The sequence below is a fragment of the Zalophus californianus genome, chromosome 10, assembly GCF_009762305.2.
Source record: "Zalophus californianus isolate mZalCal1 chromosome 10, mZalCal1.pri.v2, whole genome shotgun sequence".
NCBI classification, from domain to species: domain Eukaryota; kingdom Metazoa; phylum Chordata; class Mammalia; order Carnivora; family Otariidae; genus Zalophus; species Zalophus californianus.
Genome location: NC_045604.1, coordinates 7,559,850 through 7,631,938, shown reverse-complemented (window position 1 = coordinate 7,631,938; position 72,089 = coordinate 7,559,850). Strand labels below are relative to the sequence as shown.

Below are 72,089 nucleotides of genomic sequence, written 5' to 3'. Positions count from 1 at the left end.
GGAAATGAAAAAAAAATTCCCCCTATAGTCTAATGCGGAGGGCAGATATTTATTAATAATTTCAATAATGTTGAGTGTTTCAATAGGAAAAGTATGGTATATGTGGGGATGCCACAGGGGGCTTAATCTCAGTTAGGTTTTTATCTTCTTTTTTGTCTTGTGCAACTGGATAGCTGGTGGTACCATTTGCTAAAAAGGGGAGAAGAAAATGATGAATTATATTTTGGATGTGTTGGAATGGGGTCCCTATAGTACATCTAAGTGGGGGTGCTCAGAAGAAAGGCACATGCATGGGTCTGGGCTCAGAAGGAAGGTCTGTGTTGGACATGTAGCTATCATGGAAGAGCAGACAACAAAGCTGAGGGAAAGAGTAGACCACAGATGGAGGACCTCAGACACAGCCCTGAGGAGGGCCAGCCGCAGGCGCTCAGGGGCATGACGGTTTTCCATGTTCGATATTAAGCATGCTGGACATCCTTGAAACATGTCTCTTGGCAGTTGCTGAAAGGCCTGGCACAGCTCAGGACGATTTTCATTTTGCAAAATTTATTATATATCTAGCATGATAAAGGTCCTTTGGGAAGCACGGTGAAACACATGAAATATACCTCTTGATGAGAATTGCATACAGGAGGCCAGGGACCTGACGAGGATGCCGTGGGGGCCAAGGATGTGGAGTGATTCCCCCCACCCCCGTATTGGTAATAACAACAATAATGAGTCATGGAATGTCTATACCCCAGACACGGTGCTGGATGTTGGAGATCAAACAGTGAATGAGCCCAAGAGCTCACGGATGGGGGTGGAGTTTCTCATATAGGAAAGTAACAGCAAACCACTGTGACACACAAAGAGACAGGGAAAGGATATTGTGGGACATAGAAGAGGGAGGGGGTAGTAGTGGTCTGGAACACCGAGGAGAGGAGGTGATGCACTTGACCCGTGGTTGCGGCCAAATGCCTAATGCTAGCACGGAGACAGGTCATACCAAGTAATGGTAATAACCCTTATTGGGACTCGCAAAGATAAAGCCCTTAAAACTCTTGATGGTTCATAAGTGCTTGTGGGCTGGTGGGTATTTTTAACCTATTTTCAAACATTACAAAAATAAAAGCCTTCTATGGAAAAATAATTGAATTAAAAATCACTCTTACCTGGTCCACATCGGGAGACTGATTGGGAATTAAAGTAGGAAAGCCAGAGGCTGCTATCAGGAACTGTTGGCAATTTACTTCTTGTGTGTGGGCTACACATGGGATATCACTCTTCTCTGACCCTAAGTTCCTTCATTGGTAATCTGGGGGGGAGGGGTGTGTGATACACTCTCCACATGATGAGGATGGATGTCATGATGTCCCCAAATCAGACCACACACTCAGGAGATGGCCCAGGATGTCCTAAGTCTTCTAGCTAGACCTGGTAACACTGATAGATACATCTGGAAGTATCTATGCATCTTGGGATATCCCTTGATCCATTCAATTAGCAACATTATCTGTGCCACCCGTGAGTAAACTCACTGAATAGAAAGTATATTTACTGTAGACGACAGAATGACCAAAACCACAGTACTGGGGGAGCAAGTCAGAATCTCCACCTGACTGATGTGGGTTAAGAAAAACAATATACAGAACAGGACCCGAATTGCCTGAAATTGGGATTAATTAGCAGAGATGATCCAGAATCAGGTGATAAGTTTGAAACTGCTCCAGAGTAAGAGCTGTTTCTAATGCTAACAATGTAATAGTATTTACAGTCCATAACAATTTTGGCTAAAACCATCGTTTTATTGCTCAATATGTCCTCCACATTAATTTTTCAGTCTAGACTTTCCAAATAAATCAGAGCATTTGTTGACTAACTTCACATTAATTTTTAGTTATTTTTGCTGTGTTGAAGTCCTGCTCAAGTCAATGGTTTTAGTCACAAAGACTAGGTATAGGGAAGGAGGTAATGCCAGTTTTGTTTTTGTTTTTGTTTTTGTTTTGAGCACACTGATAGGGTGACAAGGACCAGCCAGTGGGTCGAGGTGCCTGGCAGTGAGCCAAGGGGAAGAATTTGAGACCAAAAGTTGTGGCGTTAGGTGACAAGTCCAGCAGGCATTTGGAACCCGAGGGCTGGACCCTGCTCTCAAAGCCCGATCCAAGTGTCCACCACAGCAACGGCCCTGGTCCAGACGGGAATCTTTTTGATTTTTAGGCAGAAGGTGCTCGGATCCAATGGTTCTGTCCTGGGGAGTGAATGTGGGGTGCAAAGGTGTCTAGATAGTCTTCCTCACTGTCCAGCCCCTTGGGAAGATCTTCAGGGAGCAGTAGAAATCATGCAGGAAGATTTCATTTCCCCTGAGCACTGGGCTGATTTTCTCCTCCGGCTGCCTTCTCAGGAGCCAGGAATTCAGATAAACGGTGGTGTACTTCTTATTGTAACAGGTCAAAATGTAAACCTCCAACAGCCGCACAGAACATTGTATCCAGTGTAAAAATGAATCTGAGCGTTTCACAACACTCTGTTCTCCTTTAAGAAAGGTATTTATCTTTCAGAAATATGTAATGTTGCTACATTGTAATAGTGGACATCCATGTACCATCCTCTAACTGAAGAAAGAAAGCCTTAGCAATCCAGGCGCCTGGGTGGCTCAGTTAGTTAAGCGACTGCCTTTGGCTCAGGTCATGATCCTGGAGTCCTGGGATCGAGTCCCGCATCGGGCTCCCTGCAGCTCAGTGGAGAGTCTGCCTCTCCCTCTGACCCAACCCCCTCTCATGTGCGCTCTCTCTCTCTCATTCTCGCTCTCTCAAATATCCTTATTAGCAATCCAACCGAAGCCTTTACTCTAGCCTATTCCCGAGGAAAAGGCGCCTCACTATTCTCCAGTAACCACTAACGTGAAAGTGATTAGTGGTTGAAATTTAAAATGGAAAGAGGGGCACCTGCCCTTGGAAGTGGTGTGAGAACTTCCAAGGCAGCTGTAGCTCTGGGACATGGTTTTCCAGGAGCCCAGGCCCCCTGAAGGCTGATGGCATTCCCTCCCACCACCGCTCCCTGTTGCCAAGGAATGCCAAGGAACTTAAAACTCTGCAGCAAGCAGGTAGGGTTTAGTACGTTTTTAAAAAATTCAAATTCATTACCATAAAAATGAGCCTCTTCTCTGTCACAGCTTGCAATTCTCTCTGACGTTCAATTGACTGATCAGCAGACCTCCTTATAGTAGGAGACTTTCTGCATTCTTCTTTGATCTGATTTCCCCCTATTTAATAGACAATTATAGGCTCTAAATCCCAAAGGTTCAGAGACAGCAAATAATTACTAGTAGCAATTTTAGAATAAAGCCAATCTAAATGAGTTCAGTTAAATTATGCAATACTAAGTAGTGGCGTTTTTTATTTTAAATAAGGACAGCAAATCCAAACCCCAAACAATCGTTATACTGCCTCAAATTCCTCTTGACAGCTGCCTGTTAAACTTCTGACCTGTTTGTAAAAATCTGCACACCATCTACCAAAGGGATATACACATGATTGCAAACTTCTGTTCTGAGGACATTAAATAAATTATTTCTTTAAGATCATATGGCAGATCTATAATTAATTAAACCCACCATGATATTACGGCAAAATAATTTAGCTTTTCTAAAAAGGTAAATGTAATTTGCCGATCCGGTATTTGGAAGAATGCTTTGCCCAAAATCAATTCCTTTAGTTTCTAGAGAATAGAAACTAGAGGCAATCTCATTTTAATTATATCTCTTTATTGCTAACAAAGGAATGATTTATGCAATTAAATTAACTGGCTAGAAAATTATTCTCAGCTGGGCTGTCCTAATTCTTTGCTTTCTGAATTGCAGGCTCTCACACTTTCCTACGTAGATTAATTTTCCTGATATGCAAACAATGCTTCTGTGTTCGTCTTGTCCTTTTTTTTTTTTAAATTCAAAAGTACCCTTTTCTTCTTGCCAACGACATGAGTAATATTTGTTGAACTCCTGGGCTTTGACTAGTATTTTTTTTAATGTTAAAAAGATGAAAAAGATCTTTTCTTTCCAATCTCATTATTACAGAACAGAGCAAGGTTTGAGGGTTTCTTATCTGTGGTCCTGGAACCGCAGCAAAGACACGGAAAAATTGCAGAAATGTCAAAGGCTGCAAAATCTGAAAGTGGTTTCAGCAGCCCCAGAAGCTGTAAATTAGCAAATGCTTTCAGGACCATCATTCTTCATTGCTTCCCTCTGTCCCTTGGCCCCCACCCCCCATCCTCGGCCCCCTCTCTCTGCCCCAATTATTTCCTACAAAGTGCAACCAGGTAAATAACGTGCTATACTATCAGCAGCCCTAAGTCCACATTTATGGAGTGACCTTCATGAGCAGCACTGACTGCGGTGCAGGGGGAGGTGGGGAGAGGAAGGCAGGGGAAGGAGGTGACAAAGGAATTCAAAGACACTTTCTCTGTTCCTAAGTAGTTGGTGACCCTGGAGGCAATTTTTGGTAGGAATTTTTATGAAATAATACCCATTTCTGTATTGATGGGTTAAAGATAGAATGATGGCATCATTGTGGGCCTACATTAATTTAGATTATTTTTTTTAAGATTTTATTTATTTATTTGAGAGAGAGAGAGAGAGCACAAGCAGAGGGAGGGCCAGAGGGAAAGGGAGAAGCACACTCCCTGCTGAGCTGGGAGCTTCCTGTGGCGGCTCCATCCCAGGACCCTGAGATCATGACCTGAGCCGAAGGCAGATGCTTAACCCACTGAGCCACCCAGGTGCCCCTAGATTATTTTAAAATATTCTGTATATTTTGTTACTGAACTTTTAAAATAGGATGAGGTGAGGAGTTGTGACATACACAGGCTGGTGATGTTAGGAAAATGACAGAAGAGATTAGGTGCACTTTTTCTTTTGAAGCCGTAAGTATGTCATCATTACATGCTTCCCACTACATCACCTTTATCTGCTGGACCAAGGATTACAAACTTCCTCTGTAAAGGGCCACATAATGGAGTTCAAGCTTGTCTTGTTCGCTGCATAATAGGCCAATAAGTTAAGAGGCAAGGTCAAGTTGGGGTAAGGACAGCGACCTTACTGGGAAAGCCAGCAAACTGGGAAGATGGTAGACCATTGTCCCAAAGATCATCTCCTCTGGGCATGAAATTTGAGCTTCTTTTATGTCAGGAAAAGGGGGATGCGGGAGGGGGTTGGTGTCAAAAGGTGACTGATCTCTGTAGATACCCGAGGAAGGTTGTGACTTCTTTGTCCTTGGTCAGTTGATCTTTGCATATGGGAATCTGGTCATGTCGTTCCCATAAATTTTAGACATACTTAGTCATTTCTGCACCCACTTCCTTAACTCCTCAAGCAAGGTAGTTGTGGGTAAAAAGTCATTTTTGCAAATCTCAGCTGTAACATGCCCGATGTGCAGCCTAAACTTCCACTTAGGAAGTTTCTAAGCTCTAGGTCACAGCAGCAAGGGAAATAGAAGCAATATGGAGTCAGACATGCTAAGTTTCTCCCTGGTACACCCAGACATTAAGTATTTTTGGGCCTGTGGGCCATGTGGTCTCTGTCCCCACTACTGAATTCTGCCACTGTAACAAGAGAGCAGCCATAGACAATCTATAAGTGATAAGTGTGACTGTGTTCTAATATAACTTTATTTCCAAAAGCAGGGAGTGGTCTGGTCTGGCCCATGGGCTGTGGTTTACCCACTGCTGGACTACTCCCTATTTGCTGCTTTTCACTTTGCCTGAGGGCAGAGCCCTATCCATTTCAAAACCCCAAATCAAAGGATTTACTAGGCCCCAGTACATACAAAGCACAATGAATGATAATTGGCCTTCAAGAACTCCACAATCTGGTGGATGAAGTATTTTTAATGGATTTAATGGGTGTAATGGATTTAAAAATTACAATTCAGTGGAATAAGTACTACAATGCAAGTTTTTCAAATGCTGTGGGGAAAAGAAAATGAAGACAAGCCACAAATGGAATAAGACATTTGTAAACTGGCAAAGGCTGGTACCCAGAATTAAAAATACATATATTCTTGAAAGCAGCAAGGGAAAAAAATAGGTATCCAAACAGAAATGTGGTCAAAAAATATGAACAGGTAATTAACCAAAGAAGAAAGATGAATGGCCAATAAACATATGAAATGTTTATCCTCAATAGTAAACAGGAAGATAAAAAATGAAAAACACAGTGAAATGTCATTTCACATTCACCCCAATGACCAACATTAAGACTTCTGATTATACCTAGTGTGAAAAAGGTAGGAAATCTTTAGAATGCACAAATGTCACTGGCACTAAGATAAAATGGCAAACCACTTTGGAGAGTCCATCATTCTACTCCTTGATATATATCCTAGAAATGTCACTATGTGCATAGAAAGGTAAACAAATTTTCATAGCACACACATCTATAATAGCAATAGCAAAAAAAAAAAAAAAAAAGGAAATGCTCTAAATGTCCTTTGATGGGAGTATGTGATATAACCATGCAGTGAAATACTACACAGAAGTAAAAATGAAACAAAAGATATCCATATAAATATAGACATAGCTCACAAATATAATGCTGATTTGGTCCAGGAATACTTGAATACCCACTATGTGTCGGGCACATAGTTCTAGGTGCTATGGATATACCAGTGAATGAAACAAAGCCAACACTTGTAATTTGTTCCCAGTAAGTGAAAAAAGCAAGTTGCAGAAGAACATATAAAGCATGCCATTCAACATTATGCCCATGTATTGTTAGGGATGCTTCATATAAGCAGTAAAAGTATAAAGAAATTCATGGAAATAATAAACTACAATTTCAGGATAATGGTTACTTGAAAGCAGTGAGGGGGGTTGGTCATCGTGGGGCTATGGAAAGGGCTTTAATTGCATTCGTGCTTTCTCTTTCGAGTCAGGGGATGGTACAGGGATGTTTATTATAGTAGTAACCTTGTATATTTCTGAAATATAATACCTTTCTTTTAGGAAAACAGAAATATCTTCACATTCAATCATTACGTAAAGATTTTGATTGTTAAGTATTACAACCAAATATTTTAAACACTAAAGAGTCTGCTTCATATTCTGAATATCCAGAATAGGTTCAACTAGCTCTTGAGAAATTAACATTATAGAGTTTTCATTACATTGAAACTAGTGCTGTGATTTGGTAGCATTATCAATTAAAACATAGCCTGTTGTTTCAGGGTTTCTGGGCTAGGATCCCATGTCAGATGTTTATAATTCCTTAGTAGAAATTCTCTTGTAACCAGTAAAAAAAAAAAAAATGGCAGCCTTCAGGGAAGTAGAAAATGAGGAGTAATTTTATCTCTAAGAGTCAGGGAAAACTTCTCAGTGGGTACTCCACGTCTGACCTGGATTCCTAGCCCTGTTCCATTTATAGCAGTACTGCCTACCCATGCATGCCAATGATCTATTTCAAAGACTTCGAGGGGACATTTCTCCTGGGGTTGATGGAGGCAGAACTGACTTAGTGGGCCTGTTTTACTTTGAAATCACCTTTGGAAAGTAAGTCAACTATTTGGGACATGCTTGGTAACCGTCAAATCACTGGGACTAGGGTAGGATGGGCTGGTCTTAAGTTTCAAAGAAAAATTGAAGTGAACCAAGATGCATATGGGGCATGGGGTTGGTGGCAATCCCAGAGGGCCACAACAGAAACAGAAGTTGGAAAAGAGCTGTATTTGTATTTCTTATAAGGGAACCCCAACTAGGGATCCAAACCGTGCTTCCCAGAATCTACAGATCTAAATCTCTGGAATCACATCTGGCTGTAGAGTTCATCCTGCAGGCTCCAAAATTCTGGAAATGTGGCTAATAGATATCTGATTGTTTTTGTTAAAAGTTAAAAAAGTCAGATCCTATATGGGAGAAAATATTTTTTTCAAATAACTAACTAACTCTTTAATATTTTTATATTTTTAATTGCAGATATAGAGAAATTGTAGTTGCACAGAGTCCTAGAACACCACCAACTTTCTTGGTACATCACTGCATGGTTAAAAGTCACAGCAGGAGGGAGAAGCTCTAGCCAAAACTCCAACGTTGGCATTTTTTCCCCTTTCCATTTGCTTAACAAAAGAGGGGAGCTGGGATGTGTTGCCAGGGCTGGGGGGATTCTGTGTAGAAGAGAGGAGCTTTTTTCCTTGAACGCCTAGATCCCACAGATGGACAGGTGTGAGGGAGCACAGTGTACCCCTAGGCATATGCTTTGTAGGGTGGGAGGGCACGTGGGGTTCTGACCTTGCTTCCCCACCCACCTTTCTGGGCAGTTGGAAAAAGAATCTTCACTCATAGGAACTTTGGCAGTTTCCCTTCCCCTGAACATAAAACAAGCAAAAAAAAAAGTCACCCTTCTCTGCGTTGGCAGAGGATGGGCTCACTCTCTCCAGGAGAATCTGGGGCCTGCCGACCTAATGGGTTACACAGCCATGGATTACTAATACAAGGACTGGAGCAAAAGGAAGACTAGCAGCATTTGAATGGAGAGAAAGTCTTTAAGAGTTGACAATGTCAGGGCACCTGGGTGGCTCAGTCAGTTAATTGTCTGACTCTTGATTTTGGTTCAGGTTATGATCTCAGGGTCATGAGAGCAAGCCCCACTTCAGGCTCCATGCTCAGTGCAGAGTCTGCTTGAGATTCTCTCTCTCCTTCTGCCCTTCCTCCGACCCCTGCTCTCTTCCTCTCTCTAAAATAAATAAATAAAATCTTAAAAAAAAAAGAGTTGACAATGTCCATGAATACTTCTGGAGAGCAGAAATTATGCTTTCCCTTCTTTCCATGCAGTCCGATTGGACATGGAATAAGGTGGACTCTTGGTAGATGTCCCTTGAATTATTGAGTGAAGGTGGGTGGCTAAACTTTGTGAAAGTAAAGAGAGCCCAACCACAGAGAGGAGCATGGGGTGAATAGGGCTTCGGGGATAAGACATGTCTAGGGAGACTAACCATCCTGGCTTGCCCAGGACACAGGGGTTTCCTGAAGGTGGGACATGAGTACTAAAATTACAACAGTGACAGCCCCATCAGAGGAGCCTTCCAGGGAAAGCAGAGAATTCATGGAAGAACCTGACGAGGGGCAGTCTATTATCCCCTTGGAGACAGTGAAGTTTCTTCACCAAATATTATTTCACTTCCTTTATGTGCTAAGTTCTAACGATGAAAACATGAATTCTGGCCTCTGAAGAACTGATATAAACTTGCCTTGGTGACACTGGACAGCTTTGCCCTCCTGGAAAAATGCAGCTGACTTCTGAGAACTTTTAGGAAGATATTAACATTCCCATGACATCTTTTTTCCTTCAAATCTCCTCGAAAGGATGACTTTAAGCATCTCAGTACTTTCTGAATCCTTTCTCCTTTGCCTGGTGACAGACCCCATAGCCATAAATGAACGTTGGTGTGGGTAGTGGATAGTCAGAGTCCCGAGTACAGCAGGGCTTATTTTTCTGCTTCGATTTTATTTCTTTCGAACTATAAAAGCTCACCTCGCACGGCCACAGCTAATTTTATCACCTCAACTTCTTGAGCTTTACCAGTAACAATAGCCACTTACAAAGAGTGCTAAGTAGTTCACATTTATTATCTGATTTAATCCTCACAGCAACCGAAAGACACTATAATCCCTGATTCACACTTGAGAAACCGAAGGCTCGGGGCCATTCCGGAATGCGCCCCAGTTCGCTCGGCTGGTCAGTTGTAAACATGGATTTCGAAGGTCTTTCCTAAACCTGCGTCCTGAACCACTGTGCTAAATGCCTCGTCTTCATGATGGCCAACACACATAAAGTGCCTGACGATGGCCCAGCCGCTGCACCACGTACATCACCTCAGCCTTGAAGGGCAAAGAACCCGGCGTTATGAAGACGGAACCAATGATGAGAGGCTGTTAATTTCATATTCCAAGTGTGGTCTGTGGTCCAGCAGCACCAGTATCACCTATGAGCTTTTTAGAAATGCAGGTTATCGGGTCTCACCCAGACCGACTGAGTGAGTATCTTCATTTCAACAAGAGATCTCAGTGACTTGAACACATAGGAGATCTGTAAAAACCCTAACCCGGCTATGGGTGGATTCCCCTAAAGCAGTGGTTCTCTAACTGGGATCCTGAACCAGCAACATCAGCTTCCCCTGGGAACTTGACTGAAAGGCACATTCCAGAGGCCCACCCCAGCCCTTCTGAATCAGAAACTCCGGAGCCGGAGCCGGAGCCGTAAGCTGGTGGAGCATCCAGGTGATTTCAGTGAGGTCTGAGACCTGCTAATGCCTTCCTTACCTCTGCTCAACCTGGAAAGAAGAGCCAGCAGCGACACCCTGTGGAGCCAAGGGAAGTTTGCACCTTTTCTATGAATGTACCTGCTGCTTTTCCCTGGTAAGGTGAAAGTGTCGTGATCTTTGTTCTTTGCACTAAAAGTACAAAGCTAATGTTTTTCCCTATGAACTGTTTATTTTGAGGTCTTGTGCCCATTGTGATCAAGCAGACTAGATCCTTTAATTCAGCGAACATTTACTCATTCATCACCAAGTAAGTGTAAAAGATTGCAGTCGAGGTAGTGCGGAAGGTAGAAAGCGCATCAGATTGGTCCCCGGAGCAGTGTACTAACAGTTATATCTATAATGGCACCTGCTATCCCTGGAATATTTGCTATGTGGCAGGCTCTGTGCTAATTGTCTTCCCAAACTCCCTCAGTCCTTACAAGCTAGAGATGTAGTTACTATTGCCATTTTATAATAAAGTAAGTAATGTGAGGGCTGATTCTGATGCCAATGCTCTTAATCACATAGCAGCACTTCTTAAAGTGATCCCTGAGGATCAGTGCTGTAAGAGTCACTTAGTGTGCTTGTTTCAAGTGTAGGTTCCCCGAGACCCACCACATCAAGGCATGTGTGACAAGTACCCCAGGCAAATGTTACACTCCCACAGTCTGAGGACTGCTGCGCTACACTGAACTCCCTCCATTGCAACATTGTTCTTCAAAGAGGACAACGGACTGTTCCCGAAATGGTGAGGTGAGCAGCAAAGATTCGTAGAGCAGTGGGGAACAGATGACTAAAGGGGACCTCCAAAGGGAGATCTATGGGGTGGCAGTATGAATGGATTAGAGGACGATGCGGTGGTAGAGACTGACTTTATCATCTTATCAGAAAAAAAGGTTGTCCCCCAGAGTCCTCAATGCCAGTCTTTGAGCTTCTTTTCCTAAGTGACTTGCTAATCTTTGTATGGGGTATCTCAAATTCTTGTCTCGGGAAAATTCAGTTTTAAGAGTTGCATGAAATCTGAGCTGGAAATCCAGCAACCAAGCACTAGGAGGATTATTTAGATAAAATAATCTTAAAAAGATAATAAAATAGGGTCAGAAATCAGAGCTTTGTGTTGAGTCATCCTTGTAAGCAGACTTTTAAATAATTTTAAGTTACTGTTTAGAACCTATTTTGACTCTAAATAGATTGTCTCCGGGTTCCTTCTGATGCTTTTTTCGAGTTGTAACTATCACTTTAAATTTTTCAGCTTTCAGATCTTAAAATCGGGTTATTCCGGCATTGGTCATGCAAGCTATGTTATGCCCCCTGGTGGCAATACCGGTAGGAAGATGAGAGGCCAGTCTCAATCAAAGGGAGAGAGCCAACTTAATTGAAGTCGGTGGCGGGCCCTGAATTTGAAATGGAATTTCATATAAAACTTTTCTGGTCTTACTAAAAATAGGAAACATCCCGTTAAGCTAAAATCAGATGTATTAACTTCAGCCTGCAAGGTACATATTTCAATTTCCCTTGCTTTGTCATAAAATGGATTAGCTCCTTGAAATATGCCAGTTCAATTTGAAATTATATTTGCTCTACATATAGCGACATATAGCTGGACTCATAAAAGATGCCTAGAGTCTAAATATGGGCAGAATTTCCTTCGAGATCAGGCCTCAGCCTATGTCACATACACACACTGCTCTTTCCTTCCTTCAGAGCAGTCGTTGTTCTGTTAATACACTTTAAAATGCTACACAGCCCAAGGAAGTCAAATATATTCAAGGAGGCTTTGGGAAAAAAAAAATCTCAAATTATGTAATGTAGTCTTCAATTGAAACAGCCAAACATAGATTTTAATGTGGATTATACTGAGGGCTTCTTGAAGGTGGATTTTTTATGTCTGGGAAGGGAGAGTGAAGCTAGCAAACTAGTGGTTTGGTGTGAAAAAAAATGCATGGAAGATACAAGTTTCTTGCTGGATTTAGATAAACCTGACCTCAATGGACAAATTATTTGGTGACGGGAGAGAAAAATGGCAGTTCCTTAAGGAAACAGAATAAGTGACTACCAGGTGCCCAGCTCTACGCTATCCTAGAAGTATGGGAGAGGGAGAGAGAGAGGAAAAAAACAACAATAGAGAGAGACACAGCCTCAAGAAAGTCTAGCAAGTGAAGATGTGTAAAAAATTAGTGATATAAATTAATGAAAATCATAACAGACATAAAGGAAAACCTGACAAAGTTTAAAAGGGCATTTCAGCTGTAGTTTGGATTGAGACTTGAAAAATGAGTGTTTTCCAGTTGAACATACAAAGGAAAAACAGAAGCTAAGGGAGGAAACAGGTACAAACGCATGCAGGTGTGATGTGCCCGGGATCACTCCAGGATAAAGCTCTGACGAGAAGCGGCAAGAGACAAGGCAGGAGTCTGGATTAAGATGGGTCTTAAAACTCAGGCACAGTTACTTTGTCCTTAAGTGAGAGGTCCCATGAGGTTCTCAGTTCATGAAGCCCTTTCTGTTTCGGAAATTCTTTCACTGTGCCCCTTGGCCAAAAAAACAACAAACACTTAACGGGTCCATTATTAAGTAGTTAGATTAAAACAACTTCTTGGGCATTTCTGTTCTAACAATGTGTGTTTAGGAAGAATAACACAAAAACTTTAAGTATTTTTATTCTACCCTTAAATAACCAATTATTAATTGGATGTGTGTACCTACTGGACAGTGCCCAAGTTCTCAAACAAACTTTGCAGTCAGATTGGACATCACCACCCTCATTTCTTATTCCATGAGAATGTGACACTTATTATCACAGCAAAGGCCAGAAACCCACTTCATCAAGATGTTATCATTGAAAGGAATGCAGTGGGATCTAACTTTGAAACTGAGCTACATTGGGCTAGCAGTTTGCAGTGGTGTCGAATAGAAAGTCACCATCTCTATGCTTCCCTTGCAAATTTCAACTATTCCATGGTTCCCCTGTGAGGTCACCATGGCACCCCAGCAGCAGTTTGAATATCCAAAAGAACTGTGCAAATCATTGACATAATCTAACTTGCAAGTTTAGAACGCCCAGATGCCTGTGGGGGTAGGGGTGCGTAGAGACCAGGAGCCTGGTGAGGTGGTCATCACAAGCTTCTCAGGTAGGAAAGGACAATGCAAACTGCAGCACAAGGGAAGATGTGAGAAGCTGAGTTGTGTACATTGATCCACAGTTCTTGCTAACTAAATGTTATAAAAAAGGAGTGAGGGGTGCCTGGGTGGCTCAGTCGGTTAAGCGACTGCCTTCAGCTCAGGTCATGATCCCAGGGTCCTGGATCGAGCCCCGCATCGGGCTCCCTGCTCAGCGGGGAGCCTGCTTCTCCTTTTCCCTCTGTCTGCCCCTCTGCCTACCTGTGCTCTCTATCTGTCAAATAAATAAATAAAAAATATTTAGAAAAAAAAAGAGTGAGGTACACAAGAAGGAAAATGGAGGGGTTCCAACTATGTGTAGTTAGCGATACTATTTAGCAGAACATGTGTTAAACATTTTGATAATCTTATTTGAATCTCATCGGTTCCCCTTGCAATCCTGTGTTTTACTTCATGCACGAAAAACATTATTTTGAGAGGGTCCATTAGGCTCGGCCAGAATGCCAAAAGGTTAAAAACGTCTACTGACTATTGGACATGCAAGTGTGAAATTCAGGAGAAATAAGCAAAATGTAATTAAATGTACATAATGTAGTAAAAGTTGCATGGATGTCTCCATTGTGATTGGAGCTGTGGGTGTAGATACAAGTTTTCAAACAGGAGTAAGAAGCTGAGGATCAAGGGCCGAAGCCCACACTCAAACTTTCTTTCAAATGATCACATTAGAAAGTGTGGTATAGGGGGAACATTCCAGACTCCAGCACCCTACAGAGCACCGCCCAAATTCTGGCTCAGCTGTTTGATCTCAGTACCCTCATGGTTACTTCACCCATAAAGCAGTAATAAAAATATGCACCCAGGGGCGCCTGGGTGGCTCAGTTGTTAAGCGTCTGCCTTCGGCTCAGGTCGTGATCCCAGGGTCCTGGGATCGAGTCCCGCATCGGGCTCCCTGCTCAGCAGGGAATCTGCTTTTCCTTCTGCCTCTTCCTATCCCTCTGCTTGTGTTCCCTCTCTTGCTGTGTCTCTGTCAAATAAATAAATAAAATCTTAAAAAAAAAAAATTGCACCCAGAGTTGCCCAAGTGAGGATCAAATGAGATCCCAACCACAATGATCAGAAATACTACACCCCCTGATGTCCACAAACAAAGCACCTACAGCCAGGAAAACAAAAGAAAAAGTACATCTTTCAAATGCACCTATTTTGGTTTTATTCCAACTACTTACAAGGGGCAGAGACATGAATCACTACACAAGTTATTTGAATTATAAGTTAAGAAAAGTTTACATTAAATGCATTATCTTACAAAGTAACAACCTATGAGAGGAATAGAATATTATGTGTTGCTTCTGATACTTCCGTTGACTTCAATTTAACTGTTCCCTTTCCAAAGGTAAAATGAAGGCGGTGAGCTGTTTATAGGAAGCCAAGTGACTGTGTCCATCAGGCCGATGTCCTGAACATCCTCTTCTTCAGTTCACCTGTCTTCTGCTCTAACTGAGCACCACAGTCCTCTGTGGCCTTTTCAATGCCTTCATGGTATTTCTCCAAAGCAGCCTTCAAACTCAGAAATATTTCCTAAGCGGAAAATGAAATGGAGTAAGAATTATCCCGTGCATCAACCTAAACTGATAAGAGTTACAAGAATTCCAACCATCTCATTAATATTAATAATATTTTAAAGCCTAAATGATCTCATGCGCACACCCGTGCACACACACACATGTACCTACTCGTTTTAAACATTCCTTCATTAGGCGGAACAGACACATCAAAGAGGTCTGCTGCTTAGAAAGAACAGAGCAGAGAGACATGTAACAAAGACTTGGATTCAAAGATGTGAAGAATGTATTTGTAATTGTCAAGGACAAGCTTTTACTTTGGAGCTTTTCATCTCCAGGCAAGTCCCTGGGTTACTCCAGACAACTAGACCCTCTGTGTCTGGCCCTGATCACCAATGAAAGATAGGTCAACCGATTTCCTAAGTCATCTGTACGACTGAAAAATACACACGTTAGAGACACTTTAATAAACTTATTGGGTAATTCTACCATAAGCAATAATGAGTTTTCATATAAACATATGTGGATGTGCTAAGAATTAAGAAAAAATGAGAGAACAATGTTTAGAGATGGAATAAAATAATAAAAGAAGCCAGTTGGCCTGCAAACACTCATACTCATCCAGTGCAATTTTGATCCTTGTATTATTCATTTTTCTTGAATAAAACAATTCTCAAATCCAGACACAAGAAGAAGTGGTATTCTAAGTTGATGGTTTTTCATCACTGAAATAAAACAGCAGTTCTCTTCCAATGGGAGGAAGAAGTAGTAAATGGGTATAATGTTCTCATTTTAATCATCCCTGCCATTAAATTTTTCTTAAACCTATAGTTTGGTACTACTTACCTTAATTTAAATTTTAGTGTAGATACTATCTGATTTTGAACAAACTATACAGATGATAATTTAATACATTACAATTCATAGTGTTTCAAAAAAGAATGAAACTACTTCCAGACTCTGTCACCTATGCAAGTTTGAGAACTATTGCTCAAGATTCAGTGAATATAAACAGATGCTTAAGGCTAAACACTTTCCAAAACCAAACACAGATATTTATTAAATCCTAATACAAAAATAGAAGAGTCTATTTAGATTTCTAAGATCTAATTGGGCATCAAATTACTACAACTATGATGGAATACGAATCATTAAGAAAATAAATCAAACATTTTTGAAAGGTTTATTTCTTCAATCTTAAAGGAAAAACAAGGTGAAATTAGTTGCTAGCTTGTGTAAACACCATTTAAAAAAAAAACTCAGCACATTCAGCAGCTATAGATCAGTTTAACTTCCTAGTTCCATAGAAGTGTATATTTATTCTTACTAAAAAGGAAGCTGAATAAATTTGGTAGAAAGAAAGTACTCATAAGAAACTATTAAGACTAAGTGTGGTTGGGGCGCCTGGGTGGCTCAGTCATTAAGCGTCTGCCTTCGGCTCAGGTCATGATCCCAGGGTCCTGGGATGGAGCCCTGCATTGGGCTCCCTGCTCCGCGGGAAGCCTGCTTCACCCTCTCCCACTCCCCCTGCTTGTGTTCCTTCTCTCGCTGTCTCTCTCTGTCAAATAAATAAAATCTTAAAAAAAAAAAAAAAAAAGACTAAGTGTGGTTAAATAAAGATACACAATCTAAATATCTGAACCAACCACTTCAACACACTTAAAGAAACCATTTCCTTCCAAGAACAAAGACTCTCATGGAGGAACCAAACCCTGCAGGGAGAGCCACCATAAATGGCACGTTAAAGCCCATTCCAGGGGCGCCTGGGTGGCTCGGGGTGGGGGTTGAGCATCCGACTCTTGATCTCAGCTCAGGTCTTGATCTCAGGGTCATGAGTTCGAGCCCCAAGTTGGGCTCCATGCTGGATATGGAGCCTACTTAAAAAAAAAAAAAAAAAAAAGTCCTCTCCGGGGCACATCGACGGAAGGCAGCAAGCACACATCTGAAGTAACAAGGCAACCCTCAGAGGATGTTAATGGCAACAAGCACAGCCCTCACAAATGCTATTTCAGTTTCCAATTAGATTCTGCATCCAAGTGGAACTTTAGAATCTAATTAATCCACATCTAATCCACAAAATAAGTACATCTTACGGTGATGACTTCACTAAAGTGAAACATTTTTAAATTCAAAGTCTGGTTCTGTGGTGTCTGTGAGGTAACCACCAGGTGCCTGTGGCTAGAAAACTGACATTTAAATACCTCCGGGCTCCTGGGCTGTACTAACCACACGTCAGCTGCTGCACAGACACAGGGACCCAGTGGCTACCGTACAGAACAGGACAGAAGAGCATCCCCATCACTGCAGAAAGTCCTACTGGCCGGCACTGGTCCAGGGAACTGTCTCACTTTTACATCAGATAAACTGAAGAGAGCAGTTGACCCTTGACCAACATGGGTTTGAACTGCACGGGTCCACTTATACACAGATTTTTATACAGTATGGGATTGTAAATGTATTTTCTCTTCCTCATGATTTTCTTCCTAACATTTTCTTTTCTCTGGCCTACATAATGTAAGAATACAGTACACAATATATATAGCATACAGAACACGTGTTAATTGGCTCTTTATTTTACCAGTAGGCTATAAGTCAACAGCAGGCTATTAGTAGTTAAGGTTTTAGCAAGTAAGAAGTTACATGTGGAATTTCAACTGCATGCGGTTGGCACCCTGAGTCCCTGGGTTGTTCAAGGTTCAATTGTATATAATGGGGTTTTACAGCCAATCATTACCCAACAAGTACATATTTAATTCATCAACAAAATACATTACTGAGTACCTTCTAGAAGTAGCACAGTGCATAAGTACACTAGAAAATGCAGATGTGCTTTCTACCCTGAAGGAACATATAATCCAGACCAGACTGGATACCAGGCACTTAAAGGATGGCTAAATTTTGTACTATATTTTAAATATTTTAAATTTTAAATATTATTTCATTATAATTAATTTAAATAGAAATATAAATAGGCATGTGTTGCCAGTAGCTACCCACTGGACAGCACAAATCCAGATTCTCTGGAATCAACTAAAAGCACTATAGTAGTATTTGAGAGAGGAGAGAGATCGAAGATATGTCACAGGAATCAGAGACTATACTTTTAGTAAATTGTAAGTAACTGAAATGATTAGCTTAGATCTAAAGCTTTAAAAGTCTAGAAGGCACGGATCGTGCCTTCCTTATGCACTACTGACTCCAAGTCAGGTGGTGCCCCTGGCACCCAGAAAATGCACAGGCCATAGGTGAACAACGCACTGAGGGAATGCACCACAGGGAAACCGGGAGCTCCCGTTTTAAGCAGGAAAGTATAGCAACAGGGATAGTTTAGCAGGATAAATTTGGCAGTACTTAGTATTCAGGGCAGATCTGATGCAGAGAATCTTAAGTCAAGGAAGAAATTTAGCAAGTTTTTGCCACAATCCATAAGCATTACAAAATTAGGTGATAAAAGCAGAGGAGAAAGGGGTTGTGATGAACAGTATCAATGACGTTTAAAAAAATCCGAACACTAACCAGGTGCTTGTCTGGATGTCAGGATTATCTACACAAAGTCCAAACTTTCAACTCCTTGTGATGGAAAAATGATGATGCCATCAAAGCATAAGAAGAAATTTGTGAAGAAATGGAGTAAAAGGGAAAGAGAGACAGGCAGCAGAGAAGGAGAGAGACAGTGAGGAGGAGAGATGCTGGAAGCAAATCATTCTATAAATGTTATTTTTGTTGTGATAAGTGAGCCCACTGAAAACAGCGAGCGGGCAGCTCCACTAAGGAGCACGGATGGGATGACAGAACAGGACACCGATTTAGAAACCGATCTAAATAAAGGTGTTAACTGAAAGCAGCAGAGATAAGGATCTCTGGGAAAGAATATTTAATGAAAAAAGGGATGTGAAGGAAGATGGCGGAGGAGTAGGAGACCTGGATTTCATCTGGTCTCAGGAATTCAGCTGGATAGGGATCAAACCATTCTGAACACCTATGAACTCAACAGGAGATTGAAGAAAAGAATAACAAAAACTCTCTGGACAAAAAAGTGACCACTTACTGGAAGGTAGGACTGTGGAGAAGTGACTCTGAGGCGATATTCGGGAGGATAGATGGCGGGGGAGGGGGCCTCCGTGGGCGGCTTCTGGCAAGTGGTAGAGCCGCAGAGCACAAAATCGGAACTTTTAGAAGTCAGCTCCCCTGAGGGACGTCGCTCCAGTGGCTAAGCGGGAGGTGGAACCCTCGCGGGACAGTGTGGTCTCAGGACCCTCGGGGTCACAGAAAGACTGGGGGTGCCTGAGTGCAGCAGAGCTCCCGGCTATCAGAGCGGGGAAGCCGGCTGCAGAGACGGAGCCGAGGCGCGGGCTCGCAGCTCGGGGTGGCCATAAACTGTGATCCGCGGCCCAGTCGGGCCACTGCTCCTCCAGCAGGGACCCAACAAACGGCAGAGCTGGGGAGACTCCCCTTCCTCCCCGGGGAGGAGCGGCGCGGGAGCGCACCGCAGGGATCTGCTGGGTTTGGAGACTCCACACGGGGTCGGGTGCCAGAGATAGAAACTCTCGGTCACAGGCCGGGTGAGCACGGAGTGCGGCCGGAGACCGGGGACACGGGAGTGATTCACTGCTTTTCTCTGGGGGCGCACTGAGGAGCGGGGCCCCGAGTTCTCGCCTCCTCCAGGCATAGATTGGGAGGCCACCATTTTCACTCTCGTCCTCCAAAGCGGTACGAAAAGCTTGCCGGGAATGAAAGCTCCTGAGAGCAAACCCGAGCAGATTACTTAGCCCAGACCTTCCAGGACGGGGCAATTCCGCCTCCGGCAAAGACATTTGGGAACCACGGCAACAGGCCCCTCCCCCAGAAGATCAGCACGAACAGCCAGCAAGCCAAGACCAAGTTTACCGATCAAGGAGAACGGGAGAACTCCAGCGCTAGGGGAATACTGCACATAGAATTCATGGCTATTTTACCATGATTCATTAGTTTTTCAAAGTTAATTTTTTAACTGTTTCTTTTTTTGAATTTTTCTTTTTCCCTTTTTCAACCAACATCTTATCAATCCCTTTTTTAAAAAACATTTTTATTTTTCATTGTTAGAGTCATATTCTATCCCTTCATAGTAGTTACCTTATTTTTGGCATATACATGTGAGTTGTTCTCTCTTTAAAATTTTGAGATACAGTTTCTTCTAACAGATCAAAATATACCCTAAATCTCCAGTGTATGGCTTTGTTCCAGTCTCCTGCCTGATCACATCCTCTCCCTTTTTTTTTTTAAATCCTCTTCTTTCTTTTTTCAAACAACTTCTTATCAATTGCTTTTATAAAATTTTTTATAATTTTCAACTTTACATTCATATTCCATCCCTTCATCATATCAACCCTTATTTTTGTACATATATAAGTTTTTCTTTCTTTAAAATTTTGGGAGGTACTTTCTTCTAACAGACCAAAATACACCTAAAATCTAGTGGGTGGCACTGATCTATGCAACAGCTAGATATTTGATCATATTCTGGTTTTTTTTTTTTGTTCTGTTTTGCTTGTTTTTATTTTTCTTTTTCTTCTTTTTCCCCCTTTTTCTTTTTTCTTTCTTTCCCTTTCTTTTCCCCCAGCTTCAGGTCTTTTCTGATTTGTTTAGAGTATATTTTCTGGGGATGTTACCCTGTTAGCATTTTGTTCTCTCATTCATCTATTCTCCTCCGGACAAAACAACAAGATGGAAAAAATCACCTCAACAAAAAGATCAAGAGCTAGTACCGTCTGTCAGGGACCTATTCAATGCAGACATTAGTATGATGTTGGACCTAGAGTTCAGAATCATGATTTTAAAGACACTAGCTGGGCTTGAAAAATGAATGGAAGTTATTAGAGAAACCCTCTCTGGAGAATTAAAAAAACTAAAATCTAACCAAATCGAAATCTAAAAGGCTATTAATGAGGTGCACTCAAAAATGGGGGCACTGACTGCTGGGACAAATGAGGCAGAAGAGAGAATCAGTGATATAGAAGACCAAATGATGGAAAATAAAGAAGCTGAGAAAAAGAGAGATAAACAACTACTGGATCATGAAGCAGAATTCGAGAGATAAGCGATACCATAAGAAGAAACAATATTAGAACAATTGGGATCCCAGAAGAAGAAGAGAGAGAGGGGCAGAAGGTATACTGGAGCAAATTATAGCAGAGAACATCCCTAATTTGGCGAAGGAAACAGGCATCAAAATCCAGGAGGCACAGAGAACCCTGCTCAAGATCAATAAAAATAGGTCAACACCCTGACATCTAATAGAAAAACTTACGAGTCTCAGAGACAAAGAGAAAATCCTGAGAGCAGCTCAGGAGAAGAGATCTGTAACCTACAGTGGTAGAAACATTAGATTGGCAACAGATCTATCCACAGAGACCTGGCAGGCCAGAAAGGACTGGCATGATATACTCAGAGCACTAAATGAGAAAAATGTGCAGCCAAAAATACTATATCCACCTAGGCTGTCATTGAAAATAGAAGGAGAGATAAAAAACTTCCAGGACAAACAAAAACAAAGGAATTTGCAAACACGAAAGCAGCCCTAAAAAAAATCTTGAAAGGGGTCCTCTAAGCAAAGAGAGAGCCTAAAAGCAGCATAGACCAGAAAGAAACACAGACAATATACAGTAACAGTCACCTTACAGGCAATACAATGGCACTAAATTCATATCTTTCAATAGTTACCCTGAACGTAAATGGGCTAAATGCCCCAATCAAAAGACACAGGCTATCAGATTGTATAAAAAAACAAGACCCATCCATATGCTGTCCGCAAGAGACTCATTTTAGACCCAAAGACACCCACAGATTGAAAGTGAGGGGGTGGAAAACCATTTACCATGCTAATGGACACCAAAAGAAAGCTGGGGTGGCAATCCTTATATCAGACAAATTAGATTTTAAACCAAAGACTGTAATAAGAGATGAGGAAGGACACTATATCATACTTAAAGGGTCTATCCAACAAGAAGATCTAACAATTGTAAATATCTATGCCCCTAACTGGGAGCAGCCAATTATATAAGGCAATTAATAACAAAAGCAAAGAAACAAATCAACAACTATACAATAATAGTGGGGGACTTTAACACACCCCTCACTGAAATGAACAGATCATCTAAGCAAAAGATTAACAAGGAAATAAAGACTTTAAATGACACACTGGACCAAATGGACTTCACAGACATATTCAGAACATTCCATCCCAAAGCAACGGAATACACATTCTTCTCTAGTGCCCATGGAACGTTCTCCAGAATAGATGACATCCTGGGTCACAAATCAGGTCTCAACCAGTACCAAAGATTGGGATTATTCCCTGCATATTTTCAGACCACAATGCTTTGAAACTAGAACTCAATCACAAGAGGAAAGTCGGAAAGAACTCAAATACATGGAGGCTAAAGAGCATCCTACTAAAGAATGAATGGGTCAACCAGGAAATTAAAGAAGAATTTAAAAAAATCATGGAAACCAATGAAAATGAAAACACAACTGTTCAAAATCCTTGGGATGCGGCAAAGGCAGTCCTAAGAGGAAAGTCTATAGCAATACAAGCCTTTCTCAAGAAACAAGAAAGGTCTCAAATACACAACCTAACCCTACACCTAAAGGAGCTGGCGAAAGAACAGCAAATAAAGCCTAAACCCCAGCAGGAGAAGAGAAATAATAAAGATCAGAGCAGAAATCAATGAAATAGAAACCAAAAGAACAGTAGAACAGATCAACAAAACTAGGAGCTGGTTCTTTGAAAGAATTAACAAGATTGATAAGCCCCTGGCCAGACTTACCAAAAAGAAAAGAGAAATGACCCAAATCAACAAAATCATAAATGAAAGAGGAGAGATCACAACCAACACCAAAGATATACAAACAATTATAAGAACATATTATGAGCCACTCTATGGCAGCAAATTAGATAACCTGGAAGAAATGGATGCATTCCTAGAGATGTATCAACTACCAAAACTGAACCAGGAAGAAATGGAAAACCTGAACAGACCTATAACACTAAGGAAATTGAAGCGGTCATCAAAACTCTCCCAACAAACAAAAGCCCAGGGCCAGATGGCTTCCCAGGGGGATTCTACCAAACATTTAAAGAAGAATTAATAGCTATTCTTCTGAAACTGTTCCAAAAAATAGAAATGGAAGGAAAACGTCCAAACGCGTTTTATGAGGCCACCATTACCTTGATCCCCAAACCAGACAAAGACCCCATCCAAAAGGAGAATTACAGACCAGTATCCCTGATGAACATGGATGCAAAAATTCTCAGCAAAATACTAGCCAATAGGATCCAACAGTACATTAAAAAGATTATTCACCACGACCAAGTGGGATTTATCCCTCAGCTGCAAGGTTGGTTCAACATCCGCAAATCAATCAACGTGATACAACACATTAACAAAAGAAAGAACAAGAACCATATGATCCTCTCAATAGATTCAGAAAAAGCATTTGACAAAGTACAGCATCCTTTCTTGATCAAAACTTTTCAGAGTATAGGGATAGAGGCTACATACCTCAATATCATAAAAGCCATCTATGAAAAACCTATAGCGAATATCATTCTCAATGGGGAAAAACTGAGAGCTCTCCCCCTAAGGTCAGGAACATGGCAGGGATGTCCACTATCACCACTGCTATTCAACATTGTATTAGAAGTCCTAGCCACAGCAGAGAACAAAACAAAATAAAAGGCATCCAAATCGGCAAAGAAGCCAAACTCCCAGTCTTTGCAGATAATATGATACTTTAGTGGAAAAGCCAAAACACTCCACCCCAAAACTGCTAGAACTCATACAGGAATTCAGTCAAGTGGCAGGATATAAAATCAATGCGCAGAAATCAGTGGCATGCCTATACACCAACAACAAGACAGAAAAGAGACAAATTAAGGAGTCGATCCCATTTACAATTGCACCCCAAACCATAAGATACCTAGGAATAAATCTAATAACCAAAGAGGCAAAGGATCTGTACTCAGAAAACTATAAAATGCTCATGAAAGAAACTGCAGACACAAAGAAATGGGAAAACGTTCCATGCTCATGGATTGGAAGAACAAATATTGTGAAGATGTCAATGCTACCTAGAGCAATCTACACATTCAATGCAATCCCCATCAAAATACCATCCACTTTTTTCAAAGAAATGGAACAACAAATCCTCAAATTTGTATGGAACCAGAAAAGACACCGAATAGCCAGAGGAATGTTGAAAAAGCAAAGCAAAGCTGGCGGCACCACAATTCCGGACTTCCAGCTCTATTACAAAGCTGTCATCAAGACAGTATGGTACTGGCCCAAAAACAGACACATAGACCAATGCAACAGAATAGAGAGCCCAGAAATGGACCCTCAACTCTATGGTCAACTGATCTTCGACAAAGCAGGAAAGAATGTCCAGTGGAAAAAAGACAGTCTCTTCAACAAAAGGTTTTGGGAAAATTGGATAGCCACATGCAGAAGAATGCAACTGGACCATTTCCTTACACCACACACAGAAATAGACTCCAAATGGTTGAAAGACCTAAACGTGAGACAGGAGTCCATCAAAATCCTAAAGGAGAACACAGGCAGCAATCTCTTCGACCTCAGCCGCAGCAACTTCTTAGAAACATCACCAAAGGCAAGGGAAGCAAGGGCAAAAATGAACTATTGGGACTTCATCAAGATAAAAAGCTTCTGCACAGCAAAAGAAACAGTCAACAAAACCAAAAGACAACCTACAGAATGAGAGAAGATATTTGCAAATGACATATCAGATAAAGGGCTAGTTTCCAAAATCTATAAAGAACTTACCAAACTCAATACCCAAAGAACAAATGATCCAATCAAGAAATGGGCAGAAGACATGAACAGCCATTTTTCTAAAGACATCCAAATGGCCAACAGACACATGAAAAAGTGCTCAACATCACTCGGCATCAGGGAAATCCAAATCAAAACCTCACTGAGATACCACCTCACACCAGTCAGAATGGCTAAAATTAACAAGTCAGGAAACGACAGATGTTGGCGGGGATGTGGAGAAAGGGGAACCCTCCTACACTGTTGGTGGGAATGCAAGCTGGTGCAACCCCTCTGGAAAAACAGTATGGAGGTTCCTCAGAAGGTTGAAAATAGAGCTACCATACGATCCAGCTATTGCACTACTGGGTATTTACCCCAAAGATACAAATTAGGGATCCGAAGGGGTACGTGCACCCCAATATTTATAGCAGCAATGTCCACAATAGCCAAACTATGGAAAGAGCCAAGATGTCCACAGACAGATGAACAGATAAAGAAGATGTGGTATACATATACAATGGAATATTACGCAGCCATCAAAAGGAATGAGATCTTGCCATTTGCAACGACATGGATGGAATTGGAAGGTGTTATGCTGAGCGAAATAAGTCAATCGGAGAAAGACATGTATCATACGAGCTCACAATATGAGGAATTCTTAATCTCAGGAAAGAAACTGAGTGTTGCTGGAGTGGTGGGGGGTGGGAGGGTTGGGGTGGCTGGGTGATAGACATTGGGGAGGGTATGTGCTATGCTGAGCGCTGTGAATTGTGCAAGACTGTTGAATCACAGATCTGTACTTTCGAAACAAATAATGCAATATATGTTAAGAAAAAAAAAAAGAAGATAGCAGGAGGGGAAGAATGAAGGGGTGAAATCGGAGGGGGAGACAAACCATGAGAGACGATGGACTCTGAAAAACAAATTGAGGGCTCTAGAGGGGAGGTGGGTGGGAGGATGGGTTAGCCTGGTGGTGGCTATTAAAGAGGGCACGTTCTGCGTGGAGCACTGGGTGTTATGCACAAACAATGAATCATGGAACACTGCATCAAAAACTAATGATGTAATGTATGGCGATTAACATAACAATAAAATATTACCAAAAAAAGGGATGTGAAGATCATTAGGATCTCAGAGAAACTGCACCCAGAACAAATGGGCAACTGTAGGCTGTCTTTTCCTTCTCATGGAGGTTGATTATGATTATGAAGCTAAAAGGAGCTCTTTGGAAAAATGCATCATGATTCACCATAGGATTTAGACTGTCCCATGTTGCTCAGGACACATGGGTATCACAATACAGACTGGGAAAAGTTACAACAACTTAGCAACTTCAACAACTGCATCCAAAGTTCTGCTCAGTGGTTCTATGCCACTCTGAAGGAAGAAATATCTACTGTAGCAAAGGGCCCAATTCTACTCAACATTTTCATTTTGGCGAAAAAGGCATGTTGATCAAATGTGCAGGTGGTGCAAAGCCATGAGATAAATGAATGATAAAAAGATTTAAAATGACCTTGATACTTTGAAATCTGCATAGAATAGATGGAAGCCTTAACGAAATACTAGTAAAATTCTGACGTAACAGTCCCATGAAATGGTTGCATTTATGTACGGTGAAGCAATTTAACGAGGCCGAACTACATGGTGGAACGGGTAGGGTCATTGAATTGATCAGCAGCTCAATATGAGCTCAGGGCGAGATGCTGCTGCTAAAAATCCAAGCCAGTATTACACTTCAGTAACAGAAGCATTGTGCTTTGGGACTGGTCCCAGCATCATCTGGAAGGCTATGTTTAGTCCTGGGTCCTACATTTTAAACAGAATAATGACAAACAGGAAACAGAGGGGAGAAGACAGTAAACAGGATAGTAATGAATCTGAAAATTAAGCTATATAAAGAATGGCTGGAAAACTGGGGCTCATTAACCCAGATGAGAAGGCTGGAGGAACCCATGATCATTATCCTCAAATGTCTGAAGTGATTTAAGCAGAGGATGATACAGATTTGTTCCAGAGAGATCTTGGTTCACTTGAGTACAGAAATTATATTTTAAATTCGAAATAACATTTTAACCACTAAAGCGGTCCTAGCAGAACAGCCTGGGTGGTTATGAGCTCGATGACATTGAAAACAATGAAGCAGAACCTATCAATGGTTCTCAAAAGCCACAGTAAAAAATTCCAGTTCATGAACCCCCCCGTTGCTGACGATTCTAATTCAGGACATTTTGGGGGGGTGGTTGTTTGTTCATTTTTGAATTCTAATATGCAGCTGGTTTTAAGAAACACCATGCTAGATGACCATCCAAGTTTACAAATATTGATGAAAAACATACTACATATAAGGCGCCATTCCAGGCATGGTTTGACAGGATATACTAAGGTAGAAAATACATGATTGCTACTGTTGAGAAACTGAAGATGTTCTTGGCGAGACAGACACTAAACACAATGACGTGAGGCCGGCAGGGGCACTTTTACGACTGATGGGCTGGAAGTGCTGAGGCACATAGTAGCTGGTTCGCTAACTGGGCCTGACCATGTGATAACAAATAAATATTCATTGATTGAGGGGCACCTGGGTGGCTCAGTCGTTAAGCGTCTGCCTTCGGCTCAGGTCATGATCCCAGGGTCCTGGGATCGAGCCCGGCGTCCGGCTCCCTGCTCGGCGGGAAGCCTGCTTCTCCCTCTCCCACTCCCCCTGCTTGTGTTCCCTCTCTCCCTGTGTCTTTCTCTGTCAAATAAATAAAATCTTAAAAAAAAAAAAGTCACCGATTGATTGCCCTGATTAAGAAGTAGGATTAAATATCTCTTAGATCTTCTTAACCCCCATTCTAGAGAGAAACAGAGAGCTGGGCGTTGGTGAATATCTCGTTCAGGGGCAGGAGAAAGAGAAGCAGTTGAAATGTGGAAAGAAAGGGAAGAACACAGAAAGTTAGGACAGCCGACTGGGCTGACCGCAGCAGGGAGGACGGCCGTTCTCTTTTCCTTTCCTTCATTCCGTCCGTCCTTCCTTCCTCCCTTCCCAGCAGCCTCGAGACAGCACTCGGGGTACGTCTACCCATGCTTCCATGTCGGGTAGCGATGCCATTTTTCGAGAGGATACAGGTTCCTGAGAACGGGTGAGGGGGATTGTCTGCAGTGGCTTTTAGTTTTAGGACTCCTTGCAAATTGGATATGGATGGTAGAAGGTAGAGACAGCAAGTATTTAAATATTTCTCAGGTATCAGAGTGTTAGGAAACCTGGATCCAATATGTCAATAAAGGGAAGGTGAAAAAGAACGAGGGGGAAAAAAAAAAGAGGCCATGGGATAAAGAGTTGTTTTTAGTGATTTCTAGTAGAGCATTTTGGGGCAATCTGGAAGATATAGATCAAACTTCAAAAGTTAAGAGAAAATGAGGTATAATACGTGTATCAGGAATAAACGACTTCTTGGAGACACTAGCAGGTAAGAAAAGGATAGAAAGAGGTAAACATCTGATGTCTGGCACCGTGCTGCCATTTTGGAAGGACAAAAATGTAGACGATGTCTGTCCTCATTAAACTTAGAACTGTTTATGAAACAATAAAATAAATACACCGAAACAAGCCAAGAATGGAAGCAGCAAGTAACGTTAGGCAATTATGATAAAGATATCATGAAAATTCTCATCACATAGGGACCGCCCTCCGCTATTCTGTTTCAGGTAATAGCTCAAACACATTTAACACTGATGGTGAGAATTTTTTTTAATATTTTATTTATTTATTTGTCAGAGAGAGGGAACACAAGCAGGGGGAGTGGGAGAGGGAGAAGCAGGCTCCCCGCCGAGCAGGGAGCCCGATGCGGGGCTCCATCCCAGGACCCTGGGATCACGACCGGAGCCGAAGGCAGACGCTTAACCGACTGAGCCACCCAGGCGCCTCTAGAAATACTTCTGAGATCCTTTTATAAGGCCGAAAAAATGCAGAAACTTTTTAAAGGACATTACTTAAAATCACTATCCAAGTTCATCTATCAAAAAAGTTCAGAATGAGCACTGGGTATTATATAGGACTGATGAATCCACTGACCTCTACCTCTGAAACCAATAATACATTATACGTTAATTAATTGAATTTAAGTTAAAAAATAAATTAATTTAAAAAAAAGTTCAGAACCTTTATGGAGCACGCACTCTTACAGCAGAGCACGGATGCTCGGCTAGGTCAGGGGAAAGGACATGGTGGGAAAAAATGTATGAAGGAGGCATAAATCCAAACAAACACTGGTAATGGAAAAGGGGCTGTAAATGGAATCAGAACCAAGGAACTGGGGGTCAATGTCTACTTTAGAGAGCCAGCAATATCCTGAACGTGAGGACAGCAGAGTCGCCACAGTGAGCTGGTGAGACCATTAAAAAGGCACCTGTGGGCACCCACTCACCTGAGACTTCATCCTCTCCCTCTCAGTGGCATCTTTCAGTTGCTGAATTCCGAATTTGATTTTCTGGATTTCTTGATTAATTGTGGTTACCCGCTCGTAGACAGCTCCCCTTTTTTCTTGAACTTTATTGCAATCTCTAAAGGAAAACAGACAGCTAAATTTTAATTCCGCTCAAGCATCTGAAAAGGAAAACATGAAACTCTAATTTTGATTCCAAAGAGATCACGTATATTTGTTTGACAAACCTAAACACTCTCTTGGGACATACAAGCAAAGAGCTGCAAACCCCACAGGGTGCTGGAGCTGAGGGCTGTTATTTACGCCGGAGACTTTAAGGTGACTCCCCCAGCTGTGCTCACGCACGTACTACTGGGAGGAATGTGACTCGGGACAACTTTTCTGCAAGGCAGTTTGGCAGCAAATACAAAATCCGCCTGTTCTGTCCTTTGTCTTCATCTGCATGAGGAAGAACAAAGGAAATTTTCACCACGTGCAGACTGAAACAAGGACATCTCATAGACGTATCTGGGGGTGTATTCTAAAAATATATCCTGAGGACTGACAGGAAGAAGGCTCTACCACGGGAACACCCCAGCATGCTGGCTAACAACGGCCATAAAACGCTTAGTGAAATATTACTTCTTACCTGGATTTAAAAAAAAAAAAAAATAGGACCCTTTCTCAAAACATGGATGCTATAATGCCGGGGCCCAGCTGGACCATAACATGGACCAGGTGACTCATCTGATGCAGCCCTAGCCCACTCCTCTGAGTGCACTGAAATGGGCAGGGGCACCAGAACCCTTCTGGAGAATCCTGCAAAGGACGTGGAAGCACGGATATCTGGAAAGGGAAAAAACTAGGACCTAAAACAGCTCTAAATCTAGACCCAGCATTTTAAGATTCATAATTAATTCATCTTTTTTTATTCACCCACAGGTGGAATACCCTGTCAAAATTACAGGAGTTTCAGGATCTTAGGGGGGAAAAATGGACTAGCTTTCCCCAATTATTTTCTAACACATTAAACTGAAAACAAGTTCGTACTCAATCACCGTGCGTTTATACTGCTTGACGTCCTCATGCTTCTTATTTATTTTGAATTGCGCCGTGGCGAGTTTTTCCTTCTTCACGATCATTAGTCTTTTGAAGGAATTTTCTTCCGTCTTCAATTTCTTCAACTCTGACTCATCACTCTCAATTTGGTCCTCCAAGTTCAGGCTCTATAGTTGACAGGAAGTATTTAAAGTCGATACAACCAATTAGGATTTACAAACAAAACAAACATCTATTTCCTGGGATGAGCTATAAGAAGATACAATTTGAAGATGAGGTAAAACTGTTTAAGCCCTAAAGCCGAGCAGAAGAAGGCAGAGTGTTGGGAGGGGACCACAGCAAGGCACTGGGGACACTGGGAAGGAACAGGACCCTGGGCAGGGCTACATGAAGGGGGTTTGGGTCTGAATTAAAGTAGGAGGAATAAAGAGAAAAGGGGAAACCCTAGAACCATTAAAAGCAGTGAACCTCAACCTTCTTTTGCTGACTCTGGATGGCAGACAAGGAAGTGTATGGTTGGGATAGTATATCTCAGGTCACCTCGCCTTCTAACCCCTACTTCCCTCAAAAAAAGAAATCCTTTATCAAATGCAGTGTTAGTGATCCTGGGGACAGTGTGGGTTACTATGATAAAGTTAAGAAGTAAAAAAGGATTTTCAAGCTTCTAGCCTGGGAAAATTAATGTTGGCATTCACCCTCCATCTTCAGGGCAGGCACTAAGGGCATAAACTTAAATCGCAGGTATGATGTGAGACCGTAAGTTGGGACTTTGGGCTTACTGGTGAGATCATTTCCAACTGTTAGAACAGGTTTAAAATTCCATTACTTTCCTCCAAAATATACACAGCAACGTGCCATGTTAATTATTCATTCATTTCATCTGAAAGCTAACATAGGTCTTACCACTGCTATGTTTAAGAAGAAAAATGTTTTATTGCTCAGCGAACGCTGCCACATCTATTATACTCTAGAATGATCCTGCCTTTCTTTAGGAAAAATAGTAACACAAAATAAAAGGAAAGCCAAGGAACTATAGTAAACTATTCCATAATAAAAACATTAAAATTCCACACAATACAAACCTCTTTTAAGATGCTGGTTAATTTTTCCCTGTTATCTGCCAGGTCCTGTATTTTCTTCTGATATAACTGTACCTCCAGTTGACATGAAGGCAAGCAGTCGACAGAGTCTCTATAGATTTCATACTTTTCCATCACTTCTTGCTTTCAAAGAAAGAAACATAAAAACCAGTTTGATAGTCTCCTTTATGAAACTGCAGTACTGTCAATTTGTTTGCTCTTAAATAATTTCTGCACTTAATACTGAAAGCTTAAGAGCAGAAAACAAGTTTCTAGGTCAGTAAGAAAGCGCTATTACTGACATGTGTCTAAGTACATATAATTATGCTTCTTAATTGCCAAATATCCTTACACAAAGGAAAACTGCCACAATTTTACTAAATCACTCACTGAAGTACCTTCCAAAGGTTATTCATGATGATTTGAAAAGAGTTCGTGTCTGCTAATATTCAAACTGCTCCTAATTACTCCTGGGCAATTGTATTACAAATTATGATCTTCCTATTCATCTGTATAATAACTATTACTACGGCTGATTCTTTTTAAAAGATTAATTCCTCTTCTAAAATTAGAAAATGAACATGTAACAATACGGACTTACTTTTCTTCTCCCCACTAGCCTATCCCTCCAACCACCTTCTTAACCAATCGGATTTTGTCTTCAGTGAAATGCTTAATCATATCATTGCTCATTTTTGTTGTCTTTTTTCTTACCAATCTGTAACGACTCTTTGCATGTTATGGATATAATCCCTTTACCTCTCATATGCATTATAAACATGATCCATAGGTCTCCTTTTCTCTAACTTAATTAAAAAAAAAAAAATCTATCCCGGTTCAAGATTATACAAACGTTCTCCTAAAATTTCTAAAATTGTTAAAGTTTTAATCCATAGAATTTATTTTTTAAAATGGTGCAAGGTATAGACCCAGATCCCTTTTCTTCTATGTGAACAACCAACTGAACCAGAACTGTTTTTTATTAAATAAACTACACTTTTCTCATAAACACTTAGATCTAGTTTTTGGCTCTCATTTCTGTTCTCATAATCATTGTCTATTCCTGGGTGATAATTCTTAATTAAACAGGAATGACTAGAATAGCAAATTCAGAGGTAAACCAGAAATGTTCTGTTAACTGATGGTTTAAAAGCCCTGCCCCACAAAGGATGCTAACTTGTCTGCCCCCTTCTACTTCTGTCCCACTGCGCCTCCATCCATCTCCCACAACAACCCATCATCTTGTTAAACATAAATCATATCATGTTCCAACATCCCCCTTTAAACTAATCAGTGGTATGCCCTTGCGCCTAAAGTAAAATCCAGCACCCTGAATAACCTGCCTAGTGCTTATTTTCCTATGGTCACCTCATGCCACTCCCCTTCTTATGCATGAGGCTTTGTTCCTGGAACACACCTCGCTTCCTTCTACCTCAAAGAATTTGCATATGCTGTTCCCTCTGCCTCCAGTGGTCTTCCATGTACAAAATCAGTAGGATAACCACGGTTTATTCTTCAGATGTCAGCATCAATTTCTACTTCCTTCCCATCTCCACCCCAGATTTCCAAAATTTAAATTAGGCTACCCTCATTATATTATTTCAAAGAACCCTATACTATTGTTTCTCTTTTTAGTGTTTCTTAAAAAATATTTTTAGAGCAGTGTTAGGTTCACAGCAGAACTGCGCAGAAGGTACAGGGATTCCCCATGTACTTCCTACCCCAACGTGTGCATACCCTATACGTTTTCATGATATATAACCTGTAATTATATCACTGATTATAAACTTAATACTTTTCTCCATCACATAAAGTAAGTCTCAGGAGGACAGAGAATTTCTGTTCTGCTCACCCAGGGCAAAGTCTCAAAAATTTGTTGCATCATTGAACAAATGTCTTGAAATTGTACTTCTTTTCCCTACACCTACTTTAGAGGAGAGCAACATATCAGAGACAAGGGCAAAAAGCTTAAGAGGAAAAGAAGTGTAGATAAACTGGAAATCACAAAATGAACCCATGATTAAACAAAAGTTGCTAAAAAGAAAAAAATATATAGAAAAGCATTAAAATCAAAAAAAGGAAATTCACCCTGGAATTTTTAAGTTTCTGGACTGTATCTTTCATTTTTTCTTTATAATTCTTTAGCTTCTCTGGAGAATCCACAATTTTTGTTTTCAAACTCTCTTGTACTTCTTTCAAAGAAACTACTGACAATTTTAGTTCATTCTGTTGAGAAAACATATTTATATATTAGGTACAGTAATAAAATTGTTAACTTACCATTACAATAATGGAAAAGAACAAAGAAATTGGGTCTGTGCTCTTTGTAGTGGGGGAACAATGAAATTATAATCACCTGCTTATTTGCTCCCTTTTGTCTATGGGCCAAGACCAAACCCCTAAGCAGGATATTCAAGGTCCTTCACTGTGTACGCCTCCTGTCCTTGCAAGGTCCTCTGCTGCCAGTGCCCCACCTACCTACAGCCTACTAATACCAGTCCTAGGTTTGAACAGATGCAAGTGATCTCTCTTTGATCAGTACGGTCCTCCTGAATACCATCATCCCACCCCTGTACTGCCTCTGAGTTTCATTAATCCTTGGAAATCCTGCTCCCACTTCCCCTGCATTCCTTCTATGAACAGCACAATCACTGTACATGCAATGTTATAATTATGTACTTCATCTGTGTGGCTGAATTTGACTGAGCAGCTTGGGGTTGTGAGAAGTCATCTTTGTTCTCCCAGAACACAGACAAAGCCGTAGCACTGAGCAGGTGCTCAATACACACCTGCTTAATTAAAACAAATTTCCTTGCTCTCCTGAATTTCAAACCATTTGGGGAATTGAGGTGAAGGGCATCAGAGATTTTTGTGAAAATTTTCTGCAAGTCTAAAATTATATAAAGATAAAAAATATTCATATGAACTTCCTCCCCAAGTATTAGTTGATAAATTATGTTTACATTGTTTTGAGATACTCTCTATGTATCGATATGGGAAGATCTCCAAAAAATATTAAGTGAAAGAATCAATTACAGATCAACAAACACAGGCCCATTTCTAGGAACAATGAATAATGAAACGGCAACAGATTTACTATATGTGTCTATATAAGCACATGCAACCTCATGGAAAGGAATGGGAAGGTGTAAACTGTAAGGGAAGCAGGCCCAAAGAAGAGGGCCTTCTGTGTCTGACTCTCTCTCTCAAGATATATATATATATATATATATATATATATATATATATGTGCACACACAGAGGCATGTCATTTGAGTATTTTATAACAGGAATGTATTACTGGATGGCTTCTGTAATTTGTCTACAAATTATTTTCAACTAAAAAGAACCACAAATGATCTTACATTTTGATCAACTAACTCAGAGCCCAAAATTGAATGTTTGACACCGTATGTCTGTTATTCTAGCAAACGGTTATACTGTCTACTCTACTCTCTCATGCTCTACAAAAGCAGAGCCCAACCTCCTTACAGCTGAAGTTGACTTTCATCACATTTCTTCCCTTTATAAGAAGCCTAAACCCGATACTATAATTACAAAACGATTTTGTTTTAAGGTAGATTTAAATGGGACAGAAAAAAATGAATAAAAAATAACCAGTCAATACTACTCAGAAGAAAGCATTTGCTAATAAAAAGAGTGACAGAAAAATACAGAATATATTACACCAAAGTAAATTTCAGGTGGTTTTATATAGCGTAAGTGTTAATAGAGAAGCCATAAAAGTACACTGAGACAACCTGGGATTAAAAACATGAGAAATGGGACAGGGTTTTCTATGTATAGAATTAAGGCCACAAACCATAAAGGCCATGTCTACAAATTTTACATTAAAAACATAAGGCTTCTAATGGAAAAAAATCATGAATTTAAAAGACAAGTAGTTAATATCACTAATTCATAAAGTTTCTTTAAAAAAAACGAAAGAAGCCAGAACACACGTAGTTTACAAAATAAGACATAACAACAAACCATTGAATAAGATGTCAAAATCACTAAGAATCAAAAAAAAAATGAAAATGAGGGTTTTTTTTCCTATACAGAAAAAGCAAACTAAAAACCTCCCATTTTGGCAAGACAGTAGGGAAAAGAACACTCTCATATTCTATTGGTAGGAATGTAAATGGGTATCTTTTTAGAAGCCAGTTTGGCAAGGTGAGTCAGTTTTAAATGTGCATTCCCTTTAACCCAGAAATCCTACAAGTAGGAATCTGGTCTAAGATGAAAAGCAGCCTGGTACACAGATCTCGGTGTGTGTACGTGAGTGGGTGTGCAGCACACACACGCTGCTGTCTAGTAGCAGAAACATTAGAAGCCAGTCCACCAACAGGACAGCAGAAGGATCTACATCAGTGTGATGTACAACCATAAGCAGCCGTTAAGATAATGAGGCTCTATGGTGGCATGGTAAGTATTCATATTCTTTTGTTCAGTGAAAAAAGGCAGGTTTGAGGCATAATGTTACCTCACAGCTCTGAGGTAACATTACACATGGCTCTCTGCATAGAGAAATGTCGTCTATGCACACATCAGACTGTGTGGTGAGCCACTGGGTGATGTGCACTCTCCTCACACATTTCCCATGTTTCCATTAAAAAAAAAAAAAAGGTAGTCAGCTATTATATTTAAACTGAAAAAAGTTAAACTAGTTTCATTTTAAGGAAAAAGGGAGAAACATTTACTGTAACAATGCACACAGTTAAAATACTCCTCCACGCAAAATATCCAAACCTTAAACGCTGGTTATATGCAAAGACGCTTACCAAACGCTTGGTTTTCTCTGAAATATCAGACTTCTTTTGGGAATTTCCGTCCTGGAGCACTATCTAAGGAAAAAAGCCAATAAACTTTTCTGTGATGATTCAAAACAGATTTAAATTTAGCCACTCAGTGCATTCTCATAAAATAAAGGTAAGGAAGGAGAGAAGTTAAATGGATTAGACCAGATATTCTCAAACTTCCTCTGTTTACGATGCCCCCAGGCCAGAAGAAATACCTAACGGTTTCTTTACTAAGTAGGAGAGTCCAAATAACTGCATAAGTATGTATATCCTAACAACTTAGTAGCCCTTTGAAAAAATTATGCATACAAATTGGAAAAAAACAATATGTTTATTTTATTCTTAAATAACCACAACTACTTCCAAATTGGATGTGTGTACCTACTGGGCCCTGCACAAATTCACACACGTTGGAATCAGATTGGACACAGATATTCTCATTTCCTGTTCTGTGAGGTTGTTCACGTAGTACTGGTTTTTCACCACGACAAATGCCAGAACCCAGGTTCAAAAGATATGAATGGAAGGCAATGTGCCTTGAACTAGGAGTTCAAGCAGGGTACAACAGATGCGAACAATCACTGTTTCCCATGAAATTTTAAAATATCCCAAAGCCCTTGAAGTCCAGGGTGCCTCCGTACAGTTTGGGAACAGCAAGTTTAGAAAAAGGCAAATCCTAAAAAATTCTAGTCAATAAGACAGCACAGGACTTGGGCAACAAAAATTGATAACCATGGTTGACAGAAGTATATATCCATTATAAGGAGCACAAATGGGCACAGCAATATACCCTAGATCTTTTGTAACTGAAAATAACATGCTCTTACGGCCTCCACAACCAAAAGAAAAAAAAAAAGTTGTTGTTTTTAATTTTAAGCAAACAACTGTGAAAATAAAATGAAACCTCGCTCACATGGAGTTGGGAGGCCAGGACGGGGAGCTCTCACCCCCCTCGAAGCCGTGTCAACCCCAAGAAGCCTCATCAACTAGGCGCCCAACAGGGCAAGAGGTCCACTGAGTCTCTACGGGAAAGCCACTACCCCTGCAACTCCCCCAATGAGAAACCATCACCACCCTCGTGCTAGGTTAGTCTTTTCTGACCCCAAGAAAGGTGGTTCTCTTAGCGTTCTCAAAGTTCTAGCATATCAATTACTTTGCCGTGCTTTCTGCTTTTATTCCCTAGCTGTGAGCAAAAACAAAACCCAAGTGCCCAAGAAGAAGAATTTTTTGTCATATAATGAATCAAACTCTGTGTTTGGACTCTTGCTTTTCTTCCAAGGACTCTGATTCCAAACAACCCCTCCCAACCTCCTCCTTCTTCTCCATAAAATAACATTTCTCTCCTTTGTTTGTTGGACAAGCCTATGGTTTTTGCTGCAGTTTACTTGTACCAAATTGCAATTCTCTGCCATTCCCAAATAAATCCATTTTTGCTGATAAGATAACTGGCTGTTTAATTTTTAAGGTCAACACAGCTGATACCGTTTTTTGACGAAACTCTTGATTCAGTGACTGCTGCAGCTCCTGAATATCATCTGAAAGCTGCTTGAACTCTGCTTGTTCTTCAACTGGAACAGAACTAAACACAGCAAAATAGATGAAAATAACATATATCAAGTTCTTAACTTTGCAAGGCCAAAACAGTCTCTGTCCTCAAATGACTCAAACGGAAAAAAAAACAAAAAAAACAAAACTGTCTGCTTTTGTGTTTCTGAATTCTCATCCTTCCATGTGACAGACTTAAAATAGATGACCTGGACTCTACAACACAGAAAATAAAAATCAGATGGGCTCCTTCAGCCTTTCACCACCGAATCTGCGTATGGACTCATCTGCATTTGTACCTGCCTTTTCTAACTCAGCTCCTAATACAAGGAGCGCGACATTCCCTTCCCTGTTCAGTGCCGGCTCCTGCCTGGCTCCTCTCCTCACCTCCCTCCCTGGATCATCCATTCCCTTTGCTCTGCCTGTCCTTCCCAACAGCACCTGCCCATGTAAAAGTCTCTGCCATGCGCACCGTTCTCAACTTCTGCTTTTGAGACATGGCACAGAATTACGGTTCTAATGATCATTTCCCTGACTGCTAGTGAGTTTAATAATCTTTACATATTTTTAATTAGCTATTTGTATTTATTTCTCTGTAAATCCCCTGTTCTTGGCCTTTGCCCATTTTTCTATTATCCTTTTGCCCTTGGTTTGTAGGAGTTCTTCATATTTTAGGAATATTACACAGGTTTTCTTACTAGGGACGGTGCTGCTCTGCTGGGTAGGCTGCAGATACCCGCCCCCCCAGTTTGTCATTTATCTCTTACCTTAGTTTGCACTAAATTTACCTGTGAAATTTTAGTATCTGCCTCCTATTCCCAGTCTTTGCAGCCTACTGCTGTCTCTAAGACAGTCTATACCAGGGCAGGTTAGGAAAGCTCTCCCGTGAAACAAAGAAACTCAAAGCCATCAAGAAATTAGAAGGGATAGGAAATCTTTCTGCTCAAAATCGATCTATCTATCTATCTAGCCAAGAACTCATAACTCCCAAATGACTCTCCAACGTGACCGATGAGGCAAAACAAAACAAAGCTCTCTTAACAGAATTAACTGACTTTAAGGAAGAGGCTAACTCACTAACAACAAGAATAAAGTAGAAGAATATATTATGTACTAAGAGTTAGAAAGGAGAACGAGTTTTTCTTTTTTTGGAATAGGTAAACTTAAATAGTCTGCTATTTAGTGAGGAAGGTGAAAGAGACTTGAGGTAGACTGCAGGGTTGTCAAATACTACTCATGATTCATTCTGCATCTTGAAATTACGTTTATTTTATCTGTAAATCTCCTACTTACTCAAGTCTCTCCAATTTCATTAACGCTTCCTGGTGCGCAGTATTTAACTGGTGCATTTTGTCCAGAGATGATTTCTATTAAAGCAATTTTCATATTAGTGCTTTTCAACACAAACAGTGATGTGTTTAAAAAAAAAAAAACATCTACCGGTACATGCTGCAAACTGCTTACTCTTCAGCTTTCACCATCAGAAATAAGACATTTTTAAGAGAGAACAGGCATTCAAGACGAGTGAATTAGGAATTTACTTATTCACGCAAAAATGCTGAGTTCTTACCATAGTCAGGCACTGTGCTAAGTGCCAAGAATAATACCCAAGAAGTAGTTATAGTTGGGACTTAAGTAGCTCATTCTCCTTGAAGGGTCAGATACATGCATGTAAGTCTACAAACCAACTTGCTACAGGACTAAATATAACGACATCCAGCCCAACCTGGGTAATTAATGGGTGGGGAAGAGCATCACAGGGCGCTTTGTAAAAATGTCTGAGCTATGTCTTAAAAAATGAGGAGAAATTAGCCAAGCAAAATTGTATGTTTCTGTGTGTATATTAGCAAATCTACGTGAAGTTTTGGAGCATGTGTGATGTTTGGGAAGTATAAGCTTGACATGATTTGTGCAAGGAAGCTTCTATCTATACAGCTCAGTGTCGCTGGAGCTGAAGTTCTAATTATCTGGTGTTACTCTGGCACTTTTCTAAGAATATGATAACCCAAAACTGAGGACAGATGGAAAGAAATCACATGAATGACCCATAATCTTTCCAAATTCTCTAAATCGTTGATGAAATGAGTTTCCATCCGTTAAAGTGATTTACTTGGACTGGATCTTATAATGTACTGTTGGACAAGCATGATAAACAAAACGTCATTTTAGGCCATTCTTTAGAAAGCAAACATAAACCTCAAATATCTCAATTAAATGAAGAACACTGCACTATCTATTAAACTCCCAAGGAAAAAACTGAATTCGTCACTATTTCTCTTCCCTTACAGTTCCTAATATAGGAAAAGGAGCCTCAGCTGTAAGATTAGAACAAAAAACCCAGCCTTTCCCTAATGCTATCCAATAGCGAAGAAAATCTCATTCTGATACATGCTTTCCAGTAATGAAAATCTGCAACTTACATAAATATTAAAATAAATTTGATTCTAACAGCCATCTGACAATTAGGTATCTGTGACAACTATTTCAAAACAGATCAGCACTTTGTAAGTGATGTTAACTGATCTGCTATGTGACTCAAAAGTATGTTTAAATCTTACATATTGCCAAAGAAATTCCATATATGTCTCACGGCATGCTTCTCTGAAGTGAATGAAGTTGATAATGCCACTTAAAAACCGACTTGTCCGTTTTGCCTCTAAAATAGAAAGCAAGACTCCTTAAGTAAATCCTTGAAACAAATGTAAAAATAAAAATTCATTCTCTCCCACGATATACTCTGCTCATAACACATAGAATAAAACTGCATGGATGCTATAATGAACCAAAGTGCAAAAAATGTGCTCTAATATAAAGATCAGAATTATCTTTGCATTAATAACTTAAAAAAAAAGGTAAATCATTTTTAGTCGAGAGAATAATAAGGAACAGATTTACTCTCCCATTTTAAACTAGAAAACCAGATAAAATATACAAGGCAACCAATTTTAGACACCAGACAACAGGCAATACAGGACAGCCATCCCTAAGAGAAACAAATGAGGTGAACCCTATTAATGCACCAGCCCAGTACTTGGGCGTTTTCAGGCCGTACTGCAAGGAGGGAGAACACAAACAACTCGCAGGTTTTCCTGAGTCATGAAGATCGAGTTTGGAGTTTGGAGAGGCCAAGGCAACTAGAATTTATGAGTTCTAGAGGCCTTGGCCTCTCCCAACTAAACTCTATCTTCCTGACAGCCTCTATAAATATATTCTATAAATATATTCTGTTTGTTCAGGAAGACAGAGCAATGCATCAGCATTAAAAGAGAAGGGGAAGACTTTTTTAAAAGACCCAAATCAAACTTTTGTACTTAAAAAATAAAATATCTGCAAAAATAAATACACTAGGTGGGATTAATAGCAGATCGACCTGACAGATGAATGCATTAGGGACAATGAAGACACAACAATAAAAGCTATCTAAAAGGCCAGAGAGAAAAAATGGATAAAGCACCTATGTGCTGAGGGAAAACATCAAGTAGCATAACAAATGTGTAATTGGAGTCCCATGAAAGAGACTGGCAGAAAAAACTTGTATAAAATATCTAAATATTTTCTAAATTTGATGGACACTATAGACATAGCCAAGGAAACGAGCGAGTCTTAGTGGGGGTGGGCAGGGGGAGAGGAACACAACAACAAACAGAAAGAAAATCTCCCAAAAGCACATTATAATAAAACTGCTAAAAACCTGTGATAAGGAGAAAGTCTTACAAGCAACTAGACCGGGGGAGAACCAATAGAAACTAAGTCCAGGCTAAGTAAGCAAGTGGTTTGGATTATTAACTTTCATGTAGGAATCGCTGCTGATGCCTTAGGGGCTTGGCGCTGAGCATCCTAGCAGATGTGAGACTCTAGGAAGGCTGCATCCTTAGTGAAAAGTAGATTGGGGAAAGCAAAATCTCTCATGCCAGTGAGGGAAATGACAAAGCTCCTAGTGTCTCTTAGCCTTGTCTCTGGGGAGCAAATGATCTCTGAGAATTCCAAAGCTTGAACCTACTGCCATAAGGATTTTTAGTTTGAATTAAACTGTATATGTGGCCCAAGAACTCCCAAAATTTGGAATTAAAAAGTGATCTTTAGCCAATGATAACCCGGGAACAACTGCCAAAAGCAAAAAGTATCCCAGGAGGGATGTGGCCTCAACCCCAGCAGCAGAAGACCATAGGATGACTCTGCTGAAGACAAGCTTAGATTTATAATCCAAAGGCATGTGTGCATATGCACGCACACACACGGAAGACACAATCTGTCATCAGTTTGTGGGATGCAGCTAAAGCAGGACGAAAGGGAAATTTATAGCACTAAACACCTGTATCAGGAAAGAAGAAAGGTCTCAAATTAACGTCCTCAGCTTCTACCTTAAAAAAAAAAAAAAAATAGGGGAAAAAACAGCAAATCCAAACTACGCATGGAAAAAAAAGAAGGAATAACAGTAAGTACAGAAACCAACAGAACAAAAACATAAATAAAATACAGAAAAATCAATGAAACCAAAAGCTGGTTCTTTGAAAAGATAAACAAAATTGGTAAGCCTCTGGCCAGACTGGTCCCGGAAAACAACAAGAGTGAAAAAACAAATGACAAATGTCAGAACTGACCCCACAGACTGTTAAAAATGATACAGGAAAATTATGAACAACTTTGTTAATAAATTTTCCAGCTTAAATGAAGTGGATAAATTCCCTGAAAAGGGGAAACACCAAAGCTCACCCAGGGGTGTTGGCAATAAACCACCAGCATTTGATATTATCACTATTCTGGATTTGTGCTATTCTAATAGGTGTGTGGTGGTTGGTCAATTGATTTTTGACAAAAACTGCCAAGGTAATTCAATGGGAAAAGAATAATCTTTTCTGGGGCACCTGGGTGGCTCAGTCATTAAGCATATGCCTTCGGCTCAGGTCATGATCCCATGAGCTTCGGGCTCCCTGCTCAGCGGGAAGCCTGCTTCTCCCTCTCCCACTCCCCCTGCTTGTGTTCCCTCTCTCGCTGTCTCTCTCTCTCTGTCAAATAAATAAATCTTTTAAAAAAAAGAAGAATCTTTCAATAAGTGGTGCTGAAATAATTTGATAACTATATGCAACAAAGAAAAAAACCTAAACTTTGACCCTGACCTTACATCATGTATAAAAATTCAAGCATTAAATAACAAAAGCGAGAACCATAATATGCTTGGAGTGCCTGGGTGGCTCAGTCAGTTAAGCGTTCGACACTTGATTTTGGCTCAGGTCATGATCTCAGGGTTCTGAGATCTAACCCATTGAACCCCAAGGAGGAGATTCTCCCTCCCTCCCTTTCCCCCTTCACATGCGCACTCTGGCTCTCTCTCTCTCTCATAAATAAATAATTAGTAAATAAAACTATAATATGCTTAAAATATACGAGTAAAATCTTAGCATCTCTGAAACCAAGATTTCTTAATAGCACACACAAAAAAATGGTTTTATGAATCATTTTTATGAAAAAAGAAAAAAATTGATAAATTAGAATCTTCAAAATGGAAATATATTTTGCTCTTCAAAAGACACTGTATGATACTAAAAAGTCAAGTAATAGATTGGGAGAAAATATTTGCATAATATCTGATAAACTATGTGTTTTTATAATATCTGAAGAAGCCTTACAATTCAATAAGACAAACAATTAAAAAAAAAAAAATAGATGGGGCACCTGGCTGCCTCAGTTGGTGGAGCATGTGACTCTTAATCTCGGGATTGTGGGTTTGAGCCCCACACTGGGTGCAGAGATTACTTAAAAAAATTATTCAAAAAGACACTCCACCAAAGAAGACATATGGACAGCAAATAAGCATATGAAAATATGCTGCTATTAGTCATTAGGGAAATGAAAATTAAAACCATGAGATACAGCTATCTAGCCACTAGAAGGGCTAAAATTAAAAATTTCCAATATCAAGTCCAGGGGAGGAAATGGAGCAATTGAAACTACAGATGCTGTTGATGGTTATGATGCCACCATGTTAGAAAACAGTTCAGCAGTTTCTTAAAACGTTAAGTATGTACTGAACACATGAACCAGCATTTCTACTGCTAGGTGTTTACCCAGAGAAATGAAAACACATGACCTTACGAAGACTTGTAACCTACGTTCAGAGCAGCCTTGCTCATAATGGCCAAAAACTGTAAACAATCCAAATGTCTATCAGCTGGTCACTGGGTAAATAAATTGTAGTTTATATTTACAATAGAATACTATTCCAAAATAAAAAGAAACAAAGAACTAATAAATGTAACTAACATGGATGAATCTCAAAAGCATTCTGCTAAGTTAAACACACCAGACACAAAAGAATACAGACTATTATTTCATTTATATCAAATATCAGACAAGTCAAGAAACTACAGTGACAGAAAGTAAATCAGTGGTTGCCAGGGAAGAGGGGTCGGTCAGAAGTAATCAACTTCAAAGGGACCCGAGGGAACTTTTGTAGGGCTATCGAAATTTCCATACATGATCGTGGCAGTGGCTATACAACTATGTACCTTTGTTAAAATTCTAGTTATACATTTAAAATTGGTGAATTTTTATTTTGTGTAAATTATAGACCAATAACAAAACAAAAAGGTAGAACAGAAAGAGGAAAAAAACATTTTTAAATAGCACACTGAATCTCTTGCAACATAAAATAATTTGATGTATAAATATCAGAGTCAAATGAATTAAGGGACATTTAAATAAAGTTAAGAGAAATTGACATGTTAATATAATATCAAGACTATTCTTATCAGTGCTAAAAGATATTTTCTTCAGAGTAAAAAGTAATTGCTACATTTTAGAAAATTGGTGTGATGAATCCACTATGCAGTATCACTGCTTGCATATTACTCATATGCGTGTTTTCAAATTTACAGGGTATCTTTTAAATGTAAGGAGTTAAGAAAAACGGATCAGAAAAACAGCTTTCCTATGGACCTACAAAGGAAAACAATCCCAGTAAAAGGATATAAAAAAATTAATCCTTAAAAATGGGATAAACTTTCTAAAGCCAATTATCTGTAGTTTTTATTTTTACATTTATTGACAGAGAAGTAAAATACTAAAGTCAGACATTAAAAATTGTTTTAAATTCTCACTTACTTGGATATAGAATATCAGCAATCTCAAAGTCATTCACCCGACAGATGGGCAGAAATGAATCCCTTAAAGATGAAGTGGAGAAAGAATATTTTAAGTTATATATAAACCATACAATATAAACATTTTATTTTCCAAGAGATTTCTGGATATGTTTCTCAATGTCCAAAGACCAAGTCAGAAGTCAACTACTACGCATAATCCTGTAGCACAGAAATCTATGTTTTCTGTACACTACACAAGTATTCAAGCAATACCAAGGTAAAGTTATAAATTCTAATAAATAACACACACTTTTGGAGGTACTAGGACTCTTTAAAAACTCAAAACCTCCAAACAATTTTAGATTCACAACATCTTAAAACCCTACTGAAAGGAGAATTGATAGTGCCACAGAGGGAAGCAGTTAGTTCTATTTGAAGAAGTCTACAATTTTTAATGTACTGATGGAGTGGAGAGGGAGATGATAGAAATTCTCCAAGAAAATCCTGTCATTAAGAAAGCTTAATGTAGGCGCCTGGGTGGCTCAGTTGGTTAAGCAGCTGCCTTCGGCTCAGGTCATGATCCTGGAATCCTAGGATCGAGTCCCTCATCAGGCTCCCTGCTTGGCGGGGAGTCTGTTTCTCCCTCTGACCTCTCCCCTCTCATGCTCTCTCCTCTCTCTCTCTCTCTCTCTCTCTCTCACATAAATAAATAAAATCTTAAAAAAAAAAAAAGCTTAATGTAATGAAAAAATAAATGTATGTAGTCTCAGAAAATAAAACCACTTTACTCACAGATGAATAAATAAATTGCTGACCGGTAAGAAGCCTTCCATGATATGTGGATACATGACTTCTGAGTTCACTGGCATCTAAATGTAATATATCACAAAATCTAAGTTACACATTGATTAGACAAAATGAGAAAAGTCTTCAACCTCAAAATAACTTTTTTTTTTAAGTAGGCTCCATACCCAATGTGGGGCTTGAATTCATGACCCCTAGATCAAGAGTCATATGCTCCATTGAGCCAACCTCGTGCCCCCTGTTAATCATAAATTAAGATCAAAATAACCTTATTATCATTAAATGTTTAAAACTTAGTAAACAATAATGATCCTAGCACAAAACTAGAGTTGTTACTAATAATGCTAGGTTCACAGCAGGTCCTCAGTAAAGATTTTTTAAATGAATGAATGAAGGGGTCAAATCAGCATATACTAAAATCAGGAGCTATGCTCAGCATTTTACATGTATTCTTCTTTAATTTTCATAACTACCCTAAAACACTGTGCTATCCCTATTTTATACACAAACAGCCTTAGCAAGGTTTCATAGCAAGTATGTGGCAAAGCCTTTGATTTTTAAACAATATGTGATCATATTGGTGAGATTCTAAAGATAGTACATTTTTAGTAAAGCTTCAGATCATGCCCTGAGGATTTAACAGCAACAACAAAATTAGGAAAAATGATTTTCCTACTAGCAATACCTAATTTGCTAAAAGCTCAGATGCCTTATGTCAATTATTTTCAATCTTAGTGTACATCACACACTCTAATTTGGGAGTCTTTTCTCAGAAGAGAGTATGTGTGAAGACTGTGCTGTTGCTCATTAGCCTCTGAAGACAAACCTGTAAATCTGAATAACTACACAGCACCAATAATTTGTGATTTGTCTTTTACTACTGTTGTCTTACTAAAGCTATCAATTTAAGGCACTACTATACCTAAGATTCTTTTGCCAGTGACATTAATTTTATATAAGCCTTTGATTTTGTTAAAAATAAAGTCAAGAACTTCCTATCCTGAAACCAGTATGCAATATGAACAAGGGAAATGCAGCAAAAGAAAGTAATTTTGCCTCATCTTAAACCCACCATGTAAAAATGCTCCAGTCGAATTCCATATACTATTTGTAAGGCTCTCATGTAGATCATGTGCAAGACTTCAGGCTACAACAGAAAAACAACTTTTAATACTCTGATGCATGACTCTACAGCTGAATCACCATCATCTGATATTGTAGACAATGGATGCAAAGAGAAGAGTAACAAAGTTACTCTATTTCTCTTGAAATATTTAATTTTTCCAAATCTTAAAACACATATATACTTATCAGTTTGCTCAGATATAATAAGTGGTCAGTAAGATCAGTTGTTTAAGCTTATATACAGAATCCAATCCAAGCAATCCATCCACATTAGGGAAGACGGGTTAGTCTTTCAAAATAGATTGCAGGCATGGGGCAAACATAACGGTACACTGAGGGTGTATTTTTTTTTTTTTTTAAAGACCATGGGCAAACTTATTTCATGCTTTAGACGTTAAGGTTTCCTGAGATGTTAAAGTTTAAGTGAACACTATGATCCTGGGGGTATAAATTTAATAGAGTAGCATGGAATTTTCAAAAGTTTTATCTTTTAATTCAGCAGCTGCCAGATACTGGCCTGTAGAACCTGTTCTGACCCATATACAAGTTCATTTATTCTGAGATTATTCCTTCCACTTTAAAGAATTACAAAGGGACCGAGATCAAGAAGTTTGAGTTCTACATCATTAAACCAGGTTTTATTATGTTATTACTTCAAGACCAACGCAGGAAAATGGAAGGAGACTTTGGGATTTTCTGTGACACATAAATAGTTCATTTTTGCATTTAATAACTAAAGAAATAAGAATGAAGCCTGTCAAAACAAGTCAATCCCCCCCTTGGGGCATAATGCAAGAAAATTAATCTGTAAGTTTCCAAAGAGAATTGTTTCCTAAGCACTTTTTATGGTTGGAAACCACTTGGAATAGGTTCCTTCAAGCCCTACCAATAAATGATACACTCAGACCATCACTACAATAATAAAAAAAATTTAATATACTTTAATACATCTATGATTTAGAAGTGTTCTTTTTTTTAAGGAAACAACCATATTAAGGAATTGAATTGAATTCCTAATGGAAATGCAGATGTCACCTCACATATAAACTTAACATTATTTTAAAATTACACTTGGTGAGAGATTGCTTCTGGATTAAAATGACTGGCCCACATCAAGTAGTAGGGTACATGCCCTTCTGCAAATACTATAGGCCAAGTAGTTTCATTTCTTTTTAAATACCATCATCCACACGCAAACACAATCACATTGTACCTTTGGATTTGGATAAAGATCATTCTTGGAGAGGTTTTTACCATCAGCTCCTGTTAAGATTTTGTTGCGAATATGAATCACAATCTCAGCTACATTATATCTGGGGAAAGACAAAGTTTCCATCTTGGGAATCTCCCAGTCTGAAGGAAGAAAAAGCAAAGATCAGAAACATGGACAACTAGCTGTTCTCTTTATCTGGAAGCTGATAAATATCAGCAAAATTAACAAGCCAATGTTGAACTATTCATAGTAGTGTTAACTATCATCAAACATCCTAGTAAGATAACACAAATTACAACATATGTATATCCTAAATTATAAATGTGTATATACATGTATGTAGTCTGAAATATCTTTTATTCTGAAATGGTTTTCTTTCTCTAATTTCCTAATGCTCTTCTCTTTCAATGGGAAGGAGGACTTTGCTCGAATATACATGAAAATCCCTGTTTTATCTTTGGTAAATTTGGGGGACTTAGGGTTTAACAAGATTGGTCTTGAGAATTAATCCTCAAGGCAAGATATATAGGCAACACTATCAGCAGAAGCTGTATATAAACAGTATCAACATAAGGATAATAAAACTGTACTCTGATCTAACATCCTATTTGATGTACACATAGTGAGATGGGTAATAAGATTTAAGATGCACCTAGGAAGAGAGAGGGGAAAAAAATACAGTAAAAATAGAATGCTGTAACTGGTAGGAATCCCAATCACCAGACAGATAACTTAAAACAACCACCACCACCACCAATTTCCCCTAATGTTCTCAGATGTGAGATACTCCCACCTGTGTCCCCCTACAGCAGTCGTTCTCGCAATTTCGCACCCCCCCCCCCCCGCGGGGGGATACCTGGGTATATGTGGCGACATCTTTGGCTGTCAGGACTGGAATGGGGGTGCTACTGGAATCTAGTGGTTCGAAGCTCATGCTGCTAAACAACCTACAATGCACAGGATAGCCCCCCACCTCCACTGCAGCAAACAATTATTCAGTCCAAATGTCAATAACGCTGAGGTTAAGAAATCATGTCCTAGAGCCTTGCCTTTAACTGTTATAACACCTGCCACAGTGTATTGTGAGGTTTCTAGAACTCTGACACTACATTCGGAGCCCCCGTGAGCTGACACCTTTGCGTTTTCTTCTTATTTCTAGCCGTGCCCCGCAGAAAAGCAGTAGTAGCAGCAGGAGCACCAGCCGTTGCAGCCACTGCCTCTGCCTCTCAGTTGACAATATTGGATTTATTACATACAGATCCCCTGTTCTGTGAGGAAGTAGCATAATTCAAGAGACCCAATGTGAATATACTCAACGTTGCAAACAAACTGAAATGACCCACAATTCTGGAAATCCATTTCTTTAGGTGCCTAATATTTCTTTAGAATATTATAGTTAAAAGAAGCTTCAGCAACTCGCCTAACCTCTGATAAATGTAGAAAGCTGTTCTGAAAGATGACCAACCAACAACTTTGCACTTCTGCGTGAACACGTGCAAACATCACAAAGTTCACTAACTCTCAAGGCAACTTTTTTCCACTTCAGTATGGCTTTAATAATTAAATAATTCTTCCTCACACTGTGTAGAAATCTGTTTATTGTAATCTTTACCCACTGGTTCTATTTCCAGTCAACGCAACTACAAAGAAAGTATTAATTTCTGTTTACATGACACCACTTTTGAAAATGTGAAGAAAGTTATCACATCTCTGCTTAGCCATCTCTTCTCTAAGGTTAAGGATAATTTAAGTAGAACCACTGCTTATATGATATTATTTTAGAAACTTTACCATTCTACTCAATTTCCTCTAAAACAATTTTGTCAATGTCTTCTTAAAATGTAATGCTCAAACTGAACACAATACTCCAGATACAGTTTGCCTAGGGCAGAACATTAATATAGTAGACATTGGCCACGCTGATCTAGTCTACAACTGTAGCACTTACTGACTCTGTCTCTGTTTCTCTCTCTCTCTCTCTCTCACACACACACACACACACACACACACACACACACACACTCACGCAATCAACTAAAACTCCCAGAACATCTTCAATGTGACCCATTGATATCAAGCCAGGACTTCTCCATGTTTTTCTTAACATAATTATTTGAACGTTAAGCAAGGATTTGCACTTCCCATTACTGAATTTTATAATTTCACACTTTCATTCCATAGTCAGCATCTTTCTGACTCCAGATCCTGATGCCTCACATATTAAATGTCCTTTTCAGCATTAATACACATTCCACATTTTCATCTAAGGTCATAGATTTAAAAACCACTGATAGAAATACTGGGCCAAAATATTGTAGAAAAAGTCACTTTTCCAAAACAAGCTACATCTGGATCAAAGATTATCACAATAAGGGTGCAGTTGGTTAAGCAACCGACTCCTGGTTTCGGCTCCAGTGATGATCTCAGGTTGTGAGATGAGGCCCCAGGTCAGGCTCTGTGGCTCAGCATGGAGTCTGCATGGGATTCCCTCTCCCTCTGCCTCTGCCCCTCCCATTCGTGCTCGCGCTCTCTCTCTCCCAAATAAATAAATCTTAAAAAAAAAAAAAAGATTATGAGAGAAAGAGTAGGTGTAAAATACCTTCATAATCATTATCGCACATCCCTCTCTAATGTGTCTTACACACTCTATCAGATTAATCCTTATGAACACCAATGCATCATGTAATATTTTTACAAAAATACTTCAATTATCCCACCCACCACATCAAATTCAATTTTTTCTGTTGGTTTCTAAAACACTCCAATATTTAATAAATCAATGAATTTTCTGTTTCAAGTTAGTCTCCTCCAAGATGTTTCCCAAACTCCCAATGCTTCTTTTTGGAATCATCTCCCATATCCAATTTCTATCTTTCTTTGATAGTACAATTTCAATTCCAATTCATTTTTGGGAGGTGGGGAAAAAGGCCTTCCAACTGAACAGTATGGGGTCTCTAGTGGGATAAAGCATGTAAACAACCTAATAACATATGTAGAGTGACCCTCGGACCGCCTAGCAAGTAGCAGGTATTAACTGCTAATTATCCCTCTGATTTCTTTATATTTGCAACACTGAGAAGCTGAACAGAGTAGATGTTGACAGAATACCTGTTAAATCGTACACACTTCGTTTTACTAAAACTGGTTCATGAAAGCAAAATTCCAGGAGGCAAAGACTAAACAAAAACAACCTCAAAAAATTAAGTAAAAAGTTTCCTGAACTCATTCAGGGAAAATGAACGTGCTATGCATGCACAGTGCCATATATTCACCGCTCCATTCCTTTGATTCTTAGACTAAGTATGATATCTTTGCTCTGGCTAAGCGATGTGTGAGCAACGGAGATCTGTAGAAAGTTGACGAGCGTCTCAAACCTATTGCCTTCTAAATAAAGGGGTTAAAAAATATAAATACAAGCTTCAACTGGCCAGTTTCAGCTCAAGTTTCTTCTCACACAGTCTACGTAGCAACACTCATCGTTTCGCAGGAACTAAGCTCAGGTTGTTTCTGAGACCAACACCAAGTTAAAAGAACCCCATCTCCCGGGGGCTGGCTTCTCCAGCCTCCTCCCCAGCGCTGCGCGCAAGGAAAACACTGCCAGGCCCGGCGTCCAGGCTCCTGCCCGCGCCTCCGGAGGGACGGCGCACTCAGGCTCCCGTCCTCCGGTGTTTGATCGCGTTCACTTACCGCGCCAGCCAGCCGCCCGCAGGAGGGCGAAGAGCTCCGGAGCCGCGGCAGGTGAAGTTAGAAGTCAACAGACACCAACCATCAACCGTTGTGTCTTTTCAAACTTGCCGCCTCCTACTGGAAGTCCCGCCCCCTCCGCCCAGCCCACTTCCTGCGCGGCCGCGGCGCCGGGTGCCGGTAAGGCTCAACAGACTCGAGGCGGGTGGACCTTGTGCGGCGAGAGAAGGCGCCGGGCTCTAGGCGGAACTGTTTTTTGCGGCGTTGGCGTCTAGTCGGACTTGGATTCCACAGGAAGTGGGAGCGCGACGGTTTGCAGGAAGGGCTGGGAGTTCCGGGGGCGGGGTTGCTGCAGACTTCCTCCACATACCCGGCCCGAGGTGGAGAGCAAAAGCGAATGGACAGTTTCTAGAGACTTGAGCTAAGTTCAAAGTGAGAAGGGAGAGAGGATGTGGGGCTCTCCGTGGGGCAGCGTAAGTCGTAGAGTCCCAGAGTGATGATACTAATACCGATATTTTGACATCGAGTATGAGCGCACGGCTTCTGTTTTAGGCTTCATTAAAAGGGGAAGGAAGATGGGGGCGAGTAGATACTGTCATCAAATGAGGGATCTAAATCAGAGAGACCATGCAGCTGGCCAAGGACGCTCACAGTGTTCACAAGTAGCACAACCAGTATCCAGACACAAATCCCCTGATTCTGCGTTGGTTAACACGACTCCCGAGAGGTGAAAGGAACCCAACGGTTCATCCGGCCAGAGCCTTTCACTTTTACAGGCAGGCAAACGGGGGCTTGGAAGTGATTTGTTCCCTACCGTGCAGTAAGCGACACTGTCCAGAGTAGAAGCCAGTGTCCTGATTTTAGCTTCTCCCTCCCTCCGGGCATCTCTCCACAGTAGCCAGCAAGACAGGTGCTTCCCGACACGGACTGTTCCCCAAACGTGCACGTGCCCCAGTGAAGGGCGCTTCATACATGATCGCAAGTCAGCATCCTGCGGCACAAGACATGAGCGAACTCGTGTCGATGGAGAAGCCGTGAAGTTTAATTTGGGTTTTGGGCACTAGAGGCCATAATGGGACCTACATCTGACTGCGGGATGGAGTATTAGTCGGTGAGGGTCCTATGTTGGATGGGGAGTCTGGACTGAATGAAGTGAAACATCATGCTAGAAATATTGTGTTGGAAGTAGAGAAACGCTGGTGCTTTTTTGTGCATATTGGTAGAGAAGCCTATACCCATTCTAACAAAAATACATTTCATATTAAATAGTTTAGGACGTCTCTTTCCCTAAGTCCATGTTCTTAGGTTAATCTCAAAGTCAGAATAGTTAAACTCAAAAGTAGGTTAGGAAAGTAGAATTTTAAAGATCTCAGGGAGTCAGGAAAGAAGAGAAAAAAGACCTTTCATTGGCACTTGGCCAAATCAACTTTATTACTTGTGCATACTTACCCTCCACTGGAGCACATCTCCTTAGAGGCAGGAAAGGGGGGACACCTAAGGGTGGAGGGCACATCTCTGGAATCAGTAGCTGGATTTAAATCTCCAGTCACACTACTTACTGCCTATGTGGACTCAGGCAAGTTGCTTAACCTAAGCTGCTTTCCACTTCTGCAAAATGGAGAAATAGTCCTCTTTGATTTATAGGTTGTCATGAAGATTAAATGAATTTGTTCATGTAAGTGCCTGGCAGAATTGTGAGCACTCAATAAGTATTAGCTGTTATTTTGATTATTATTTGTATGAGGTCCCTATGCACATGGTAAGCACTCAACAAATGTCTGAACTGTTGAGAGTTCAGACAGGAAAAGAGTGACCTCTATGTGGGCCAAGAATAGAGTAGACCCAATGGAAAGAAAAACAAGACACCTCTATAATATGGTTTAGTTGGATAATTTTACCATCGATATGGCAATTTGATAGTTAAAAGTATGAAAGAACTAATGGGTATTTATTGAAATTATCTCAGCTATAAGGGTAAGCGTGACTTTAAAAATTCAGTTGCTATTACAGGGCCGTGTGAGGTAGAGGGTGGAATGGCAGAAATTTCAACTTAGACTTTCTAGAGTTTTAATCATCATCCATGAAGACACTAACTGCAGCAGAATATTGAACCTAGTATTCTTTATGACTGTGGCATCTAATTTTTCTGCACCTGTATACCTTCACATGCTCTGTATCTGCCTTCTATTTCATTTTCCCTGTCAGTCCTCAGTCCATTGCCTCCCTTCCCAGCCTGGACCGCAGGGTTTATCAGCATCCAAACTCCCTGTGTCCAAGGCCTCTGACCCAGGTGCCTGTCAAAACTGTGACCCTGAATGCATCCCATAAATCCCCAGCTTGGTGCCCTGGAGGAAACAGTACACAGGGGCATATGACACATTTGTGGTCTCCAGCTTCATCTCACCGCCTGCTTCTTGACAGTCCATTAATTTATCATCCATCACTTTCCTGTCTTAGAGCTTTCAGTGCCTTCTTACAAACTATCCCTTCCCAGCCTCAACTCCTGTCTTTATTAGTAGGTGGCCAGTGTAGTCTGAAAGGTGTTTTTCAAGCATGTAACACACATTCACATGCATCTGCAGTTTTTATGCCTGTTCCTGATCTCATTTTAATTTCATGTTCCCTTTCTAGATTGCACTTTAGAGGCTGGATGACAGACCTGTAAGGACTGAGCAGACCTTTGAGTGACATGATGAGGATGCTCAGTGAGACAATGACAGCCTGCAGCTGGGACTTTACCTTTAGTGCAGGTGGTGCTCTGTGGCAGCTTGTGCTTTGGGTTAAAACAAATCTCTTTTTAAAGTGATGGGTTCCAGGGACGCCTGGGTGCCTCAGTCATTAAGCGTCTGCCTTCAGCTCAGGTCATGATCCCAGGATCTGGGATCGATTCCCGCGTCGGGCTCCCTGCTCCGCAGAAAGCCTGCTTCTCCCTTTCCCACTCCCCCTGCTTGTGTTCCCTCTCTCACTGTGTCTCTCTCTGTCAAATACATAAATAAAATCTTAAAAAAAAATAAAGTGATGGGTTCCAAATTGTTGTTTCTGCTTTGTTTTCAGCAGATCAGTAAGGCTGAAAAGTTGATTCATTTGATCTAGGGTGGTAGAAATAGGTGAAAATACGAAGATGGATTTTACTCCCTATTTGCCATCAGGCACGCATGCATTGAAACAGAGATTCCCTACAGAACACACACATTTCCAGTCACCTTGTTTCCAGTTAACTGAGAAAATTCAAGCCATCATGCAACACACGCCTTAACCTCCTGCTTCCTCATGCCCCTCCCTGCCACGTGTACCTCCCTCTTACTTATTTTAGAAGATGAAATATACCTCCCCGGCCTGTGCTGCGGATCAGTGCTTCTCTTTCTTTCTAAACCTCTCAGCTGCATTTGCTACCACTGATCAAACCCTCCTTGAAACCTAACTCCCTTTGCTTCACTCCTCTCTCTTCTGTCTACCTCTTACTTCTTAGCTGGCTCTTTCTCTCTCTGCCCTTTAAATAGTGTAAGCTCCAACATTATTTTGTTATTTTGTCTTTATTTTCTCCTTGGGAGTATCATTCACTCATTGTTTAATCTGTTTGCTCATGAAGCCTAAAACAACTGCTGTTCTGATTTCTCCCTTGAGATTCAGGCTTTTAATTCTATTGGTTCACAGCTCCTTGGGACCTTCCTGGGTGTAGTCTGAAACCAGACCCATAGTTGGAGGGCAGGGAGAGGTGAAAGAAAGAGGTAGGCCACTCCAGATGGTAGGTAGCAGGTTGAATAAGCAAAGGAACTTACATACAAGACTTGTCTTGTGTGGCCGCAAGAGGAGATCTCTGCACTTGCCTGCCAAATCTTGAAAGTTTATATAGAATACTTAATGGGATTCAGTCACCATATACAATCCAGATGGGTCTCAGCACATCACTCTCTCAAGCCTGTGTCCTTGGAGCAGCCTCTGGGCGCAGGGAAGGCAAGCTAAACGCACATTCCAAGGACAGGGGAGGGAGTGAGAAGCCTCCAGTTGCTGGTGTCCAGTTCACAGGTCAACTAGCGGTCATGTACTTTTGGTGACTCCAATAATTTCCTAGCCTTCTAGATAAAGCCACTTGGGAGGGCGCATGAGCCATTCCAACTTTAATTTGTCCCTTTCATTTCCACTATCTCAGTGCTGTCTCTAGCCTTACCACCCTGCCCACACCCCCAAATTCATCTTGTAAGTAGCAGCCAGAATGATCAGTCCCAAATGTAAATCTGAATGTTTCATTTGTCTGCTTAGATTTCTTCCATCCATCTTTCTTATCACCTCCAAGATGAAGTCTAACTCCATAGCCTGGCACGCTAGGACCTCCATGATCTTGTCACTGTTTATGTTTCCAACCTCACCTCCCATCACACCCACTTCCCGTTCATGAGGCTGTTTTATACTTTGAGACCTTATTTTGTTGACTGGGCTATCCTGATTTTCTTTGCCTGACTCTTACCTATTCTTACTTATTTTTCAGAGAGTCTTTCAAGAAGTTTTTACCTATTCCATAGTCTGAATTAGTTGACTTTCCTCCTGGCTTTCTTGGCAATCATCTTTTCATTCAGAAAACTTTATTGAGCCCCTAATTTTGTGCCAGATGATGAGCTACATACTAGAAACATAATAGTGAACAAAAAAATGTGGTAGAAACCAATCTAACAATTGACCTGACATCTTATATTCTCATAGAGAAGGGGAGCAGGTAATAAAAATAAATTTTTAAAAAATGCAGTTCAGACTGATTGGCTCCATGCTTGAGAATATCTAGGAATTGGCTAGGTTAAACAGGATTGGGGGGACAAGTGTAGCAGATAGAGGTAACAACTCAGGTGAAGGCCCACACAGGAGAGGAGAGCACAATCTAGGAACACAGATTCTAGACAAGGGGATGAGGAGGTGAACAGGGACCAGATCATGAAGAATATTCTAGTCAATAGAAACCTTGAAGGGTTTTGACATGACTGGGTTTATATTTTAGATGATGATTCTGGCTTGTGTGAGAAAAGTGGAATTCAAGAGTGGCAAGGAAACCAGTTCAAGAGGAAGGGAAACCAACTGGGACATTGTAGTAATCCAGAGGAAAGAAGATGGCAGCCCATACTAGGGTGTTGCCAGTGTGATGGAAATCGATGCCAGAGGAATTTAAGTAGACATGGTGGAACTTAATAACTGATTGAACTAGGAGGGCAGAAGTAAGAGAAAGCAAGGACAGAGTCTCGTAAACAGGTTTTGGTGAAAACAGGAACTACCATATTTCCTATCATATATTCATAGCCTAGCACAAGTCCTTAGATGTTGTAGTTGCTTGATAAATGTCTGTTTCGTGAGAATTTTCTGACTCAAGCACCCAGATAAATGGGGTGTCATTCTGATTTATAGAGGGAAACTCATTTTGGATGGTGAGCGGTGGTTGAGTTTTAGACATGTCAAGCTCAAGACACCTGTGGGAGATACACATGAAAATGTCCAGATCCATGGCATTTGGAAGAGATCAGTGGATTCTTTGTATACTTAAAAAAAAATTATGTTATATTGAAATGATCTCTTTTATGTCTGTCTCAACTACTACACAGAGCTGGTTCTTAATGACTTGATTCCCAAGAACCTAACACCACGTCTGGCACAAACTGAGCACCCAGTTAATGTTTGTTGTTGGAATGAACTACTCCTTTTTAAAAATGGTTCATCTAACAGGAAGAAATCAGTCATAGTAGTACCTCTGAGGAGGAAAATGGGGAGGGGGTGGGTCAGAGTAAAAGGAGATTTTGATTGTATATACTTTGGGTCTTTATGCTCCCCCCCTCAATGTGCTTATATTTCTTAAGAAAAAATAAAAGGATGACCAAAAAAGTGTTCTATTCAACTTTTGTGGACTTTAAACTGAAAACCACACTCTGACTGTGGTCTGATTGGTGTAAGGTAGGATAGTAATGCTGTCTGAAATCATGACAGCATTTTTGACCACATCACATTGACTGACTCACAGATTTGTTGGTTGTATCATTGATGCCATTATTCAACTCACTTAATATTATTAATAATATTCATTTCTTAAAAATCATGACTAACCATGAGTAGCAGGCTGAAGTAAAATTTTGAACACACATTTCATATGAAGGGCATCAGAAAAAATCTTTGAAACTATGTATGAAAGATGTAGATAATACCTCATGCAAAGAAGTGTCATAGTTTTATGCTTGCCTAACATTTTGTAAGAGAGAAACAATTTGTCATCTAACATCTATTGCTTGGCAACATTACAGGTTATATCTAATATGCAAAACCCTTTATCACAAGTGTTGGAATATCCTTTGCACATTTTAACCATAGTTAATTGTGAATGAATAAGTAAAAATGTATAATGCTTTTATAAATTTGTGAATTACTATTTTAGTTTGGGGCTATATATCTACTGGAAAATGCACCAATATTTAAAGAAAATAGCAAATTCTAGTAACATTTATGTATGCACGGCATGTTCACTGGGTGGCGTGGTTGTATTAACATTAACCTTATGCCCCTTGAAAGTCAACAGAAGTGGAGTGATAAACATCAAACACAGTGTTCTAGGTGGAAAAAATTAGATTCTAAATTTATTGGCTTTAAAATACATGTTTAGAGTTCAGGCTCAAGAAAAACAGCATTAAGTCAAAGTAGCCGTCTGCTCTGATTATCTTTTAATCATTCCAGACGTGTTGATCTACTTCATTCCTCAGCTGTGTTCATCTTTGTTAGTGGATTTGGGAACTGAGCTCTACATTTGCAATGGTTTAAATATTATTTTTGTTATGGACTCATATGGAATTTTTAGTGTGAAGCCATAAAATACATGTCCTTTGCTCATTTTGATGAGCTCTACACCAGATCCAAGGGAGAAAATACATGGTGTGTTATACTTGAACCCCTCTGGGATCCTCCCCCCAACCTTTCACACCAACACCTTCTTTCAACACAGTTAACTTAGAGCAGCTTAGGGATTAATTGGACATTGATAAAAATACTTCTCCAATGTGACTTTTTTTTCAAATATAATCTTCATGCCCTGAGTATTTCCAATGTTGGCATTATACTATCCTGTTAGTGTTTCCAGTTATTTCAAGGGAGTTCATGAGAGTCACAAGAAAAAATATTAATGTTAATCAATTTAAGTAACAATACAGATGAACAGAGGGTGGGGGGAAAAGGAGAGGCATACCAGAAAAGAGACTCTCAAGGATGGGGAGCAAACTGAGGGTCGATGGAGGGAAGTGGGTGGGGGATGGGCTAGATGGGTGATGGGCATTAAGGAGGGCACCTGATGTGATGAGCCCTGGGTGTTGTGTGTAAGTAATGAATCACTGAATTCTAAACCTGAAACTAATATTACACTCTGGGCTAACTAACTGGACTTTAAATAAAAACTTGGAAAAATTGAAGAATAATAGTGTTAAAATTAATCATTCATAACAAATTTTGGAAAAGAAAGTTACACTGAAACCAATAATGACAGAGTAGCACAAGTCAGAAAATTCTGGGGATAAATAGCTTTTGTCACAGTTCTAGTGTCATGTTGTCATTCCTATATGCCCCTTTATGTTACTGACTTCTATTATCTAGAGTTAGTCTAATAAATAGACTGTTTAATGAACCCTGAGAGAGAAATCACTTCTAAGTTCCCAAATCTTTTCATAGACCCTAATTCTGTTTTCTCCCAAGAAAGAGACTGCATGTTTTATCAAAAAAAACTTCAGTGTAATACTAAGTAATAGTATCTAATTTCATCCTTGGTATTTGAAAAAAGTTCACCTGTCAATTTCCATCCACTACTTATTAAGCAGACTCAAACTGGTAAACAGTGTTTGGCCATATAAATTCAAAATTAATACTAAATATTGCTCCTAGGATAACCCATTATGATATATTCCTTTTATATGTCTTTTGCTTGTGGTGCTTTAATAATAAGAACTCACATTTATAAAAGATGTCCCAGGTACCAGTTCCTCTGCATCCATTCCCTCTTTTTTCTTATTTTACATTTTATTATGTTATGTTAATGACCATACATTACATCATTAGTTTTTGATGTAGTGTTCCATGATTCATTGTATAACACCCAGTGCTCCACTCAGTACGTGTCCTCTTTAATACCAATCACCAGGCTAACCCATCCCCCCACTCCCTCCCCTCTAGAACCCTCTCAGTTTGTTTCTGAGTCCATAGTCTCTCATGGTTCATCTCCCCCTCCAATTTCCCCCCCTTCATTTTTCCCTTCCTACTATCTTTTAATAACATATAATGTATTATTTGTTTCAGAGGTACAGGTCTGTGATTCAACAGTCTTACACAGTTCACAGTGCTCACCATAGCACATACCCTCCCCAGTGTCTATCACCCAGCCACCCCATCCCTCCCACCCCACCCCCACTCCAGCAACCCTCAGTTTGTTTCCTGAGATTAAGAATTCCTCATATCAGTGAGATCATATGATACATGTCTTTCTCTGATTGACTTATTTCGCTCAGCATAATACCCTCCAGTTCCAGTCACGTCATTGCAAATGGCAAGATTTCATTCCTTTTGATGGCTGCATAATATTCCATTGTGTGTGTGTGTGTGTGTGTGTGTGTGTGTGTGTGTGTGTGTGTGTATATATATATACCACTTCTTCTTTATCCATTCATCTGTCGATGGACATCTTGGCTCTTTCCATAGTTTGGCTATTGTGGACATTGCTGCTATAAACATTCAGGTGCACATACCACTTCGGATCACTACATTTGTATCTTTGGGGTAAATACCCAGTCGTGCAATTTCTGGGTCATAGGGCAGCTATATTTTCAACTTTTTGAGGAACCTCCATACTGTTTTCCAGAGTGGTTGCACCAGCTTGCATTCCCACCAACAGTGTAGGAGGGTTCCCCTTTCTCTGCATCCCCACCAATATCTGTCATTTCCTGACTTGTTAATTTTAGCCATTCTGACTGGTGCGAGGTGGTATCTCACTGAAGTTTTGATTTGGATTTCCCTGATGCTGAGCGATGTTGAGCACTTTTTCATGTGTCTGTTGGCCATTTGGATATCTTCTTTGGAAAAATGTCTGTTCATGTCTTCTGCCCATTTCTTGATTGGATCATTTGTTCTTTGGGTGTTGAGTTTGATAAGTTCTTTATAGATTTTGGATACTAGCCCTTTATCTGATATGTCATTTGCAAATATCTTCTCCCATTCTGTCAGCTGTCTTTTGGTTTTGTTGACTGTGTCTTTTGCTGTGCAAAAGCTTTTTATCTTGGGCGCCTGGGTGGCTCAGTTGGTTGAGCAACTGCCTTCAGCTCAGGTCATGATCCTGGAGTCCCGGGATCGAGTCCTGCATCGGGCTCCCTGCTCAGCAGTGAGTCAGCTTCTCCCTCGGACCCTCCCCCGTCTCATGCTCTCTCTCTCTATCTCATTCTCTCTCTCAAATAAATAAATAAAATATTTAAAAAAAAGCTTTTTATCTTGATGAAGTCCCAATAGTTCATTTTTGCCCTTGCTTCCCTTGCCTTTGGCGATGTTTCTAGGAGGAAGTTGCTGCAGCTAAGGTCGAAGAGGTTGCTGCTTGTGTTCTCCTTTAAGATTTTGATGGACTCCTGTCTCACATTGAGGTCTTCCAACCATTTGGAGTCTATTTTTGTGTGTGGTGTAAGGAAATGGTCCAGTTGCATTCTTCTGCATGTGGCTGTCCAATTTTCCCAACACCATTTGTTGAAGAGACTCTTTTTTCCACTGGACATTCTTTCCTGCTTTGTCGAAGATCAGTTGACCATAGAGTTGAGGGTCCATTTCTGGGCTCTCTATTCTGTTCCATTGATCTATGTGTCTGTTTTTGTGCTAGTATCATACTGTCTTGATGATGACAGCTTTGTAATAGAGCTGGAAGTCCGGAATTGTGGTGCCGCCAGCTTTGCTTTGCTTTTTCAACATTCCTCTGGCTATTCGGGGTCTTTTCTGGTTCCATACAAATTTGAGGATTAGTTGTTCCATTTCTTTGAAAAAAAGTGGATGGTATTTTGATGGGGATTGCACTGAATGTGTAGATTGCTCTAGGTAGCATTGACATCTTCACAATATTTGTTCTTCCAATCCATGAGCATGGAACGTTTTTCCATTTCTTTGTGTCTTCCTCAATTTCCTTCATGAGTATTTTATAGTTTTCTGAGTACAGATCCTTTGCCTCTTTGGTTAGATTTATTCCTAGGTATCTTATGGTTTTGGGTGCAATTGTAAATGGAATCAACTCCTTAATTTCTCTTTCTTCTGTCTTGTTGGTGTATAGGAATGCCACTGATTTCTGTGCATTGATTTTACATCCTGACACTTGACTGAATTCCTGTATGAGTTCTAGCAGTTTTGGGGTGGAGTCAAAAAATACAATGATAAGAACATATTATGAGCAACTCTATGACAGCAAATTAGATACTCTGGAAGAAATGGATGCATTCCTAGAGATGTATCAACTACCAAAACTGAACCAGGAAGAAATAGAAAACCTGAACAGACCTATAACCACTAAGGAAATTGAAGCGGTCATCAAAACTCTCCCAACGAACAAAAGCCCAGGGCCAGATGGCTTCCCAGGGGAATTCTACCAAACATTTAAAGAAGAATTAATACTTATTCTTCTAAAACTGTTCCAAAAAATAGAAATGGAAGGAAAACTTCCAAACTTGTTTTATGAGGCCACCATTACCTTGATCCCCAACCAAAACCCCATCAAAAAGGAGAATTACAGACCAATATCCTTGATGAACATGGATGAAAAAACTCGCACCAAAATACTAGCCATAGGATCCACTACAGATCCTATTGGCTAGTAGTGAATAGGATTATTCACTACGACCAAGTGGGATTTATCCCTGGGCTGCAAGGTTGGTTCAACATCCACAAATCAATCAATGTGATACAATGCATTAATAAAAGAAAGAACAAGAACCATAGGATCCTCTCAATAGATGCAGAAAAAGCATTTGACAAAGTACAGCATCCTTTCTTGATCAAACCTCTTTAGAGTATACGGATAGAGGCTACATACATCAATATCATAAAAGCCATTTATGAAAAACCCACAGCGAATATCATTCTCAATGGGGAAAAGCTGAGAGCTTTCTCCCTAAGGTCAGGAATGCGGCAGGGATGTCCACTATCACTACTACTATTCAACATAGTGTTAGAAGTCCTAGCCACAGCAATCAGACAACAAAAAGAAATCAAAGGCCTCCGAATCGGCAAAGAAGGAGTCAAACTCTCACTCTTTGCAGATGATATGATACTTTATGTGGAAAACCCAAAAGCATTCCCTCTTTAATGCTAACAGCTGCATGAAGTAGTCTCTATGCCCATTTTCATATGAAAAACCAAAAGTATAAATTACCAAAGAAACTTTTAACAATTTACTGATAGTCATGTAGCTAGAAAAGCAGGGAGCCAAAAGTTGAACCCAAGTAATCTAATGGTTCAAGACCTGCACTTTGCTACTCCACCGCGCTACCTAATGAACCCCTACAGCACAGCAGTAGTGTCAGTGCTGAGTTCTGTAGCCTGTGCAGCAGACCCCTTCTCTTTATGTTCCGCAGCTTGTATCCCTGGGTCCTTGTAGCAAGGCCTGTATCCCTAGATACCTTTTACCCTTTCCCACTTCCCCGCAGTACACACACACAAAACCAATGAGAGAGGCCTATGGGGCATTGTGTGGCTCCTTTGGGAAGGGTTTGTTGATGGATCCTTTGACCTAACTACTGTGCTTCCTTGTGTTGTTCTAGGGATCAAGACCCTCTAAAGGCTTTGGGGTGAGTTGGCAGCCTCACAAGATTTTAGGCCTTCAGATATGTCCTAAGTAGATATTCTCTCATACCTAATTCTCTTCTTCCACAATTTGGCAGCTTCCAAGTCTCTCCCAGCCCCTATTTCTCTAGGACCTTTGTCTTAAAAGGAAATCTCACTACTTTTGCCATTTGTTGATTGTCACTTGCTTCTGGTTCTGCTCATTGACGTGCTCTCCTCTGGAGGTTTTTCTCCTGGGGTTAATATTAACTAAAACAAAACACATTTAATAATTTATCCCACTCCAAGAATTAATTTCCTTCAGAAAACCACTATTTGCTCTCCATGAGAAATATGTAATCATAGTGTTTACATAATTTTGACCTTATTTCATATGAATAAACCAACTATCTTATGCTAAGAGATTTCCTATCCTGACTGACAAGGAATTATTTATCTTGAAATCACTTTCTTTCTCCCCTAACCACAGCAAGGGTGTAGCTGTGTGGGGGAATGAGGACATTCTATTTTAATCTCTTAACGTTTTCATTTTAAGCGTGGAGACAGAAAGCAGAGTGGCAAACCACCTGGCTAGAACTAAGCTTCTAACCCCAGGATAAACCAGACTCGACAAGCATTGAAAAGATTTTGTATAGACTATAAATATACTGGCCATCACTTTGTCAGCAGAAATTCATTGAAAACTTGTATGTGTCTGACACTGTATTCTCAGAACCAAAAATTAGGACATATTACCAGTGAAAAACAATGTTTTAGCTTTCTATTCTTTTCCAGGCGGGTGAAAAGAAAAGACTCTGTTTCTCCTCTCAAAATTCTATTGCAGTTCCAGTCACCAAATGTGTGGGATTTTCCCCCACACTGACCAATTCTCCAATGCCAGCTGGGTGTCCAACAATTCAGTTCAGTTCTGACACTATCTACCATGGGTTAGCATCAGATCCCACAAGTTAAGAACCCAGTCCACAAGACTGCCCTACTTCAGATACCAATCACAAGTCCAAGGTTTGACACCTGTGCTTTTGACCAATAGCTATAAATTGGAGTTTCCATGACCCCTTTGTCAGGTTCAATAATTTGTTAAAATGGCTCAAAGAACCCAGGGAAACACATTTACCCATTTTTTATGTAATAAAAGATATGATAATAGATACAGATAAGCAGTCAGATGAAGAGAAACACAGACTGAAGTCTGGGAGGGTCCTGAGTGCAGGAGTTTCTGTCCCCATGAGGTTGGGGTGCCACCTCCTGATATGTGAACGTGTTCACTGACCAGAAGCTCTCTGAACCCTGTCGTATTGGAATTTTTATGGAGGCTCCATCCCATAGGCATGATTGATCATTAACTCAATTTCCATCCCCTCTCCCTGCCCTGAGAATGGAGGAAGGGATGAAGAGTTCTAAGCTTCTAATCATGGCTTGGTCTTTCTGATGATCAGCCCCATTCTGAAGCCATCAAGAGCCCACCCAGGGTCACTTCATTAGAACAAAAGATACTCCTGTCACTCAAGAAATTCCAAGGAATTTAGAAGCCCTGTGTCAGGAACTAGGGTCAAAATCAAATATTAGGACAAAAGATACTCCTAGTGTTCTTATTGCTTAGGATATTACAAGGGTTTTAGAAGTTCTGTGCCAGGAACCGGCAGTGGGGAGGGTATGGAGAGGAAGACAGAGACCATATATTTTGCCTATTATTTCAGTTTCCTTCTTAGTGAAATAGAGACTTTTTCTAGATAGGAAAAAAAAAGACAAAGATTCTTATTTTTATTTCACAAATAATATTGCAAAGATTTTATTTATTAAGTTCCCCAACTAATTACCACTTTGCCAATGTAGAAGTCTACATTTATGTTAGGGAAAACAATTTCATTTCAGGGGAAAGAATAAGGAATATACTAGAATTAATTTTTCCTGGATGATGCATCTCTTTGGCTCAGAAAGGGGATGAGGTAAAGAGAGGAAGCAGGGGCTGGAGAGGTAAGTGTAGGCAGAACACGTTGGGCAACCTGGCCAAAGAATCCCAGTAGCTCTGCACTCTGCTTTAGTCTCGCCTCCTATAGGTGTTGCTCCCAAATGGGAGGTGAATGTTCTTGTTCAGAAATTAAGAGATTAAGAAAAAGGAGTTATGTATTGGGGCTGCCATAGCTAGTACAACAAACAGGGTAGTTTCAACACCAGAAATTCATTGTCTCACACCATCTGGAGGCCAGAAGTCCAAGATCAAGGTGTCAGCAGAATTGGTTCCTTCTCAGGCTGTGAAGAAGAATCTGTTCAGTACCTCTCCCCGACTGCTGGTGGTTTGCTGGCAGTCTCTGGTTCTCCTTGGCTTGTAGATGTACCACCCCAACCTCTACCTTTATCTTCACATGACATTCTTTGTGTATGTGTGTCTATGTCCAAATTTCCCATTCTTTTATGGACACTGGTAATATAGGAGTAAAGGCCACTCTAATGATTTCATTTAACTTGATTATGTTCGGAAAGACCCTGTTTTCAAATAAGGTCACATTCTGAGGTTTTGTGGATGTGGACTTCAATATACCTCTTTTGGAGAACACAATTTAACCCATAAAACATGGTTCACAAAATCATGAACCAAAAGCCTTCCTGTGCAGGGTCTATAAATAGCCTAAGGGCTCAAGCCAGGATAAATGTGCCAGCTACCCTCCAAGCAGAATACAATTCCTGGATTTACACTTTTTAAAACTGAGTACTAATTACTTATTATTTTTATATCACTAATGCCCTTTGAAAAGTGCAACATGCTGAATCTGTGTGATTCATTTTTTTTTTCTTAGAAACCACGCTCTTAAAAAGCACTGTCTGGGTAACTTCAGAACGAACAAACAGAAACTTAATTGAATCGGTGACACTTTGGATCTCTTTCATGGAGAAAAAAATAAGGTCTTATGCAACCGAGCATGGAGGATTGTCTTAAATGTCCCCAGAACCGACAGTGTCTGTGAATTCTAAACTAGGCACTTGGTGAATACACAGAGATAAAATTGAGAGAAGCATAACATAGTATGGGTTTAGAAACAACTTCAGAAGGGTGCCCAAGCCCCAAGCTGCTGGTAACAAGCTGGTTTGCTAACAGTGGAAGAGTTTGCTTTCAGTTGTGTAGCCCGCCTTCAATGAGCTGTTCCAGAGCCCCCGTCAGTTCCTCAGGGGGATGTGGACCAGCACTAGGGGGCGCCACTTCCGGTGACTCAGTTGTGGAGCATCCCTCGGAGCTGACCAGCTGAGGGCCAGGGACCCTACTTAAGGAAAGCTGCTTGAGAGGATGGTCAAGGAGCGTATGCAACAAGAGAATCTCGGGTAAAGATGGAGGTGCCAACCAACGGGAAAGTCTGTCTTCCCCCTCGCTGATCTATAGAACCTGCGGCCCACCATAGACCTCCCACTGGAAAACAGTAGAGTGCTGTTGAGAGAACCCTTAGGAACCCTTAGGAACATTTAGGAACACTTGGCAAGGAATCCAGAGGAAGAGAATGTTTGTAACATGGTGGAAAGTGCCTATTTCTTATGTAAATATTATGAATACAGAAAGTATGCCGCTGTGGCCTGTACCTGCAGGGCTCAAAGGCACTAAAGTCAATACTTGGGAAGAGAACTCATGATATGATATCTGAGGCTCCAAATGAAAGGATACAGTGGTTGGGTCGGCGGCGGGATCTCTAGAGCTGCTCAGGCAGCCATAGGACCAAGGGAGGGAGCCCTCACCCCCTCAAAAAAAATTGCAGCAGGGCTAGAGTTAGGCTAGCCTGAGGACAATTGAACATCTCTCCAAGAAACTAAGCGCTCCTTCCTTACAGAGAACCCCACATCAACGGAAGCCACTAGCAAAAGACAGAGCCATTCCAAGCCAGGAGGATTCCAGAAATGCCTCATACCTTGGTCCAGGATAGAGTTGGTTTTGTAAGATGAGCTCTTGTCCCTCCTCCCTGCCTTCAATTTCAAAGAAAATGGGCCTAGAAAGAAGAGATGGGGTTAGAGGTAGAGCTTCACCTTCTCCCCTCCTGTTTTGAACTGGTAAATCTATGTTTTAATGATTAAAAGTAGCCAGAAAGTTATGGAATCTGCCCAAGATGCTATTAAAGAAACAAAAGAGAGAGAGATTCAAAATAGCATAGTTGGAGGCAATAATTAGAAGAAACAAAACAGTTTAGGATTTATAGTGCTCAGCATTGTAAACACTCCTGAGCCAATAATGATCCTATTCTTAGAAGGAATCTCCAGGCCTGACCGCTAGACATAATTGAAGATGGCTTGTTAGAACATGAGACCAAAATAAGCCTTCTTTTGTGGCTGTTTTCAGTGTTTGAGCCTCTAATCATTAAAGAGCCACTAGCCTGGCTGTTCTATACCGAGGGATCCCATTTCCATAAATGTATCAAAATATTTATTTAACAAATATATATTGATTGCCTATTATTAGGTGGACATTCTATTAAATGTGGGCAGTGTAAGTGTACAGAAGGTATTGTCCCTGTCCTTGAAGAGGTCAGTGTGTGTGTGTGTGTGTGTGTGTGTGTGCACGTGCACATGCACGTTTATGAACAGCTAATTATACCTCAACCAGAGAAGAAGGATAGCAGAGGGTTGATAGAAATGTGGTGATACTCCCCAGGAGGAAGCAATTAATCTCCAGGGGAAATCAATAGAGTCTTCACACAAAGCATGACATTTGAGTTGGTTCTGGGAGGAAGGGCCTATTAAGCCCACTAAATGCACGTCAGCATTTAACACTGTGTTCAGATGAGTTTGTCAGGTTGTTTTTCCACCTGGCAGTTAGATGAGAGCAGGAAGGCTCTGAAGGGAGGAAGGAGTGCCGGAGGGAGGAGGAGGCCAGTGAGGACAGGAGCCCAGTGGGCTGGGCTGAGTCTCCAAAGGGCAGGGAGAGAGGGGGAAGAGGTGCTGCCAGAGTGGGAGGGGAGCTGAAACCGGGGCCTCAGTCACTTTACTGAGGTTCATCCCAGTTCTACTGATATCTGTCAGGGGTCTTTTCATAACTGTATTCCACTTAGCAGTCATGTTTGGCCAGTGACCAAACAGACAGGACAGTCCCTGATTCTTAAGACTTTATCATTTGAAACAACATGCAAATGTGAAGAGAGACATAAAGATCAGTAACACAGGAGCTGAAACAGTTGTTAATGGAAACCCCCAAATGAGCCACTGAGCACGTACAGAAGTGAGGTTCCAGTTCTCTCCACCCTTAGCGCTCTCTGAAGCTTCGGTGATCTATTTTATTTTTGTTTTTTAAAGTTCCTGTTTCCATGACGTGTACGCTAGAACATCAGCTAGTTGTGTGATTTGGAGCAAGTCTCAGAGAGATCCCATTTTTAAAAACAATCCTAAAACTAGAAGGTCAGTCTCAATTACCATCATGATCCTTTTCAAAGCTGTCTATCATTTATGACTCTTTGAGATTAGTTCAGTAAGTGCTACGAATACCACAGTTAGACTTAGAAACACTAGGATGAAATCCATTCATTAAAAAAAAAAAAAAGAAATCCATTCATTTAAAAACAATGTGTTGAGTACCTATTAATAAGGTTACCAGGTAAAATGCAGGCTACCTACTCACATCTGAATTTCGGACAAGGAATGAGGACTTTTTTAAAATACAAGTATGTTCCATGAAATAGTGTACATATTCAAATATTATACTTAAAAATATACTTGATTTTAAATTCAAATTTAACTACATGTCCTTTTTAAATATATAGTTTTTCTAAATCTAACATCCTGACAAGGAAAAGCTAGGTTCTGTGGAAAACAGTGAATCCGGTATATCCTGCCCCCGCTCTAAAGAGTTATAAAACTCAGATATAAGTAATCATATTACAATGTGAAAAGTGATAAATTTATGCAAAATATACAGAGAGAAGGCTATGAAAGTTCATGAGATGGAGAAATTGCTTCCAGCCATGAGAAGAAAAGGAAGCCTCTGAGGAGGTCTGGGTAAAATGGCAGGAGTGAGGCTTGTGAACATGAAAGGGGGAGGGAGAAGAGTCTTCCTGGGAGAGTTGGCGGTTCTAGAAAAGTCTTGGAGGTGGGAAATCACAGAATAAGAGAGGACTCTAGTCGCTTGGTGCACCTGAGCCCTGCATGCATGAAGGGAAATCATGGCAGAAGGGATGGGAATGGTAGGGTTGGGCCATACCACAGGAACCTGGCCAGAGGTAGGAGCGATGGAGGCTGGAAATCTGAAGAGGCTAAGGGGTTGTACTTGGTGCTTGTGATTTTTGATCCAGGGGACACCAAATACCAAGAAAAGAGAGAAAGCGAAGGATCATCCCCAACTAATCACCTCCAAGAAAATATGGCCCCTTCATGTCATTTCTGTTCATAAAAGAAAATACCTATCTTCATAAACATAGTAAGTAGAGAAGAAACATGGTAAAATGGGGAAAAACACAAGCTCGGTTGAAAACACTGTGAGTTCAAATCCACATTCCCCATCTGGATGATCTTATTTCCTGTCTCTGAAGCGTGGTTCCCTTATCTATAAATGGGACTACCAACTCTCTTGCCATGTTTGCACATTATGAGTAAGTACCAACATCTACCCGGAAGACAGGAGGAGCCCACTAAATACTAACTGCTGAGTGAGCTATTATTTCACTTACTACTTATTCCCCTTCTACCCTCAAGTGTCTTATTTTATTGTAACAGGTGAAGATCAGTAAATAGAAAACTGCCTTTCAAAATATTCATTTTTTCTCTTTATAAAGAAGTAGATTTTTAAAAATAAAGAACAACATACCCATTTGAACTGAAAAAAAAGGAAAAGAAAAAAAAACAAGAAGCCAATATTTGGAATATTGGGGCCAAATATTTGTTCTAAATGGGTCCCCTCAATACCAAAGGAAAGCTAGATTTCTGTCCTAACAGGAATAACTACCCAAAGGTAACCTGGGAAGAGCTTGAGTTGTTATTTTGGGTAGTTATTTGGGTAGTTATTAAATGAAAGCAGGCATTTCCACTTAAGTATCTATGGCCTGGCCAGAGGGTGTGAAAGTTCTAGCTCAGCTGGTGAACCACGGAGTGAGATGCTCCATGCTTAGTGGGGTAACAAAGCCTAGAGCTCACGACCTGTGAGAACCAGAGAGAAGGGGAACTTGAGCAGGAATAGGTTAGTTTATTCCTTGTTAAGACTCATTCTAGATAATTCTTCTTGTTTCTGATTTTGTCCCCTAGAAGTCTGTTTCAGTCGTTTTTACGTAAAATGGGCCACAAAGATGGATGAGAAAAGCACCTAGAGGAACAGTGACCAAAAGTGTCCTGTCAAGGTCTGAAATAGCTGAAATTGCATTTACAGATAGTGCCTCCCCATTTCGGTATTTTTCTTTTTAAAAATGAATTATTGCCAGTAACTACCTTTATTTATATCTTTTCTCCTCAACCTCATTCCTGTCCCCATTGCCAAACATCTAAAATAGATTTGTGGTGGAAGAAATTCTACCCATCCCTTTGTCTTTCCCGCCAGGCCTGCACTTGGCTTCGAGCTCATTCCTATGAATAGTACAGCTTGAGCTGCATCTTAGGTTTATTCTCATAGTTGGTATTTAGGGTCAATAAACTTGGTTAGTGCACAGCTGTGACACAGGACGATTCCTACAGGCTTGAAGCAAATGTACGTGATTTTATCAGTCCCTGAAGACTGGCCCTTGAATGATTTACTTGGGTAACGTTCTCGGCAGTGCTTCTTTCTTTGTTTTTAATAATGTTCTGGGTTCGTGTTTGTGAGACTCTCAAATTTATTTCCATTTAGATAAAGGTGACCTTCCCCTTCTCTAAGCTGTGTCTCCCATGAGACTCGTGAACCCTGCTGAGGTCTCTCATAGCTGCCATTAGTTAGATGGGAGAACACCTTCAGTCTTAAAATAGTCGACGTAAAAATAAGACCACACACTAAGGAAGGACAGAATGGTCAGGTGTATCACACCACATTTTTATCAAATTATTTGGGTTAGCACTTGAAAACCTGGTTTGTGCTTGAACATTGAGAGACATTTTGAATTCAAGGTGGATTTTGAATTCAAGGTGGAGAAACTGAAGGGAGCTAAAGGACAGAGCATGGAATTAGGATCAGTCATATTCAGGATGGAAGCATCTTGGGCTCAAGATCAGGAACATTGAGAATAGGCAGCTTTAGAACTTAGCTCTCATCTGCCTGGGTAGCCCCCAAGTATGAGCCATCGCTCTCTGATCCAGGTGAGGCTGAGGTGAGGGTGACAAGACCATTGGCCTCCATTCCATCTGTTTGCCAAGCCTTAATCCCCACAGTTCTCATCAATGTTAGTCTCGCTTTCTGCCTCTCTAGAAGAGGGACAGTCTTCCTGCTTACCTTGAAAAACATGAAATTCAAACACAATAGATGTAAATGGCTGATGACACCAGCACTGGATGCTACAAAGTTGAAAGCGAGACTTGATATTCTGAGGTAATGTGTGTCTGCTCTTTTTTTTTTTTTTTAAGAAAACATGTATGAATCATTTTACAAGGTTCATTTCTTCCACTTCTCCCAAATATTCCCCAAACAATGACAGAGTACAGTTGTAATTTAAAACACTGGAGACACCATTCGTAGAAGAAAACGCTTGTCTTGCCTTTCAGTTAGGAAAGAATAACACACAGATCAAAATCATAGGGTAGTGACGTTTACTCAGAAGATGGCACTGGCCTCTAGGAAACAGAATCCAAACCATTATTTCTCA

The 72,089-nt window shown here is 40.4% G+C and overlaps 1 protein-coding gene across 2 annotated transcripts; it reads right to left on the bottom strand.

Annotated features, from left to right (window-relative positions):
- Nucleotides 1-14,577: 14,577 nt before the first annotated feature.
- NUF2 (NUF2 component of NDC80 kinetochore complex) lies at nucleotides 14,578-51,692 on the bottom strand. Of its 2 annotated transcripts, none has more exons than XM_027612451.2 (14): nucleotides 51,565-51,692; nucleotides 47,878-48,017; nucleotides 46,612-46,686; nucleotides 45,528-45,604; nucleotides 44,755-44,816; nucleotides 40,212-40,309; nucleotides 38,947-39,020; nucleotides 37,591-37,687; nucleotides 36,091-36,153; nucleotides 33,395-33,532; nucleotides 31,310-31,450; nucleotides 30,219-30,394; nucleotides 29,172-29,307; nucleotides 14,578-14,966 (listed from the first exon to the last, which is right to left on the bottom strand). In XM_027612451.2, exons 2-14 carry the CDS (start codon nucleotides 47,998-48,000, stop codon nucleotides 14,832-14,834), a joined length of 1,395 nt encoding a protein of 464 aa, XP_027468252.1. In that variant the 5' UTR covers nucleotides 48,001-48,017; nucleotides 51,565-51,692; the 3' UTR covers nucleotides 14,578-14,831. The 2 variants fall into 2 exon arrangements, with proteins under 2 accessions (XP_027468252.1, XP_027468254.1); XM_027612453.2 differs by having other exon boundaries at nucleotides 47,878-47,977; nucleotides 51,565-51,674.
- Between the last annotated feature and the right edge of the window lie 20,397 nt (nucleotides 51,693-72,089).

Excerpts from the sequence above, each read along its gene's own strand:
- NUF2 (XM_027612451.2), bottom strand. The coding sequence starts at position 48,000 with ATGGAAACTTTGTCTTTCCCCAGATATAATGTAGCTGAGATTGTGATT. Across the intron at positions 44,817-45,527 it reads AGCAATTTATTTATTCATCT|GGATTCATTTCTGCCCATCT; the intron begins GTGAGTAAAGTG and ends TTCATCTTTAAG. Across the intron at positions 31,451-33,394 it reads AGAAACTTAAAAATTCCAGG|CAAGAAGTGATGGAAAAGTA; the intron begins GTGAATTTCCTT and ends TTTCTTTGAAAG.